Source organism: Eumetopias jubatus, unplaced genomic scaffold (assembly GCF_037043125.1).
Source record: "Eumetopias jubatus isolate StellerSeaLion01/CBP00866 unplaced genomic scaffold, mEumJub1_p1.0 scaffold_81, whole genome shotgun sequence".
NCBI classification, from domain to species: Eukaryota; Metazoa; Chordata; class Mammalia; order Carnivora; family Otariidae; genus Eumetopias; species Eumetopias jubatus.
In genome coordinates this window covers 31083-103171 of record NW_028274887.1, presented here as the reverse complement: position 1 = coordinate 103171, position 72089 = coordinate 31083, and the positions used below count along the sequence as shown (strand labels likewise).

The window sequence follows — 72089 nt, the reverse complement described above, 5'->3', positions numbered from 1 at the left end:
AAGAAACTTTCTACTCTATTTTCAATTACATTTTCTCTATTTGTAGCAAAGAGAATGAATTGAGCTTTCTTATTCAATATTGTCTTCTTCAAAAACAGTTACTGTTATTTACTGAATTCATAAAATAATTTCTGATTTACTATTTTTACAAAGTCAAGAAGTTAGTAGGAGAAGGCGTTCTGATCTCTCAATATGTAATGTTCACTTAAATTTCTATAAACTAAAAATTACAATTAAGACAACAGGGGTGTCTGGTGGATCAATCATTTAAGCATCCAGCCTTGATTTCAGCTCAGCTCTTGATCTCAGGGTTGTGAGTTCAAGCCCCACATTGGGCTCCATGCTGGGTGTGGAGCCTACTCAGAAGAAAAAAGGACATAACATTATTATCTGAATTAATATCCTATGTCATGATAAGGATTTTTGTTCAGGCATAAGCATTTTTCAAAAATCATCAGATAGTATGTTTAAGATTTGTGTATTTCATGGTATATAACTTTCACCTCAAAGAAAAAAATGAACAAACAATTACAGAATTCTTCTCAATGGTATGTGTTTTAAGGTGTTTAAGAAAATAGTACTAATGTTTGCAACTTATTTGTGTCAAAAATGCAATAAAAATATGTATTGATTGATATAAAATTTAGTGATAGAGCAAATATATTTTAATGCTATTTGTAGAATGTAAGGAATAGATATTGACTGTTCACTGTAAAATTGTTTAAAATTTTCCCTATATTTAATATTTTTTACAATAATATTTACTTTTTATTTATTTTTTTAATAATATTTACTTTAAAAAAATTATAACTAGAAGAAAAATGGCAAATCTATACCTAAAGAAGGCTGCTTTATTCTTAAATGTTATTTTTCAATATTTAAAAGTATGTGGTTAAATATATCAAATGTTGAGTCAGTTCATACAACTTATATTAAGTAGATCAAAACATATTTTGCATGACTATTAAATATTTTCTATAGGAAGATAGTAAACAGAGGGGAATTTTTACAATTTAATCTATATGTGTAGCTTTGATTGGGTGAATCAAAACTGAGTTAACATTTTGGTTTCTTTCCCTTCCATTGAACTTCTATTTTCAGAGATTTAGAAATTGGCTGAAAAACTGGCTTTGGTGCTGAAACTTGGCCCTAAGATCCAAGACTAAATTGTTATTTTCAGTTTATTTTCAAGATTGTTGTCAAGAAGTCACAACATTCATTTCTTTGCCTGAGATGATAATGTCAGGGGTTGTCAGAACACAATATCCTTTGGGTGATATATCAGGAATATCTGGAAACATGTGCAGTAAGATGATGACCTACAGAGTCCAAAAAAGCTAAATCAAGAATTCAGAAATAAATGAGAAAGTAAGGAAAATTTAATTTTAGGTATGAGGTATTATTCTGTTTCATTCTTATTATTTTTTAAGATTTATATATTCATTTGAAGGGGGGATGGGCAGAGGGAGAGAGAGAATCCTCAAGCAGACTCAGCACTGAGCATGGATCACAATGTGGGGCTAAATCCCAGAACCCTGAGCTCATGACCTGAGTCAAAATTAAAAGTTGTTTGCTTAACTGACTGAGCCATCTAGTCTTAATAAATTATTTATGGATGTGTGAATTTTCTGGCCAAGGACTCAATGTCAGTAAGTTGATTTCCATCTTACAGTTTTTCTGTGCAAACAGTGTAAAATAAAGAGAAACACTGTAATGTTAACCATTTTGTAGATTCAGGTGGTGAAGGCAGGGAAGTTATTTCTTCTGGTTCATTTCTTTTTTCTTCATATACTTCTGTATTTGGTAACATCAATGACCCTGGGATGATTCTAAGTTGTGTAAGAAACAAAATACTAACTCAGAAATGACTGGTCTTCTGTAAGAATCTACCCAGAATAGTAAACCCAAGACAAAAGATAGAAAATAGAAAAAAATTAGTTTGATGGGCCTATTCATTCCATGAATATCATTTTAGCACTACATGAAGTGTTTTGCAGGGAAATGCAGAAATAAAAGGATATTGTTGCTAATTTTGAAGAACCAATAAACATGCTGTGAAAATTGAATAAATGATTTTCATACTCAGAAACTGTATCTGCGTTGAGATAGACACTTGCAAATAATCAACAAGCAAGCTGACTTCATAAGTTTGTCTAGTAAGATTTTGTAAAATGATGAGTAGTGAAACCTGGGAATGAGCAAGAGCTGCTAATGTACAGAGGAGTAAAGAGAAAGATAGAGGGAAGACCAGTAAAAAGTATTGTTAAGAACAAGAACATTTAAGACTGACAACCAGCATCTGTTAAATACTTACTGCATATTTGGTATGAAGAACTTTATATACACTATCTTGTTTAATACTAAAACAAGGTCATGTAAGAGGTACTGTTATTCTCTCCACTTTACAAGCAAACAACTGAGGCTTATGGAGTCTAAGTAACTTTCTTAAGACTACACAGTATATGATTGAACAAAGACTCAGAGATTGGTACTCTAAATTTCAGAACCCAAACTTATATGGTAGCTAAAAGTTCCAGGTGCTATAATAATGCTCTCTCAGAAGGGACTGATAAATGGCCTTTGAATATGAGAGAAAGGGGACATAATTGAGTTGGAATAATAGAATAAAAAAATTAACACAAATTACAATAGTGTAAAGACATTGGATATTAGATAAAGTATTCTATGACCATTACAATCATAATAAGCTCTAGTAAAGCCCTAATTCACAAACACTTTAAAAGTAAAGAGAATGTCACTTCTTAACATTCAAATATTTTCCAAAAATTCTTAAAAATGATAAGTGAAGAATAAAACCGGAGAGGGCCAAAAAGGTGAATTCCCCAAGCTATGTTTTCTTCACTGAAATTGGTTTATTTGAGAAATAACATCTTTGTCATTATGTAGTATATAATTTGTTAATTCGGGACAATCTAATGCATGATATGGTCATCTCTCAGTGGAAAATTTGTGTTTCTGTCTATACATTGTTTCATTTGACTGTCCCAAAGGTTACTATTTCCTAACTCACTCATCTTCTACTAGATTTTTATCCCAACTGATATGATCATGTTTGGAGAGTACCCAGTACTTAGACCAAACATGGTAATTCATATCACAAATAGCATATATCTTCTAAATAATATATAGAGGGACTATTAAAAAAACATATAAAATATACTATTATTATTTTTATTATTTATTTATTTTTATACTTGATAATCAATTCTAAGGCATTTAACAACTAGAAACTTCTTTATTTGGCTTCTGTGTCCCTTTAATCATATGCTTACCGGTATTTTTATGGTTTTTTGTTTTGTTTTGTTTTGTTTTAATTCTCCTTACTTTCTGGCACTACAAAATGTTTCATGCTCATCTTGTGTACTTTCTGCGACAATTCTGGAATCAGTCATATCTCCAAGGAGCCTTTCTTCCTTTGGAGAATGATATTAGAAATCAAGTAATGGGTGCTGTGTGTGTTCATTTCTACTAGAGTGTCATAACCTTCTCAGCTGATAACGAACATAGATGAATATATACTAAGTCATAGAACTATATGTATTTCTATATGTAACCACCTGCATCTATATTACGTTAAACATAAGTTCATTTTGATGTCTCCAATTCTAAACCATTATCCATGGATCATTCTAGTCTTCTCCTTTTGTATATCTGTAACCTCCCACTCACTTTGTGAACTTAGTCAACTAAAGTACTGTGCTAATGTGTAGCTCCTTTTGCCTTGATTTTTACAGAACTTACTAATTTCCAAAATTACTAAATCAACAACTGTTCCCTACTGTTTTTGGTAAGGTAGTTTCATACATCTGTAGTACACTTAGAATGTTTGTTAGATTATTTTGCATCCCCTCCTAAGGTCCATTGAAGTTCTACATAATTTTTAAAATTTGCATGCATTAAGGTTCATTATCTCCTTCAATAGGCATCCACAATTACAATATCATGCAGAACAGTTTTAATCTCCCTAAAAAGTCCCATGTTCTTCACCTATTCAAGTTTCTTTCTCAAGAAGGAGGACAAAATATTACCTTTCATTTTGGCATATATGGCTATATGGCCTTCATCATTTGACTTATGTTTACCTTTCCAGACATATCTTTAGAGTCATATTAAAAGCCAAGTAAACATTGTACATTCCGTGCAAATCAGACTATCTATATTTCTTGGAATACATATCTTGCTATTTAATTTATACTAAATATTTCTCCCTATGTCAAAGTGTCCTTGTAGACAAGGAAGCCTAGAATATTTCCACATATTCTTCAAAACTGATCTCAAATGTTACCACTATTAGAAAAGGCCTCCTTGGGGTGCCTGGGTGGCTCAGTCATTGAGCATCTGCCTTCAGCTCAAGTCATGATCTCAGGGTCCTGGGATTGAGCCCCACATCAGGCTCCTGGCTCAGTGGGAAGCCTCCTCCCTCCCCCACTCCCCTGCTGTGTTCCCTTTCTCGTTGTGTCTCTGTCAACAAATAAATAAATAAAATCTTTAAAAAGAAAAGGCCTCCTTGATCACATAAAACAAGTTAGGTAAGATATCTTATGTGTTTCATTTATTTATTCTTTATATTGTTATATTTCTATTATTTAATCCCCCTCAACTAGAATGTAATCACCTCAAAGAAAAATGGTAGCATATACAAAAATCTTGTATATGCTTATCATAATATCTGTGATATTCACATATTTAATAAACTTAAATATACCGAGAAAAAGAATAAATGAATGAGTGAGTGGGAAAGCAAGTGAGTCAAGCATATATATATATTTCTGATTTCAACTCCCCAAAACTGATCTTTTTAGAAGTTGATGCTGGCCAAAGGCTAAAATATTGAATCTCATCTTCCAAGGAGAGTTCAAAAGGATCTGGAGTTATACCACCTGGGAACCACCAGTTCCAGTTATGACAGGCTTAAAATGTAAACTTGATATACATTCTATTCCCTTAAAGTTTTTGCAGTTTCCTTTATTGTATTGACTTACTAAATTTAAAAAGTTGCTGAATACCCCCATATGACTTCTTAACCTGAATTTTATGAGCACAGCTCTAAGAATGATTCCTTGGCCAAATGATAACTTTGGGTAATAATGCTGTGGTATTACAATCCTCTCTTCACAAGAATCCTTTTGTCCTTATTTTCATACTCTTAATACACAAATAGGTGCAAATATTGCCATAGTAAGTAAAAATATCACCATATTAGGTACAAATTTCACCCCTGAAATTCCACATTCCTCAGTAAAAGCAATTTAAATATTGCAATATGTCCTAAGTCCCCTTCTCCATATCATTTAGAATCACCACTTTACAGGCACCTTGGTGGCTCAGTCTCATAGATTCCATTGATTAGAACACATACAGAAGTATCTATAATAAACTGTTCCGACATGGACTTTTATCATAATTATGTTTTCCCAAGAGCAAACAATGCAGAGCTGGGAGTTATTTATTTAGTTATTTATTTTATTTCAATTTGCTTTCTACCTCCACATCCCTGCCCTTAACAACAAAAAAAGGAAATTATTACTAGTCATGTTACCTGAGTCTGATTTTGTGTAAAGTCCAACAGGTGTGTTAGGGGGAGTTCAAATCTATTGAATTAGGCTTCAAAAATATTCTACCTTAAATTAGGAAATGATAAAGAAAAGTAAGTGATGAGACCAAACATTAACAGAGGCTCAGATTTTTAAAAGTTAGCGGAAAAAGACCATTTTTTGAACTGCTAATCTGGATTATTTGATAATAAAGGATGAAGTATGTTTTACTGTCTTTGATTATAAGGCAAAATATTTGGACTGATTATTTCAGCATAAAACACTGTAAAATGTTAAAATATCTTTATCAAAGAAATAAAACAGCTTTGCTGGCTAAATGACTTTTTTCCTTTTAAAAGTAAGCTAATTTTGGGGGTGCCTGGGTGGCTCAGTCATTAAGTGTCTGCCTTCTGCTCAGGTCATGATCCCAGGGTCCTGGGATCAAGCCCCGCATCAGGCGCCCTGCTCCGCGAGAAGCCTGCTTCTCCCTCTCCCACTCCCCCTGCTTGTGTTCCCTCTCTCGCTGTGTCTCTCTCTGTCAAATAAATAAATAAAATCTTTTTAAAAAAATTTAAAAATAAAGTTAAGCTCATTTTCATTCCCATTTTATTTGTATGTGGAAGATAGAATTTTCACAATTGTTAGAACTTAAATATTGTTAACCTTTTTTTACAATATCACTGCTCTCTTTTTTTTTTTGAATAAGTGAAGCCTTAAAATCAGTGAACAATTTCTTGCTTTGTGTTATTCTTACAGTTTCATTAGCTCCAGATCCACTGCCAGTTTGAAAGCTCCTGTGCATAAAGCCCTGCCAAGCTTAAAAGTGTAATAAATCTTCTAAAAATAAAAATAATAATAATTATAAACAATCCTTCTGTAATATTCTTGGAAACTAAAACGTGTGAGCTCAGTGAATCAAGCATTTATGTGTTTGGGCCAAGTATTGCAATTCTCTTAATCTCACGGGATGCTAAATAGCCATGGGCTGAATAAAGTTGTTTTCTGCTAACAATGAAATTTCACCCAAATCCATCAATATAAAATTAGAGTCTCCAAAGAAGAAGATGAGGTTTGCATTCACAAAAGAGTAAGAATATCTGAATAGGTGTCATGAGTGTTCTGAAGATAGAACAAACACTCATAGGCTATGTCCAGAAAGCACAAACTCAAGAGCAATTAGCAAAAAATATATTTGAGCATACATTTACATGAAATGATATTTTGTTCTGGGACAAATCTATCTTTCATGTGTTCCTTATAGTCAATGAAAATATTTTATTCTCTGACACAAGCCTCTAGTTTGAATAAAGGAAATTAAAGTGTATAGAAATGTTTACCTTTCATTATTAGAAATGATTGGTATTTATTCCAAATTTCTTTACTATTATAATTTGCACTCATCATGGCTAAAAAAATAAATCTACTCACTAGACAAGTACAATTTATGTTTCAGGCCTCAGGCTTTAGACCAGATATAGAAAAACTGATTAAGCAAGTTTGGGTTCCTTTCCATTGCAAGAAATATTAGGGCTCATGGCTGAGATCAATGTTGAAGTAAATGGGAGCAAGAGTTTAAATGTCCTCAGGACCTCTGAATCATACTATGGCTTTTTTCTAGCTACTGTTGAAACAGTAGTTTAAAAAGCACAAGCATACAGAGCACTCTTCTGGAAAAACCAGAAGTAAGAACTTTCCAAATAATGGACATCATAAGTTTTAACAAAATTTTCCCTTTACAGAAATATTTTCCTGCCAGGAATGGCCAGCACTCCCTGTACTGATGGATGAAAGATTACTCCAAACTTTGCCATGAATGAGAGGTGAAGGCAAGGAGGTCAACGCTCAGAGATGAAGACCCTTTGCTCTTCTTTGCTCCTGCTTTTATTGGTCCTTCAGGATATCCTTATTACTGTTTCTCAAGCACGTGATGTGTGACATGGGGTCTTACTGAAACTGAGAGGATTTATGGGAAAGATAAGATATGCTAATCTGTGTGTTCTACTAAACATAGCCTAAGGGAAAATGCATACAACTCTTAGATCACAGAGCGGCTGTTTGGGCTAAGAGAGCTTCAGGGAAGGTAACTCCCCGTGGCATTCTAATGGCAGAGCAGTCACACAGGCCTCGGCATTCCAAAGGCCTCACCCTTCTCCAAAACCTTCCATCACCCCAGCAGCCTCCGTTAAATTTTAGCAAGCCAGGTATTATGGCTGATTTCATGTACTACATTAACCCCAACATTTTCCTTATTGTTTTTTTTTGAAAAAAAAAAAAAAGGCTTCAGAAGCTTAAGAAAACACATGCATTTCACTCTAACAGGATGACTAACATATATGTTACTGGCCCTGGTAATATGTGTGTGATTTTCAGGGCTGAATTGACCTCTGCATGCCTCAGTTTCCTGTTCTGTACAAAGGGTGTAAATCAAAATCAGAGGGGTTTTATGAAAGACTTAGCTTCTGTTTTCACTTGCAAAGTATCTTCAGGCACCATTTCCCAGATTTACCCTCCTTTCTGGGAACACGTGAAGTTTCACTTAGTTCTACTGTGAAAGGATTCCTGAAGGCTGATCAAGATACTGGCCCCTTCCACTATGAGTCAATTCCCTTTTTTTCCTCCTACTGTCTACATCCAAATGTCTATGTTAAAGCTGGTAACAAGAAATCTGTTAAATTGAGTTGTAAAGCACTGTTGGAAAGTTGTTATTTTTCCCTCCCCCATTATCCTTCCTTTCTCTCTCTCTCTTTTTTTTTTTTCTAACCTTCCTTAAATGGCTTGGCTGCTGCAACATGAGACAAATAGTTGCTCTGTGTCCGCTCTTTGCATGAGGTGAGATGAGGAGGGGAACCGTGACTGCCAGGCACCAGATTGATGGTGTGCGGAAACCTAGAGCTAGAGCTGCTGGCAACCAAGTGCTTCTCCATGGGGATCCCACATAATACACTTTCCAGATTTCTGGGCTTTTGTCCAGCCACACATTTCTGTGCATGCAAAGCTCCCTTCATGAGAAAGGGTAGGAGGGGAGGAATAAAGGCAAAGGACTGTGTTTGTACTTGCTTACTTATTTACAACTTTAATAAATGTGTTTAACATATGTTACTTTAAGAAGTAGCCAGGGGAGGGCGCCTGGGTGGCTCAGTTGGTTAAGCGACTGCCTTCGGCTCAGGTCATGATCCTGGAGTCCCAGGATAGAGTCCCACATCGGGCTCCCTGCTCAGCGGGGAGTCTGCTTCTCCCTCTGACCCTCTTCCCTCTCGTGCTCTCTATCTCTCATTCTCTCTCTCTCAAATAAATAAATAAAATCTTTAAAAAAAAAAGTAGCCAGGGAGAAGAAAGCAATGAAAGCAATCTGACTCTTTCCACAAAGCCTCCTTCATCTCCTTCTAGGGAGATAATTAAAGTTAGATAAGGGCCAGCATAAAAGGGTGATATGTCTTTCAAGGATGACATCTACTGGAGTAGACTTATATGAATGTTGTAAAAACATCACTGATACCATCTCTTCCTGTGTTAACCATACTGCCACAAGCAATTAGAATTCCAATTCTAGACCATCACCTCTGTGCATAACTACTACTGTCTCTAAACCCAATACTCCTGGAACATGTTTCACTTAGGAGCTCTAGATGGCCCTGCAGCTGGACAATGATTTATCTCCAGGCCACAGGAGGACTAGATTATGATTTTAGGAATTAACTGAGAATATCACCTTTTCCAGTGTCATCTGGTTTGGAATACCTTTCTGTCCCCCAAAGTTCTACAAATAAAAGCTAAAGTTGAAGCATGCTAAATATAAGAATAAGTAGATTAAGAAGTACTTGCATGAATATAGTCTATTGAGAGAAGATTATATTTGTGCTCTCAGTTGAATTTAAATATCAATATAATCAGAAAAACAAAGACATTGTAAGATTAAAATTATGTTTAAAGAGAGTGCCCCAAATAACTATAGAGTTGAGGTCTTCTAGTTCAAGATGTCTGAGTCAACATATACATTTTTCTGACCTCTACTGAGACACTATTAAAGTGACAATAAATGAATTAAAGGTTATAAAACCATAATAACAAAAGAACAAGAAAGAAGGAATCCTTGGAAAAGATGAAAAGTAGATAAAAGGATGGAAATGATTAGAGATAAGATGTAAAATTTATAACACAAGAGGTGGGAACTAAACAAGTCTACATGTTAAAAGAAACTCAGAAGAACAAAAAGTGGGAGTGAAAATAACATGAAAAATTAAAGGATAAATTAATTTTTTAAAAATATAAATGGAATCACAGATTCCCTATCATTTCATGCCTCACCCTATCTACTTGTGCAGACCAGGAGTTTACCCCCAGCAGAATTTTGGAGAGTTGTTCTCTATAAAACTGCCAAATGGTTTGGGAAAAGTAGGGCACCTAAGATAGATATCATAATCCTAGAATAAAGCAGTAATGATTCTGGGATTTTTGAGAAACTTTAGGATAAAAGGCAACTTCTTGCTCACTCATGCTAAAGCATTTTTAAAAAGATTTATTTATTTATTTATGAGAGAGAGAGAGAGCACCAGAGGGGGGAGGGTCAGAGGGAGAAGCAGACTCCCCCCTGAGCAGGGAGTCTCATGTGGGACTCAATCCCAGGACTCTGGGACTGTGACCTGAGCCAAAGGCTGTCGCTTAACCAACTGAGCCACTCAGGCACCCTAAAGCATTTTTTGATCATCTCCAAGATTGTTGTCTATCATCCTAATCTCTCAATATAAATTATGAAAGAAAAAATAAAGACAACTAGATATTTGAAGAAAGCCTCCAGTGTAAAAGACTAACCTCAAAAGAAGCAAGTATTCATGTAAACAAAAAGACATTCAGAAAATCAATAAAACCCCACCTCTACTTAGCAAGTTTCAGTAAGTATTTTGTAATAGAAGAAAAATCAATGTAAGAAACAACCAAAAGAAAACTGTATAAAAAAAAAGAGTAGTCACAGGAAAAAAAAAAAAAAAACCTAAGGTATAATTGATTAAATTATAAAAATCAATAGGTCATTAAGAAAATAAAATTGGACCTTTCCAAAAACTTAAGCTAAAGGGCATAAGGTATTAATCTAGGAAATACAGTATCTGACTAGCTAGTTTTCAAGAAAAAGAAAAAAATATAGAAAAAAGTAAAAGGAAATTATCAAAGAAAAATGGAAGAAATTTTCCTCAAACTGAAATAGGACAGATTACTTTAAATATGTTGCATATTTAAAGAACACCCTAAGTACCATTTAAAAAGAATTTGAAAAAGATCTACACCTAGGAAAATTATCAATTATTAAAGTATTGAACATATCTAAACAAGATTCTACATTTCATAGAGAAAAACAAAATAAAACATCTTCTATAAAGAAACAAAAATCACTGGGGTGCCTAAGGTGACTCAGTTGGTTGAGCATCCAACTCTTGGTTTCAACTCATCATGATCTCAGGGCTGTAAGATGAAGCCCCAAGTGGGGCTCCCTGCTCAGGATGGAGTCTGCTTGGGATCTCCACCCTCCCCCCACACCTCCCCCTGCTCTCTCTCTCTAAAAATAAATAAATAAATAAATAAATAAAACCTTTAAAAAAAAAAGAAACAAAAATCAGTTTTGCATCTATTTTTTTTACAAAAACAATATAGCAACAATATCCACAATAGCCAAAATGTGGAAGGAGACAAGATGCCCTTCAACAGATGAATGGATAAAGATGTGGTCCATATATACAATGGAATATTACTCAGCCATCAGAAAGGATGAATACCCAACATTTGCATCAACATGGTTGGAACTGGAGGAGATTATGCTAAGTGAAATAAGTCAAGCAGAGAAAGACAATTATCATATGGTTTCACTTATTTGTGGAACATAAGGAATAGCATGGAGGACATTAGGAGAAGGAAGGGGAAAATGAAGTGGGGGAAATCAGAGGGGGAGACGATCCAAGAGAGACTATGGACTTCAGGAATCAAACTGAGGGTTTTAGAGGGAGGGGGGTGGGGGGATGAGTGAACCCGGTGATGGGTACATATTGCATGGAGCATGGGGTGTTATATGCAAACAGTAAATCATGAAACACTACATCAAAAACTAATGATGTACTGTATGGTGACTAACACAACATAATAAAAAATTATTTTAAAAAGCCAATATATCCTACAATACAGAGAATAGAATTTTTAAAGGATTGGAAGTATATATTTAAGAAACTGAATTTATGTTTTTAGCCAAGATATAAATCAAGTCTAAGTATGAATACATTTTTATATGATAACAGATTCATTAATTTTATCCTAAAAGCATTCTCCGTGAAGAAGATTTTGAAGTTGTATTTTCACAAAACCAGGGTGAAAAACAAGAAAGACAAAGATGTTGGATACAATAATTGCTGGAGTTGTCTATGAGTCCAATTAAAAAAATAAAAAATAAAAAAACTTCCCTGTCATGCAGTAAGCCTAAAATTAATCTTTCCAAATTTGAACTAGAAGCCAGTTGCTCTAAGATGAATGCTTTCAATATAAAAGAATAGTACAAAGATTAAAATTTATAAGAATTTGCAAGATGTTAGAATAAATAAGAAAAATGGAAAGTAATCTCAAATTGCAGGAAAAACAAAAACATGTCCAAGAAAGATATGATCTAAGTATAAAGCAAAATAGAGTGTGGCTTATTATAAACAATTAATAGACAAGAATGAAAGGGAAATATAATTTTCTTTGATGTTAGAGATATCAGTTTTTGGGTATGGCATAAGGTCATAACAGCAGAACTGAAGAGAAGGAAAGAACAATAGCACACTGATGGCTCAAGTAAAATATATTCACCTGGGGGTGTGTGGGTGGCTCAGTCAGGTAAGTGTCTGCCTTTGGCTCAGGTCCTGATCTTGGGGTCCTGGGATAGAACCCTGCATGGGGCTCCCTGCTCAGCAAGGAGTTTGCTTCTTCCTCTCCCTCTGCCCCTCCCCCACTGCTCCTGCTCTCTCTCTCTCTCTCAAATGAATGGATAAAATCTTAAAAATTATATTTGCCTCATCATAATTATGTAAATACTGTTTACTGGCTGTCAAGTTTTAGAGTCAGGATGAAGAACTTGATTTTAGTTATTGAATAGAAGCATAATGTGACAGAACTTTAAAAGAAGGAGAACTTGAGTGGAGGTAGAAGTTACACTCAGAAAGTTAACGTTCTCATTTTAAAGAGCAGCAAATCAGAAGACACCGGAGAATGTTTATGAGTTAAACTTATTTATTTGAGAGAGATGGGGGGAAGCACACAAGCAGTGGAGAGGGGCAGAGGGAGAAACAGACTCCCCACTGAGCAGGGTGCCTGAGGCGGGCTCGATCCCAGGACCCTGAGATCAGGACCTGAGCTGAAGGCAGATGCTTAATCGACTGAGCCACCAAGGTGCCCCTATGAGTTAAACTTAAAAGGTACAAACTTATCCATGGTTCATCTGTGTAGTTACAAAGCTATCCATTAAAGGAACTAAAATTAGTGATAAAATAATCAAAATATTAAAGTAGAGGAAAGAGAAATTGAGGTCATTTATCTACTGGAAAAGGAATATATGAAGTGATATCTTTTGCAATTTGAAGATAATCACAAAATACTGATAGAAATATTTTAAAATAATTCTAAGAATCTGTACTTTAGGAGAGTAAGTCAGATTGATCCTTTTTTCATCCTTTTTGCACTATTTTTATACTGCATGGCATTAATTAATTTTTAATACAATAAACATAAATAGTATTTGTGGATACAATTAAATGTTTAGTATTAATATGACCAAGTCCACTGCTTTTATTCTCCATCTTCCACTCTTCCAACATATACCAACAAAAGTATATAGAATATTCAAAAAATAAGCAAATATATAAATTTAAACATTTAGTCCTATTAGCAGTGAAAATTTGTTTAGCCACTTAATTATTACAGCTGTAATAATTAACTTTACAGCTGTCAATCGCAGTAGAAATCTTCCAAATATTCCATCTGTTTCCATATGACTTATTTCTTTCATTTTTAATGACTCTCAAGGGAGGCAATAGTTTTTTTTTTTAAACCAAAATTCATTTCAATATTTCGGTCATCTTATCAAGAACAAAAAAGCACAAAATCTATTATTTTTCCATCATATCTTCCCTTGTTCTTAAACCATTTTTGCCTCTTGAATAATATAACACTGTTTGCTTTTCCTTCTAGTTTTCTAAGGAGTGTCAGTAAAAAATCCATGCGCCCTATTGCAATGGAATTCAAATGCTTTGTTGACAGGGGCTGGGTTCATATATTTATGTAAAGAGGTAAAATTATTAAATATATAATAACCTTCATATTTTAAATTATAATTTGTGCACTAATTCTCTACCTGCTGTGTTATTTAGGCTCATCTGAAAGTCTTATTTTTATTCCCTTTAGCTAAGTCGAATTTATATTTCTGGAATGTTGTTCACATCCAACCACTGTCCATTTTCAAAAGTGTCTTTGACATGTCCTTCTGTAATGGAAAATTGTCTAGGGAAAGCTAAAGAAAAAAACAAACAGAAAACACATACTTGGAGTGAATTTTTTTATTACTTGTTATGGTTAATCATTTCAAAGTTTTAACACTTTCATTGAACAGGAAAGCATGCTTTTACCTAGACTGTTTTTTAGCTGTTCCACTATTTTTTTAAATGAGTAATACAGAGTATCCTAAAAGCTCTCATTTGCTTTCTGTGTTAATTGAAAGAAAGCATTTATTGTCTAACTTACAGAGTAGGTAAGATTAATTTCTAAATGTACTGAAATGTATCATAATTTTATTCCTTCAATAAGTTACTTATTAATGAGAAATGAATTTTAATCCTGAATAGATTGAGAACTTGTCAATTGTTTTTCTACCTTGATCTGAAAGTTATTTTTATTTCTCACTAGTTCTTTTTTAAACTGCTCTACCCCTTTCCACAATTATTTTCTTGAGAACAGTATGTTTCATTTCAAAGGCCAATAGGGGAAAAAATCTCCTCTATAAGGATTTTTTTAATTACAATTTATGAAAATGAAAATGAAATTGACTTGATATTAGTATGTAGGGACAAAGGGTTCACACTTTCAGTTTACTTTATTATAACATATCTCATTTAAATGGCGTTCAATTCCTGCTCCCTCTTCTTAACTAGATCATAGCAAAAAACTTCTAAATAGCTGCTTTTCGCCGCCAGTCTCATTCCAAACAAGGCCCATCCACTTTACACTCTGTTGCCAAAGTTAATTATCTATAACACGAAACCAATTATATCACATTCTTCTGTAAGAATTTGTTAGCTCCCAATTATGATGGGACAAATTCCAATTTCCCTAGCAAAACAAACAAGGCCCTGTACAATTTATTTACAACTGCTTCCTACCTCATTGCCCTCTTCCACCTCACAGCCAGGTTTCTCAAAAGACTTTCTTTTGCCTTTTCCTTTTTTTTTAAACCATCCCCTCACTGCCTCATTTTTCTCCCTATTACTTTGTAAACACCCTCCCTCCATGTATCTTCAGTTCCAAGCAGCCATTAAAGATTGGGAGCTCCTTCAAACTTAAGCCTCAGCCTTCTCTTCTTATTATTCTGTAATCTCTTCCTGGATGATTGCATCCACATCTACAACAATCACCATGCAGATAAAGAGGATTCATAAATCAAAATCAGCACACTAGATCATTGCACTGAACCCTGGACCCTATGACTCTAACTGCCCACTTGACACATATCCTTGAACGTCTCCAAAGAATCTCAAACTCAACTTGCTCCCAACCAAACTCATAAATTTATTCCAAAACCCATTCTATTCAATAAGTTTTACTACTTGCTATCTTTTTAAGAAATAAAATGCGTTTGAGTCAAGCTTGATATATTTACCTCACCATCCCCTACTCCCTTAGCCAATAAATTAAGGATTTTATTGTCATTCTTAATTATCTACTAGAGTTTTCTAAGCTGCAGGTCTCAAGTTTTGATATCAAGGTTTGACCATCACTTTTTTCTTGTAGTGAGAAATAATATAGTAAATTAAAGCTGAAAGATATTAGAGAAAATTTTAAGTCATAAAGGCTTATTTTCATCATAGATTGTGTTTGAATGTGTGACCATGCATGCACACATTGGATTGAAATGTAAAAATTATTTTATATTGTAGACCATGGTCAAAATTGTATTTTGTCTTTGTTTCCATGCCTCTATCGACCATCACTTTCTTAGTCCAAGTTGCCATTGGATTATTTTAGCAAACTGCCTAGGACATAAGTTCCACTCAATTAATATGAATTAATTACTCTAATCTTTGGCTTTTTCAATTTCATATCTTACTGGTCTCCTTCACAAGCTGTACTTAATCACATCCAACTTCTCTCCATTCTGTAGATATTTGTGTCAAAATACACTTGTCCATGTTGTTTCCTCCATTTTAAATGCCAGGATCCCCTAGTGACTGATATCTGTGAGGGCAAAGTCAGAGCTTGTCCTGCTCAACATTGTATCTGGTGATTTCACAATATCTGGCAGATAGTAAATGTTTCATACATAGCTTTTGACTGAGTGGATGAATGAATAAATACATGAATGAAACAGTGTTAGAAAGTTGAAACATTTTAAGGGAATCAAAATCATTTACTCGAAAACACAATTGAAAAACTGGTGGTTTTAAAATCAACCTATTTTGTTTGAATTAAGCCAGTTTGCTTCAAAATACTTTGTATGTATTGCTATGTGTACACTAAAAAAATAGAACTCAAGCTTATTTTCCAGAGTGGCTGCACCAGCTTGCATTCCCACCAACAGTGTAGGAGGGTTCCCCTTTCTCCACATCCTGGCAAACATCTGTCGTTTCCTGACTTGTTAATTTTAGCCATCCTGACGTGTGAGGTGATATCTCCTTGAGGTTTTGATTTGGATTTCCCTGGTGCTGAGCGATGTTGAGCACTCTTTCATGTGTCTGTTGGTCATTTGGATGTCTTCTTTGGAAAAATGTCTGTTCATGTCTTCCGCCCATTTCTTGGTTGGATCATTTGTTCTTTGAGTGTTAAGTTTGATAAGATCTTTGTAGATTTTCAATACTAGCCCTTTACCTATGATAAATTTTTGCTGTTTGTCATAGTAACAAAATGATGTAAAGTTTCCTAAGGTTTACTTTTAAACACATTATTACCACTTTATTTCCTATTTAATCTCTTTGGGAGAAATGTGTTATTTTAAAATGATCTATCAAGGGCGCCTGAGTGGCTCAGTTGGTTGAGCGACTGCCTTTGGCTCAGGTCATGATCCTGGAGTCCCGGGATCGAGTCCCGCATCGGGCTCCCTGTTCAGCAGGGAGTTTGCTTCTCCCTCTGACCCTCCCCCCTCTCATGTTCTCTCTCTATATCTCATTCTCTCTCTCAAATAAATAAATAAATAAATCCTTAAAAAAATTAAAAAATATAAAATGATCTATCAGTATAATTTAATACTGAAAGAACAATAAAATTATTTTAATGCAAAAAGGGATTTTCCACTGTAATGTAACTGTAAAACATGGTTTTTCATTCACAACAGGGTGTGTGGTATAGAGCTTTAGTATAGCTAGTACCACTAAGAAGTATAAAATACAATATTACAAAATCAGTGGGAAACAAACAACCAAAGAAAACTGTTTTTTTCTTTTTTCTTTATTCAACGTGTTCAGGTATTAGTATTGAAGATGCTCTGTAACAAGGTGCAAATTATGGATGAAGTGAATCAGATTTGCTCAGCATATAAACAGATTATAAAGTTAGTTATGTGGATATAGTTCTGCTGTGTTGATTGCTATAGGACTCAGATTACATATGACAGAATGATGACCAAATTTAGATGATTTACACAGTGATGTTTCACATGTCCCTGTGAGATAGGAATTATTTTTCCTGATTTTAAAGATAAGCAAATTGAGGGCCAGGAAATCTAAATAGTGTGGCAAAGTCAAGGTTCCTCCCTTGGCATTCTGTCTCTAGACCTTGTTCTCTTTACAACTGTCACACTCAGATTCTAACCATGTCTAAAAGTTTTCATGATCCATGGGTCAGTGGAGTCAGTGGGTAGAGATACATCATGATCAAGACATTCACACTTTACACTAGCAAATTGGCTGTAAAAAAATACTACTGTCCTTAAATAAATGAACCATACTGGGACTCACATTGGAGTAGACAGCTATTATGAAACAGCTCTACTTCACACCAAGGCTTGGGGCCTCTAAGAAGATTGTCCAGTTGTTGCACTGATGTGCCAGGTTCCAAACAGTTTATAAACCCCACAGAGGGTATTTTTCACATCCCACAAAAATCTATATTTTCAGATAATTTGAGATGACCCTCAAATTAGATTACAATCTGTTTATCTACTCACACATTACTTGAGAGATAGAAAGAAACTTAATTTGTATATATTGTTAAAACATTTTCCTTTCCCTCTCTCCAGTAACCAAAGCCACTGTTCAGGGCACTTTTTAATTTCTATTTTTTCCTCCTAAGCAGTGCATGTTGTCACAGTCCGATCTAGACTCTTCTCTCTCTCTGTCATCCACTATTTATTGTCCTGCAAAGTATCAAGAAAAAGAAAGATAAAAATCTTGAAACCTGCCATGTACTAAGTAATTTCCCATACTTTGAGGAATCCAAGTCTTGGGAAGCTTGTTTCTTAAGTTACATGGTACACTAGTGGCAGAGCTAAATTGGAAATCAAGCCAACCTAACCCCAAAGACTGTTTACCTTCCACAATCCCACTAGAAAGCACCCTCTCAAGAAGGGAAATTTATTTAAAAATCTGAAATAGAGGCACCTGGGTGGCTCAGTCAGTTAAACGTCTGACTTCGGCTCAGGATATGATCTCAGGGTCCTTGGATCGAGTCCCACGATCAGGCTCCCTGCTCAGTAAGGAGTCTGCTTCTCCTTCTCCCTCCGCCCCCCCTTCGTGTGTGGGCTGTCTATCTCTCTCTCAAATAAATAAATAAAATCTTTTTAAAAATCTGAAATATTTATAGTTCACATTTATTTTTTCCTATTAAAAATGAAAATGATTCCATTATGTCTTATAGGGAAACATGTATATTACTTCAATTTAGATTTATTCCTTTATGGAGTAAAATAATATGCATTAGAGATTTGGCACTATTTATTTATTTATTTAGTATAGTTGACCTACAATGTTGCATTAGTTTCAGGGGTAAACCATAGTGATTTGACGAGTTTATACATCATGATATGTTCACCACACCATACAACACTATTATAATGTCATCGACTATATTCTTTATCAACTATCCTTTTTAGCCACTCATAGACAGGAGATGAAAAAGATGGGGTTCCTATCTTTCCCCTACCCAAGTCCTTCTGTTTCTCTTGGCTATAAAATCATCTCTTTTGGAGTTAAAAATGGAAAAAAATGAATCCTAACAATAGTGACGTTTCTCACAAAAATTTCTAGGTATTCTAAACAGCAGTGCTGGATTGTCTCCTGATGCCCAGAGGTGTCAATCTAATGCAGGTGTTGGCCTTGCATCTGACAGAAGAATCTTATTATTCATCTCTAAGAATGAACATCTTCCAAAATCCATTAACTTGAGTCTGTTGCTTAAATTGCTTAAATAAACACATAAGCCTAGAGACATGTATTATGCTTTCCCTTACTATTAAATTCCAGATAAATATGCTAATTATCAACAAGGACTTAATGTTTCATGGTTCATACATAATGTTCACATTTATACAGGGACTTTCCATCTAAGTTCAAAAGAACTAATAATGTAGAGTTTTCAAGAGGCTAGGTTTAAAGTAACTATCACTTCCAAGTTCATGTATATTTAATGAGTTAATTATACAAAGTAATGCGTCCATATGTGTTTAGCATATGTACAGAATTCAGTATTATGGACACACATACACGCACACTCACACATATACTTCTTATAGTAATCAACTCTTTCTTATAGCCCCAATAAGTTCTTATAGCCTGGAACTTATTGGCCAAAAAACTCAAATGTATGAATCAGAAGTAATTATAGAAGTGGTAATAGTCTAAGTGATGGGAGATATAATAGTTGCTATTATTGTTATTATCATTATATTAGAAAAGTTTCTTCTGTAAAGACTGTATTAAAAGATGCCATGAGTATTTTTTTTTTAAGTCAAGGATCTTGTTTACCATAACTCATACCTTAATGGTTAAATGATGGTGTTTCAATAGTTAGATATATGTCATAGGGAGAAAAAGATACATGAGGTTGTAATTCTAACCAATAATATTTGTATTACATTAACATTTTAATATGGTTTTATTTACAGTTCTTTCAAATAATATATTCAAAACTGCTTCAAAATGCTGAAATATAAATATAAATAAACATTAATATTAAAATTACTCAGATTTGTCAAATTTCACTGTTATTTTTCTTTAAGAAGTAATTAAATTTTATTAAGAAAAAGAAGCACTGGGTTTATACACTAAGCAAATGAGTTTGTTTTAGAAGTTCTTACCAATGTAGTTTGATAATATTAACAAAATAATGGAAACAAGAGTTTTTTAGTTTTTATTTAAATTTCAGTTAGTTAACATACAATGTAATATTAGTTTCAGCTGTATCATGTAGTGATTAAACACTTACATACAACACCTCCTAAACATCCAAAGTGCATTCCTTAACCCCATCACCTATTTAACCAATTCCCCTCACCCATATCCCCCTAGTAACTACCAGTTTATTATCTATAGTTAAGAGTCTGTTTCTTGGTTTTCCTATTTCCCCTGCCATATTAATTTTTCTTTCTTAAATTCCACTATGAGTACTGGTATTTGTTTTTCTCTGACTTATTTCACTTAGCATAATACTCTCTAGCTCCATCCATGCCATTGCAAATGGCAAGATTTCATTCATTTTTATGGCTGAGTAATATTCCATTGGATATGTATACCACATGCTCCTTTATTTCTTTTTTCAAGGTTTTATTTAAATTCAAGTTAGTTAATATACACTGTAATATGAGTTTTAGGTGTAGAAATTTTAGTGATTCATCACTTATATACAACACCTAGTACTCATGACAGCATCCTCCTTAATACTCCTCCCCCATCACAGCATCCTCCTTAATACTCCTCACCCATTTAAACCATCCCCTTACCCACCTCCCCTCCAGCAACCCTCATCTCTATAGTTAATATGTTTTATGGTTTGCCTCCTTAATGCTCCTCACTCATTTAAGCCATCCCCCTGCCCACTTCCCCTCCAGGAACCCTGTTTTTTTTCTCTATAGCTAACAGTACGTTTATGGTTTGCCTCTCTTTTTTTTTTTTTCATTCTATGTTCATTTGTTTGTATCTTAAATCCCACATAAGAATGAAATTATATAGTTTTTGTCTTTCTCCGATTGACTATCTCACTTAGCATAATACTCTCTAGCTCAATCCATGTTGTTGCAAATGGCAATATTTCATTCCTTTTTAAGGCTGAGTAATATTCCACTTTATATATATGCCACCTCTTCTTTATCCATTCATCAGTTGATGGACATTTGGGCTCTTTCTATAATTTCGTTATTGTTGATAATGCTGCTATGAATATTGGGGTGCATGTGTCTCTTTGAATCAGTATTTTTGTTTCCTTTGGGTAAGTACCTAGTAGTGCAATTGCTGGATTGTAAGGTAGTTCTATTTTTAACTTTTTGAAGCATCTCCATACTGTTTTCCAGAGTGGCTGCACCAGTTTCCATTCCCACCAACAATGTAAGAGGGTTCCTCCTTCTCCACATCTTTGCCAACATCTGTTGTTTCTTGTGTTGTTAATTTGAGCCATTCTGGATGGTGTGAGGTGATATCTCATTATGGAATCTATTTATATTTCTCTGATGATGACCGATGTTGAACATTTTTTAAGATGTGTTTAAGATGATTTTTTTTTAAGATTTTATTTATTATTTGACAAAGAGAGACACAGAGAGAGAGGGAACACAAGCAGGGGGAGTAGGAGAGGGAGAAGCAGGCTTCCTGTGGAGCAGGGAGCCTGATGTGGGGCTCGACCTCAGGACTCTGGGATCATGACCTGAGCCAAAGGCAGATGCTTAACAACTGAGCCACCCAGGCGCCCCTGATGTTGAACATTTTTTCATGTGTCTGTTAGCCATTTGGAAGTCTCTGTCTTCTGCTCATTTCTTAGCTGGATTATTTTATGGGTGTTGAGTTTGATAAGTTCTTTATAGATTTTGGGCCCTTATCAGACACGTCCATTGCAAATATCTTCTCCCATTCCATAGGTGGCTTTTTAGTTTGTTGATTTTTTCCTTTGCTATGTAGAAGGTTTTTATCTTGATGAAATCTCAATAGTTCATTTTTGCTTTTGTTTCTCTTGCCTGTGGTGATGTGTCTAGTAAGAAGTTGCTATGGCTGATGTCAAAGAAGTTGCTGACTGTGTTCTCCTCTAGATTTTGATGATTTCTTGCCTCACATTTAGGTCATTCATCTATTTTGACTTTATTTTTCATACGGCATACGAAAGTGACCCAGTTTCATTCTTCTGCATGTTGCTGTCCAGGTTTCTGAATACCATTTGTTGAAGAGACTATCTTTTTCCCATGGATAGTCTTTCCTGCTTTGTTGAAGAGTACTTGACCATATACTTATAAGTTTCTTTCTGGGTTTCCTATTATACTCCACTGATCTATGTTTCTTTTTTGTGACAGTACCACACTGTCTTGATGATTGCAGCTTTGTAATATAGCTTGAAGTCTGGAACTGTGGTGCCTCCAGCTTTGCTTTTTCAAGATTGCTTTGGTTATTTGGGGTGTTTTGCAGTTCCATATACATTTTAGGATTGTTCTAGCTCTGTGAAAAGTGCTGGCGGTATTTTGATAGGGACTGAATTAAATCTACAGATTTCTTTGGGTCGTATAGACATTTTAACAATAATTTTCCTTCCAATCCATGAGCATGGAATGATTTTCCATTTCTTTGTGTCATAATCAATTTTTTTAAATCAGTGTTTTAGGGCGCCTGGGTGGCTCAGTTGGTTAAGCGACTGCCTTCGGCTCAGGTCATGATCCTGGAGTCCCGGGATCGAGTCCCACATCGGGCTCCCTGCTCGGCAGGGAGTCTGCCTCTCCCTCTGACCCTCTTCCCTCTCGTGCTCTCTATCGCTCTCATTCTCTCTCTCTCAAATAAATAAATAAATCTTTTAAAAAAATAAATAAATCAGTGTTTTATAGTTTTCAGAGTACAGGTCTTTTGCCACTTTGGGTTTATACCTAGGTATCTTATGGTTTTGGTACAATTGTAATGGGATTGATTCCTTGATTTCTCTTTCTGCCACTTCATTATTAGTGTATAGAAATGTAACATATCTCTACATTGATTTTGTATCCTGTCACTTTACTGAATTTATGCATCAATTCTAGCAATTTTTTGTGGAGTTTTTTGGGTTATCTATATAAAGTATCGTGCCACCTGCAAATAGTGTAAGTTTGATTATTTCTTTCCTGATTTGGATGGCTTTTATTTATTTTTGTTGTCTGATCACTGTGTCTAGGACTTCTAGTAATTTGTTAAATAAAAGTCGTGAGAGGACACATCCCTGTCTTGTTCCTGAGGAAAAGGTCTCAGTTTTTCCCCATTGAGGATGATATTACCTGTGAGTTTTTCATATATGGCCGTATATGTTGAAGTATGTGCCCTCTAACCCTACTTTGTTAAGGGTTTTTATCATGAATGGATGTTGTATTTTATCAAATACTTTTTCTGCAGCTATTGAAAGGATCATATGGTTCTTATCCTTTCTTTTATTAATGTGATGTATCACATTGATTGATTTGCAAATATTGAACCAAACATGCAGACCAGGAATATATCCTGCTTGATCCTGGTGAGTGATTCTTTTAATGTAATGTTAGATTCAATTTGCCAGTATTTTGTTGAGAATTTTTGCATCCATGTTCATCAAGGATATTGTCCTGTAGTTCTCTTTTATGGTGGTGCCTTTATCTGATTTTGGTATCAGAGTCATGTTGGTCTCATAAAATGAATTTGGAAGTTTTCCTTCCTTTTCTATTTTTTGGAATAGTTTGAGGAGAATAGTATTAACTCTTCTTTAAATGTTTGGGAGAATTTATCTGTGAAACCACCTGACCTTGGAGTTTTGTTTATTGGGAGTTCTTTGCTACTGATTCAATTTATTTGCTGGTTATCGGTTTGTTCAAGTTTTCTATTTCTTCCTGTTTCAATTCTGGTTGTTTGTATTTTTTTTAGGAATTTATCCATTTCTTCCAAGTTGTCTAATTTGTTGGCATATAGTTTGTTATAATATGCTCTTCTAATTGTATTTCTGTAGTGTTGGTTTGGATTTCTCCTCCCTCATATATGATTTTATATATTAGTTCCTTTCTCTTTTCTTGTTGATAAGTCTGGCTAAGGGTTTATCAATTTTATTATTTTTTTCATAAATCAGCTCTGGTTTCATTAATCTGTTCTACTGTTTTTTGTTTGTTTGTTTTAGTTTCTTTATTTCCCTCCTACTGGCTTTAGGTTTAATTTTTGTTCTTTTTTTAGCTCTTTTAGGTAACATTAGTTTGTTTCTTGGGGATTTTTCTTTCTTTTAGATGTATATTGCTGTATACTTTTAGGAACATTTTTGTTGCATACCAAAGGTTTGGGATCATTATATTTTCATTTTTTCCATGTATTTTTTTAATTTCTTCTTTGATTTCCTGGTTGACCTATTCATTATTTAGTAGCATGTTTAACCTCCATATATTTGTGGTCTTTCCAATTTCTTTTTCTTTTGGATGATTTCAGGTTTCAAAGCATTGTGGTCAGAAAAGATTCATGGTACAATCTCAGTCTTTTTGTACTTGTTGAGTCCTGATTTGTGACCTAGTATGCAATCTATTCTGAAGAATGTCCCATGTGCACTTGAAAAGAATGTGTATTGTTCTGCTTTAGGATGAAATGTTCTGACTATATCTGTTAAGTCCATCTGGCCCAGTGTATCATTCAACACCATTGTTTCCTTGTTGATTTTGTGCTTAGATGATCTGTCCTTTGATGTAAGTGTGGTTTTAAAGTCCCCTACTATTATCTTATTATTATTAATTAGTTCCTTTATGCTTTTTATTAATTGTTTTATATATTTGGTGCACCCATTTTAGGTGCACAAATATTTACTATTGTTAGATCTTCTTGTTGGGTTGTCCCCTTTATTATGATACAGGCCCTTCTTTGTCTCTTGTTATACTCTTCGGTTTAAAGTGTAGCCTTTCTGATGTAAGTACTGCTACTCTGGCTTTCTTTTGACATCTATTCGCAAGAAAAATATTTCTCCATCCCCTCACTTTCAATCTGCAGGTGTTTTTAGGTCTAAAATGAGTCTCTTATATGCAGCATAGAGATGGGTCTTGGTTTGTTTGTTTTTTTTTTTATCCATTCTCACAGCCTATGTCTTTTGATTGGAGTGTTTAGTCCATTTACACGCACAGTAATTATAGATAGATATGTATTTAGTGACATTTTATTACTTGATTTTTCATTGTTTCTGGAGATTTTCTCTGTTCTTTTCTTGTCTTTGTCATTTTTGTCTTTGTCTTTTCTTTCCACTCAATGAGTCCCCTTTAATATTTCTTGTAGGGCTGGTTTAGTTGTCACAAACTCCTTTAGTTTTTGTCTGAGAAACTCTTTAACTCTCCTTCTATTCTGAATTATAGTCTTACTGGATAAAATATTCTTGGCTGCAGAATTTCCCAATTCAGCATGTTCAATATATCATGCCATTGCCTCTGGCTTGTCAAGTTTCTGTTAAGAAATCTCCAGCTAGCCTTATGGGTCTTCCCTTGTAAGTTAAGGACTTCTTTTGTCTTGCTGCTTTTAATATTTTCTCTTATCACTATATTTTGCAAATATAATTATAATATCTCTTGGTGTTGCCTTGCTTTTGTTTATTTTGATGGGAGTTCTGTGTGCATCCTGCACCTGGATGTGTTTCCTTCCACGGATTGGGGAAGTTTTCAGCTATTATTTCTTCAAATAAAGTTTCTGCCCCATTTGCTCTCTCTTCTTCTTCTGGGACTCCTATAATGTGATTATTATTACTTTTGATGGAGTCACTGAGTTCTCTAAGTTTGTTCTTCTGTTCCATAATTCCTCTTTCTCTCTTTTGTTCAGCTTCATTATTTTCCATTATTTTATCTTCTATATCACTTTCATTCCTCTGCTTCTTGCATCCTTGGGTTCATTGGATAAGCCTCTTTTGAATCTCAGTTATTGCATTTTTCATTTCTGACTGTTTTTTAACTCTTTTATATCTGGGGTAAGGGCCTCCCTGAAGTCTCCCCTTCTTTTCTCAAGCCCATTGAGGATCCTTATGATCGTTGCTTTAAATTCTCCATCAGACAAGTTGCTTATATCTGTTTTGCTTGGTCCTCTGGCTGTGACCTTATCTTCCTCTTTCATTTGGGATAAATTCCTCTATCTCGGCAGTTTGTCTAAGTCTCTGACTTCTTCTTTGTGTTAGAAAAGCCCATTATGCTTCCTGCTCCTGAGAGTAATAACTTTTGGAGAAAAGTTTTGTCCAGGACCTGGCACTTCAGGGAGTGTCTCTTGTGTTTGCTCCATGACTCTGTTTGTGTTTTGGCTGCCCTGTCCTTCAGACCAGTCATCTGCAGGGGCTCTCCTTGCCTGCAGTGGGCAGGGTTTGGTCATTGGCCAGACTGTGGTGAGTTAACTATGTGTGCTCTTGTCTGCTTATTAAATGAGACCTGATACATTTCCACTAGAACTAAAGCCCTGCAGAACTCTCTGGTCAGGAGATGCGGTGTGTGCCATGGTTTCTACTGGCCTTTTGGAGAAGAGACCTACCACACTGGGACAGAGGCAAGCTTGACCATGAAGGAGTCATGGTCAAGAGTGCAGGGGTGTGAGACTTTTGTAAGAAGGTTAGGAGGTTAGGCAGCTAGTATCAGGGCTAAGGTGCTATCCACAGGTGGCCTTGTTTATGCTGAGGGGTGGGGGCGGGAAATGGTGCCATCTGGTTCTTTTGTCCCTGGAGAGGCATCTCCATGAATGATATCTCCATGAATGATATCTCTCAGGGAAATGCTCTAAAAAGAGCAAATAATCTCCCCACTATATGCCCCCAGGCATTCTTCAGATCACTGTTTCAATGCCATCTGCCCCTGTGTTGTTTGCCTGCTTTGTCTCCAGAGTAGGACAGCACCATCAGGGCTTGATCCCAGCCAAGCCCACAGGCCTTTAAAACTCTAGTCTTTAAGCCCGGCTGGATGCCAGAAGTCATAAAAATCAGCCCCTGTAGATTTTGGGGAAATGTTCTTCTTGTGCATTCCCTTGTGCTCTCCTCTCTCTGTCACCTTCCTCCATGACCAGAGCTCCCTCCCCTCTATAGCACCCATGCCTGGTTTCTCCCCCAAACCATGTTTCCACAATTTCTACCTTCTTTGATGTGGCTTCTTCTCTCCTTTTAGTTGAGATTTTGTTCTGTCAGTCTTCAGGTAGGTTTCTGGGATATTTAAAATGATCTGATAGTTATCTAGTTGTGCTCAAAAGACAGATAAGCCTAGGGTTCTCCTACTATACCACGATCTTAGCCCCCCTCAATGTTATTCCTCATGATTTCAAATTTTACATGCAAAATCTTATAAAGTAGAAAATACAAATATTATATGGTAAATATCATAAAATATGATTCCTCTGTTGAGGTTTTTGCTGTTTTACTTTGAAAGAAATATGCATAAAAGTAATATTTCTAAATCGTATGATAGAAACACATTATAACATTAGAAATATGTGCTGAGCAGGGGTGCCTGGGTGGCTTAGTTGGTTAAAAGTCCAACTCTTGATTTCAGCTCAAGTCTCAATCTCAGGGTCATGAGTTCAAGCCCCACATTGGGCCCCAGACACATGAAAAAGTCATTTATACCACATCTACATATATTTTGTTTTGGTTTTTTTGTTTTTTAACTTTTTAATTTAAATTCAATTTAATTAACGTATAGTGTATTATTAGTTTCAGAGGTAGAATTTAGTGATTCATCACTATACCACAACTTTATCCATTCATGTGTTGATGGACATATGGGTTTTTCCATATTTTGACTATTGTGGACACTACTGCTATAAACATTGCGGTGTATGTGCCTGTTCAAATCACTATGCTTGTATCCTTTGGATAAATACCTAGTAGTACAATTGTAGGGTTGTGTGTTAGCTCTATTTTTAACTTTTTGAGCATCCTCCATACTGTTTTTCAGAGGGACTGCTCCAGGTTGCTTTCCCACCAACAGTATAAGAGGGTTCTCCACATCCTCACCAAATTCTGTTGTTTCCTGACTTGTTAATTTTAGCCATTCTAACCAGTGTCAGGCGGTATTTCATTCTGGTTTTGATTTGTATTTTCCTAATGCCAGGCGATGTTGAGCATTTTTTCATGTGTCTGTTTGCCCATTTGTATGTCTTCTTTGGAGAAATGTCTGTTCATGTCTTCTGCCCATTTCTTGACTAGATTTTTTTTGTTTTTTGGGTGTTGAGTTTGATAAGTCTTTTACAGATTTTGGATACTAGCCCTTTATTTGATAAGTCACTTGCAAATATCTTCTCCCATTTGGTAGGTTGCAATGTGGTTGTGTTGATTGTTTCCTTTGCTGTGAAAAATCTTGTTATTTGAAGTCCAAGAGTTCATTTGAAGTCCAAGAGTTCATTTGCCTTTAGAGAAGTTTCTACCAAAACGTTGCTGTGGTTGAGGTCAAAGAGGTTGCTGCTGTGTTCTCCTCTAGGGTTTTGATGGATTCCTGTTTCATATTTAGGTCTTTCATCTTGAGTATATTTTTGTGTATGGTGTCAGAAAACGGTCCCATTTCATTTTTTTGCATATGGCTGTCCACTTTCCCAACACCATTTGTTGAAGAGACACTTTCTTTCTCTTGGATATTTTTTCCTGCTTTGTTGAAGATTAGTAGACCATAGAGTTATGTTCAATTTTTGTGTTTTCTGTTCTGTTCCATTGATCTATGTGTCTGTTTTTGTGCCAGTACCATACTGTCTTGATGATTGCAGTTTGTAATAAAGCTTGAAGTCTGGAATTATCATGCCTCAAGCTTTGGTTTTCTTTTTCAACATTCTTTTGCTATTCGGGGTCTTTTCTGGTTCCATACAAATTTTAGAATTGTTTGTTCCAGCTCTGTGAAAAATAATGATGGTATTTGGATAAGGATTGCTTTGAATGTGTAGAGTGCTTTGGATAGGATAGACATCTTCACAATATTTGTCCTTCCAATCCATGAGCATGGAATGTTTTTCCATTTCTTTGTGTCACCCTCAATTTCTTTCATAAGTTTTCCATAGATTTCATTGTACAGATACTTTATCTCTTTGGTTAGGTTTATTCTTAGGTATCTTATGGTTTTGGGTGCAATTGTAAATGGGATCGATTCCTTCATTTCTTTCTTCTGCCTCATTGTTAGTGCATAGAAATGTGATTGTCTTCTGTGCATTGATTTTATATCCTGTCACTTTGCTGAATTCCTGTACAAGTTCTAACAGTTTTTTGGTGGAGTCTTTTGCATTTTCAACATAGAGTATCACGTCATCTGCGAAGGGTGAAAATTTGACTTCTTTGCTAATTTAAATGCCTTTTATTTCTTTTCATTATCTGATTGCTGAAGCTAGGGCTTCCAAGACTATGTTGAACAACAGTGGTGAGAGTGGACATCCCTGTCTTGTTCCTGACCCTAGGGGAAAAGCTCTCAGTTTTTTCCTGTTGAGGATAATATTCACCGTGGGGCTTTTTTGTATGTGGCTTTTAAGATACTGAACTATATTCCTTCTATCCCTACACCACAGAGAGTTTTTAACAAGAAAGGAGGCTGTATTTTGTCAAATGGTTTTTCTGCATCTATGAGAGGATCATATGGCTCTTGTCCTTTCTTTTATCAATATGGTGTACCATATTGATTGATTTGTGGATGTTGAACCACCTTTGCAGACAGGGAATAAATCCCACTTCATCATGGTGAATAACACTTTAATGTACTGTTGGATGCTATTAGCTAATAACCTGGTGAGAATTTTTACATCCATGTTCATCAAGGAATATTGGTCTGTAATTCTCCTTTTTAGCAGGGTCTTTGGTTTGGGGATCATGGTAATGCTGGCTTAATAGAATGAATTTGGAAGTTTTCCTTCCATTTTTATTTTTTGAAACAGCTTCAAAAGAATAGGTATTAATGCTTCTTTAAATGTTTGGTAGAATCCTGCTGGGAGGCCATTTGGCTCTGGACTCTTGTTTCTTGGGAGATTCTTGATTACTGATTCAATTTCTCTGCTAGTTATGGGTCTGTTCAGGTTTTCTATTTTTCTCTGTGTCAGTTTTGGTAGTTTATATGTTTCTAGAAATGCATCTATTTCTTTCAGATTGCCTAATTTTTTGGCTTATAATTGCTCATAATGTTCTCTTATAATTGTTTTTTTCCTTGAATTTTTTTATTGTTATGTTAATCACCATACATTACATCATCAGTTTTTGATGTAGTGTTCCATGATTCATTCTTTGTGCATAACACCCAGTGCTCCATGCAGAACTTGCCCTCTTTAATACCCATCACCAGGCTAACCCATCCCCCCCACCTCCCTCCCCTCTAGAACCCTCAGTTTGTTTTTCAGAGTCCATTGTCTCATGGATCGTCTCCCCCTCCGATTTCCCCCCCTTCATTCTTCCCCTCCTGCTATCTTCTTTTTTTTTTCTTAACATATATTGCATTATTTGTTTCAGAGGTAAAGATCTGTGATTCAACAGTCTTGCACAATTCACAGCGCTCACCATAACACATACCCTCCCCAATGTCTATCACCCAGCCACCCCATCCCTCCCACCCCACCCCCACTCCAGCAACCCTCAGTTTGTTTCCTGAGATTAAGAATTCCTCACATCAGTGAGGTCATATGATACATGTCTTTCTCTGATTGACTTATTTCACTCAGCATAACACCCTCCAGTTCCATCCACGTCGTTGCAAATGGCAAGACCTCATTCCTTTTGATGGCTGCATAATATTCCATTGTGTATATATACCACATCTTCTTTATCCATTCATTCTTATAATTGTTTTTATTCCTTCAGTGTTGTTTGTGATCTGTCCTCTTTCATTTATGATTTTATTTACTTGGGTCCTTTCTCTTTTCTTTTTGATAAGTCTGGCTAAGGGTTTACTGATTTTGTTAATTCTTTCAAAGAACTATATCTTAGTTTCATTGTATCTGTTCTTTTTTTTTAATTTCTAAATCATTGGCTTCTGCTCTTATCTTTATTATTACCCTTCTTCTGCTGGATTTAGGCTTTATTTGTTGTTTTTTTTTTTTTCTAGTTCCTTTAGGTGTAGGTTTAAGTTCTGTATTTGACTCTTCTCGTTTCCTGAGAAGGGCTTTATTGCTATATACCTCCCTCTTAGGACCACCTTTGCTGCATCCCAAGGTTCTGAACGGCCATACTTACATTTTCATTTGCTTCCATGTTTTTTTTTAATTCTTTCTTAATTTCCTGGTTGACCCATTCATTCTTTAGTAGAATGCTCTTTAACTTCCATGCATTTGTGTTCCCTCAAAATTTTCTCTTGTGATTGAGTTCAAGTTTTAAAGTTTTGTGGTCTGAAACATGCATAGAATAATTTCAGTCTCACCTGATTTGTGACTCAGTATGTGATTTCTTCTGGAGAATGTTCCATGTACACTCAAGAAGAATGTGTTGCATTAGGATGAAATGTTCTGAATACATCTCTGAAGTCCATCTGGTCCAGTGTGCATTCAAAGCCCTTGTTTCCTTGTTGATTTACTGCTTAGATGGTCAGTCCATTGCTGTGAGTGAGCTGTTAAATTTCCCTACTACCATTGTATTATTATCAATGTGCTTCTTTAATTTTGTGATTAACTGGTTTATATAATTGCCTGCTGCCACGTTAGGGGCATAAATATTTATTTATAATTGTTAGATCTTCTTGTTGGATAGAACCTCTTTTATGATTTAGTGTCCTTCTTCATCTCTTATACAGTCTTTGGTTTAAAATCTAGTTTGTCTGATATAATTTTGGCTATTCCAGCTTTCTTCTGAAGTTCATTAGCATGATAAATGGTCTCCATCCCCTCACTCTGAATCTGGAGGTGTCTTTGAGTCTAAAATGAGTCTCTTGTAGACAGCATGTCAGTGGGTCTTTTTTTTTTTTTATTTAATCTGATACACTGTGTCCTTTGATTGGAGCATTTAACCCATTTACATTCAGAGTAATTATTGAAAGATATGAATTTAGTGCCTTTGTATTACCTGTAAAGTCACTGTTTCTATAGATTGTTCCTTTCTGGTCTTTGTTACTTTGGGGCTCTCTTTTCACTCAAAGGAAACCCTCTAATATTATATGCAAGGCTGGTTTAGTGATCACAAGTTCTTTTAGTTTCTGTTTGTCCTGGAAGTTCTTTATCTCTCCTTCTATTCTGAATGACAACCTTGCTGAATAAAGTATTCCTGGCTGCATATTTTTCCTATGTAGCACATTGAATATATCATGCCAGTCTTTTCTGGCCTGCCAGATCTCTGTGGACAGGTCTACTGAAAGCCTTATGTGTCTACCCTTGTAGTTTGTGGAGCTCTTGTCCAGAGCTATTGCAGGATTTTCTCTTTATCTTTGAAGTTTGCAAGCTTCCATATTATATATCAAGGTGTTGACCTATTTTTTTGTTTTTGTTTTTTGAAGGGAGTTCTCTGTGCCTCCTGGACTTGAATGTTTTTTCCTTCCCCAGGTTAGGGAAATTTTCAGCTACAATTTGTTCAAATAAACCTCTGACCCTTTCACTCTCTTCATTTTCTGGGACCCCTATTTTCCAGATATTATTTTGCTTTATGGTATTGTTTAGTTCTCGAAGTCTCCTTTGGTGATCCAACAGTTGTTTTTCTCTCTTCTTAGCTTTCTTATTTTCCATCATTTTGTCTTCTATATCATTGAGTCTCTCTTCTGCCTCATTTATCCTCGCTGTTAGAGCCTCCATTTTTCACTGCATCTCAGTAATAACATTTTTTAATTTTTGCTTGATTAGATTTTAGTTCTTTTATTTCTACTGTAAGGGAATCTCTAGTGTCTTCAATGGTTTTTCAAGCCCAGCTAGTATCTTTATAATCAGTGTTTTGAATTCTAGTTCCAACATCTTACTTATATCAAGCTTGATTAAACCCCTGGCAGTGAGTACTGCCTCCTCTTTTGATTTGGGGTGAGTTTCTCCATCTCATGATTATGTCCAGAAAAGAATAGAAGAAAGAGAGAGAAAAGACAAATATAACAACAGTAACAGAAAATTACAAACAAAACAAACCCAAAAAACAGAAACAAAACAAAATTAGAAAAATCAAACAAGAAGTAAAACAGAACAAAACAATAAACTAGATCCTGTCTGTTTATTAAAAGAAACTAGATTCCAAAATAGGAAAGAAAGAAAACAATCTTGTATATATATATATATATATAAAAATAAGATAAAATACAATGAAAGGAAACCAAAAATAAAATATACACATATATAACAAATTTAAATACAAATTTAAGAAAGAATAAAAAATGGAAAATATAAGAAAAGAGGTGAATAAAAATAAAACTGAAATACTAAAGAATATTAATTAAAAAAAAACACGAAAGCTATATAGTGTTTTCCCCAAGAGCTGAAATTTTGAAGCTCTCTATGATCTGTTGTTGGTACTAGCTGGTTGTTCCTACTAGTCCTCTGGAGGTGGGGCCTGTTCTCTTAATTCTCAGGTGATCTTGCCCTGGTGGAATTGCACCCCCTTTACCCAGGTGCTGGGCTCAGTTTAAGTGGCTCTGGATTGCACTATGTGGCACTGTTTTGCTCCCTGAAAGCTTTCAGCAATGCTTGGTGGGATAAAGATGGTGTGCTCTCTCTCTAGCCCTGGAGCTGAAAGTTTGCACCCCTCACTCTTCAGTAAGCCCTCACAGAGAGTCAACCACTCCTGTCTCCCTGGTTTCTGTCCTAACTCTGTGTTCATCCAGCTTATGACAGAGCATTTTTATCTCAGCCACACAACCCAGTTATGAGTCTCCAAACTGTACAGACTCCTGCAGCATGGAGCAGGCATTTCCTCCCAGGAGAGGGACGGGGCTTTTGTCGCAGGACAGTGCAAGTTTGTGGTTTATGGCAACACTGAGCAGAAAGCCAGTGTCTAGACTCACTGTTTTCAGCCAGCTTCCCTGCTAAAATGCCTGGGAACTCTGCCACACTCAGGCACCCCCATTCTTTTCGTGGCCCCGAGGACCCTGAGACCATGCTGTGCCACCTGGGATTCTGGCCCGTTTTGTCACCTGAGCACCTTTAAGCCAGGGATGTCCTCCACTGTAGCAGACTTCTAAAAGTTCCAGTTTTGCACTCTACTGCTTATACTACTTTGCAGTAGCCTCGTTAATCAGGCTCCCTAAACTCCTTCATATCCTCCAGTATATTGCCCCAGATTCATGTCTCTGCACCTCCTACTCTCCAAAAAAGTGATTGCTTTTCTATTTGTAGATTTGCAACAATTCTTTTCTCAGATCTCCAATTGATTTTACAGGTGTTCAGAATGATTTGATAACTATCTAGCTGGATTCCAGAGACCAGATGAAATTAGGGTTCCCTACTCCTCCGCATCTTAACTCCTCCTGTTTTTTGTTATTTTTGGTGGATATTGTAAGCTCCATTCATAGCCTTGTCTGAGCTGTCTCCACACCAAACACCTCAGCAGTTTCCTATAGCCACATTCTCATTGATTGAATAAAAGATGTTCTTTTCCTTTGTTACTCTGTTACTTCATGTATGTAGTTCCTTTGCATCTCATCTTTGAAATCCTTGCTTGCTTAATAGGAAAAATCTTCTTTGACACACCAACTATTTTAAACCAAATCCAACAGATGTTATATTGTTATCTTACTAGTCATGTCATTTTTCTGAAAATTGTCCACTTGCAGATTCCTCAGGAAGGACCCAGAACAAAAACCTTCTCTGATATTTGCAATTTCAAAACAATTACTTCTGAACAGGTGGGCTAAATATAAAATACAAGCACACTATTTCTTTCCATGAATATTTTTATTGTTAAAAGGAATGGTGACAATAAAATTATTTTTCACTTTTAACTGACTTAGTGGGGTTTTTGTTTGTTTGTTTTTTGCCTGAACACCAAATGATTCTATTTGTCTTTATCTCTAAAGTTTTATTATTTTAAATATATCATTTCTTAGTGTCAGTTCTAGTAGTCAATTTTTCCAGGAATACAGTGTGTTCTTTCACTGTACATTTTCAAGTTGTCTTTTATTTTTGGCAAGTTTTATTAAACTACAACTTTTAGAATTTGTCCTTATTGGTTTTTTTTTTTCTCTAGGGTCTCCTGTGAGACACATGTGGCACCTTTATATTTCTTTTATCTCTAACACTTTCTCAAACCCTCTTGAGTTTGAAAAGCGTTCCTTTATATTTATATATCTTATGGCATTATCTGTTGTGTCACTTGTTTTCATGTTATTTCTAGTTTAGTCATTTCTGATTTTTTTTGTTGCATTCTTGGTACTTTTTAAATTTTGTTGCTAATTTTTTAATTTTGCTGTTAAGTGTCCTTTTCTTCAAGCAGACCACTTAAAAGGCTTTCTCATTATTATTGATGTTTTTCTTTGTATTTATTTATTTATTTTTAAATTCATAGCTTTTAACATTTTCTTGATTTATTTTGATCACTTAAACTTATTAGGTTACAGTTTTTACCATTTAAAAAACTATGATTTTCTACTTTGACTATAGAGATGATACTATGCTCTTTTTCTTTTTCTTATATAATAAATTTATATGGATGTTAATTTACATCCTTTTCTGTGCACTATCATTTTAATGAAATGAGTTTTCCTCTACTTTTAGAAGGGCAGGATGTTCCAAGAGAAAATTTCCACCCTTATTTTTAGAGTTCCCTCTTGCAATTACGATTTTTTTGAAGGAAAGTGTTAAAGTGTGACCTAATGCTGAAATTTGACTCCCATTTTCAATTTTTCTGAAATTTCTCTTTCTTTGGACCATATTATTCCTATGTTATTCAATTTCCAGCAGTTTCTGCTAAATACATGGCTTTGTCTTGGAAAAGAGATTGTTTGATAATTTCTAAAATCCATACTCTCTAGTGGCTTCAGCTGTCAATCCTTGTCCCCTTCTACTAACTTGAAATTTGTGTACTAGTCAAACCCTTTCCTTTTGTCTGTATTTGCAGATTGACTCATTGTATTTTCCATTGAGTACCTATGGGCAAATTTATTGTTGTACTGTCTTAGGGCCATAAGAAACACAGATTCCTTTTTTATGCTTTTTTCCATACAGTAGATGATACTAAATAGTGTAGCTGTTGGTAGTTTGCAGTTTGGGGCTCAGGAGAAATTGTAACAAGTATTTTTTTTTTGTATATTTTATTTATAGTGTTTTTTTTTTTAATTTTGTCATTGCTGTTACTCTGTTACTGTCCACCATCATCCCATATTCTTCATTTAAAGAAATCATTCACTTGAATGTGTCCAAAAGTTAGACTTTCATATCTGTTCAAAACTCTTTACTAGTCTAGGAGCAGCAGTTTTTTTTTTTTAAGAGTTTATTTATTTGACAGAGAAAGAAATAGTGACAGCAGGAACACAAGCAGGGGGAATGGGAGAGGGAGAAGCAAGCTTCCCACCTGAGCAGGGAGCCTGATGTGGGGCTCGATCCCAGGACCCTGGGATCATGACCTGAGCTGAAGGCAGACACTTAATGACTGAGCCACCCAGGCAACCCAGCAGCAGTTTTTAAGTATCATTACTCTTTTCTTTGTAGTCAATAATTAGGAATTGACATCATTTTCACAAGGGAAAACAACTCTTTTAATAGAAATATTTTATACAATTTTAGAATGCAACCACAAATAAATAGACAACTTAATTATTTTAATCAAACAAACAACATTTCAAGAAAAATAACAAAAAAGAGAGAAGGAAATAAATTACACTTGGCAGTGATGGGAAATTTCTTTTGAGAACCTAAACATTTAAAACTAAATTCAGTTAAATGTTTAAATATTATGCATTATATCCAGGAAATAAAAATCTACAGTACTAACAATGTCATTGTTCTTTACATACTCAACATAAAACCTCTGCACTGGCTATCATGGTTGCAACTTAAGTCACAAGTTCAAAATAGTTATATAATTTATAAAGAGTCCTTGATAAAAATAGAGCATTCAAAAAATTAGTGACCAGAAATGAAAACCCAGCTCTCTACTCACCTCTATCCTCTTTGTATTAATTTTATTAATGCACCAAATTGGGAATTAATGGATAGTCCAGTATAGTTTCATGTTGGCAAAGACATTTGTTTTCTATGAGTTGGATGCATTGTCCAACAATAACAAAGCATTTCTCAAGAGTGGAGTAGCAAAACACAGGGGTTCTTTATATTCAGGCAGGATTTTTGGGTCTGTGCTCCTTTCAGTTCACTGAAATTAATTTTGCTTGACAGCTTTAAGACTTGAGTGCTGATTAGACAAGTTGTGGGAATAAAAATGAGTTGTTCTTTATGGATAACTGGAACTGTGGTAATTTTTTCACTTGACACTTGGGATTGGAATATTTGATCTCCTTGAGGAAAAGATAATATTTTATTTACCTTTATAAAAAATATATTTTATTTACCTTTTAATGCTCAGTACCTAAAAAAATCTTGTCATAGAGTAAAAGCTAAAAATATTTGTTACATTCAAGACTAAATAAGTAAATAAATGAATTAATGAATGAACAAATATAATCCAATCTTCACAAAGGAAAATTTACCCTTTTCATCTATCCTCATATTGAACACAACCCTTGGCAACTTATCATATCCAAAATACAATCAGTTAAAGTGGAATGGTCCTGCTCTTAGAACAGTGAATTTTATGCTTAAAATGAGCACAAACAATCCCTATAAGGCACTGTGCCACCAATAAAACAGAAAACAGTGTGGAAAATACTTTTCTCCTGAATGTTTCTTGTGCTATATTCTATTTCAGACCATGGATGATGATCAATTTTGCTGAAGAACTTTAGAGAATTTGACAATTCAGTTTCTCATATTTTTCCCAACATATGGCTTCCTTTCTACTTGGGATGCCATTATTTCTTCTTTGTTAGATAAAATGCAGTGGAGAAAGAGACTATATTTTTCTTCTTTTCTCTTGACTTTTAGTATTGCAAAATTACTAAAGAAAAATTTAATACACAGGGAAAATTTGTTCAAAAATAGCTCTATGTTTTAGTTTAATTAGAAAGGCAAACTAATGTTCTGCATTTATAACCAGCTTTGTACAAATCCAAATGATCTGGAGGAGAAGACTACATGAGTTAATGAGATTCACTAAGTATCCCAAACCTCCTTTCTATCCAAAGGTTCAAGTACCTCACAAAAGTTGTCAAAAGGGCACAAAATATTATAAATGCAAAATGTTATTATTTGTTTATGCATTTAAGCTAACTAGCACTAAAAATGCAAAAAACGGGGGGATTTTAAAAAGGCAACAAAATAAGTGGATTTTCTATTCAAGTAGCAAAGGAGCTAACCACAGTCAGGTGTGTGAAATTTACTGTCCCCTAGGTAATAGTTTTAACACAAACTTTTAATGGAAAAATGAGTAATTTAAACTAAATCAAGAAAAAAAAGAATAATATTCACAGCAACAGTGAAAACTAAGTGGGTTAATATATAACTTACGTAATTTCACACTGTCTCTAATGTGCTTATTACACGTAAAATGTACTTAATGAGCTTAATGTACTTCATGATATGTATACATAAAAATAATTAAGATAGTTAATTTTACATTTTGTGTATTTTAACTCAATAAAATAAATTTTAATAAAAAATATATAACCTACATAATTTTAGTCTGATTTTAAAAGAAAATTATATTTTCTTGTTAATGTTTTTCTGCACTCCTTTTTTTAATGTATTCAGCTATGTCAGAAATTTAAAACAAAACAAGACAGAAATCACCTAAAAAGCATCAGGATAGATAAACACTAGAAAAATATTAAAGAATATGATCTTCTTTAGTGTGTAGGAAATCTTCTTCATTTCATGAACAATATCTATTACTTTCCCAGATTCTGAGGTACAGAACAATATACCATGAATACTTTACATTATATATATTAATATAGTGTACTTATTTGTTTAAAAGGCTAACCGCTCAGATAATTCACATATAACACTAAGTCAGCTACCAGAAGTATTCAGAGCAGATAACGTGATTATTTTGTATCTTGACCTTACTATAAAATGGAAAACTCCTTAATTGGGAACTTTAAACTTAAGAATATTCATCTATACAAAGCTAGTAGCCAGAGCACAAAAGCATGAATTTTGCCCACAACCATCAATTGTGACCACTATTGTAGGCTACCATTTTCCACTTAGCTTTTTTTTCTTCTTAATCTATAACATGCTTCCTTTAAAAAAAAAAAAAAGATTTATTTGTTTATTTTAGAGAGAAAAAGGGAGAGAGTGAGCATAAGTGGGGGGAGGGGCAGAGGGAGAGAGAGAGAATCCCTGCTGAGTGCCGAGCCCGTTGTGGGGCTTAATCCCAGGACCCTGAGATCATGACCTGAGCTAAAATCAAGAGTTGGCTGTTTAAACAACTGAGCCACACTGGTGCCACCTACATGCTTACTTTTTAAACGTCAAATCTTCTTATGGACTTATTAATAAATAAACAAAATCTCTAGTCAGATACTTTAGATAATTTTATAAGAATTGAAAAGACTTAGGAGCCTGGGTGCCTCATTTGGTTAAGCGTCTGCCTTCGGCTTGGATCATGACCCCAGAGACCTGGGATCAAGTCCTAAGTTGAGGGTCCCTGCTCGGCGGGGAGTCTGCTTCTCCCTCTACTCTTCCCCCCGCTTGTGCTCTCTCTCTCTCTCATGCTTTCTATCTCAAATAAATAAATAAAATCTTTAAAAAAAAGAATTGAAAAGACATATGAAGAGTCAGAGCTGTGCTATCAATATTCTCAGGCAATATTAACATTCACATAGATGTGATATATTCATAGTTCTGTATTATGTAAATGGAGTTATGAGAAAATGACCTAAATACTATTGAAAAACTGCCTTTTGATAAGTGAAAAAACATCAGTATATATCACTTGTTTTAGGCATTTAGATTAGTGCAATTTGTAATTTTATCATTTGCCTTTGTGGGCAATCTTTATTCATTCAAACAATAATTACTTAAAAATTTGTTGTGGACCTAAGGTGCACCCAGAATTATTGATGGCTGGGAATGCAAAAATAAAAGCACCATCCTATTGTCAGTCTGTTGAGGATGAGTATATTAGGTGAGGTACAAATCAGTCAGAAAGTCTAGATTTGCAAAGATCCAGTGTTGTGGGAAAGGCTATTGGGGGGAAATACGAGCAGCTTTTGAGGCTGATGGAGAATATATAGGAGAGTATGAATATAATATAATATATATATAATATAATATATAGGAGAATATAATATAATAGGAAAGTATGGAAAGTTCAGATATGGAAAAATGTTCCAGATGATAAAGGGCTTATTAATACTATAAAATTTAGATTTTACTTTGAAAACAATGGAAAAATATTAGAAGAATTCAAAACAGGGGAGGGGCATACTAAGATATAATAATTCAAAATGAAACAAAACACTTGGCATCCAGAGAATAATTATTTAGAAGAGCGTTAAAATACATTTTGACCTTAAGAGCCCCGGAGCAAGATGGCGGAGGAGTAGGAGACCTGGATTTCGTCCGGTCTCAGGAATTCAGCTGAATAGGAATCAAACCATTCTGAACACCTACGAACTCAACAGGAGATCGAAGAGAAGAATAGCAACAACTCTCTGAACAGAAAAGCAACCACTTACTGGAAGGTAGGACGTGCGGAGAAGTGAATCCGAGGCGATATTCAGGAGGATAGACGGAGGGTGAGGGGCCTCCGTCAGCCGTGTCTGGCAAGTGATAGAGCAGTGGAGCACAAAATCAGAACTTTTAGAAGTTGGCTCCGCTGAGGGACATCTCTCCAGTGGCTAAGCTGGGGGTGGAACCCTCGCGGGACAGTGTGGTCTCAGGACCCTCAGGGTCACAGAAAGACCAGGGGTACCTGAGTGTGGCAGAGTTCCCAGGTATCAGAGCGGGGAAGCCAGCTGCAGAGACGGAGCTGAGGCGTGGGCTCTCAGCTCAGGGTTGCCATAAACTGATCCGCGGCCCATTCAGGCCACTGCTCCTCCAGCAGGGACCCAACAAGCAGCAGAGCTGGGGAGACTCCCCTTCCTCCCTTGCGAGGAGCGGCACGGGAGCGCACCGCAGGGATCTGCTGGGTTTGGAGACTCCACATGGGGTCAGATGCCAGAGATAGAAACACTTGGTCACAGGCCGGGTGAGCACGGAGTGCGGCCAGAGACTGGGGAGACGGGAATGACTGCTTTTCTCTGGGGCGCACTGGGGGAGTGGGGCCCTGAGTTTTTGGCTCCTCTGGGCAGAGATTGGGAGGCCACCATTTCCACTCTCATCCTCCAAAGCTCTACCGAGAGCTTGCAGAGAACAAAATCTCCTGAGAGCAAACCCAAGGAGATTGCTTAGCCCGGACCGACAAGGAGGAGGCAATTCCGCCTCCAGAAAAGACATTTGGGAACCATGGCAACAGGTCCCTCCCCCAGAAGATCAGCACGAGCAGCCAGCAAGCCAAGACTACCGATCAAGGAGAACGGGGGAACTCCAGCACTAGGGGACTACTGCACATAGAATTCATGGCTTTTTTTTACCATGATTCATTAGTTTTTCAAAGTTAATTTTTTAACTGTTTCTTTTTTTGAATTTTTCTTTTTCCCTTTTTCAACCAACATCTTATCAATCCCTTTTTTAAAAAAACATTTTTTATTTTTCATTTTTAGAGTCATATTTTATCCCTTCATAGTAGTTACCCTTATTTTTGGCATATGTACATAAGTTGTTCTCTCTTTAAAATTTTGAGATACAGTTTCTTCTAACAGATCAAAATATACCCTAAATCACTAGTGTATGGCTTTGTTCTAGTCTCCTGCCTAATCACATTCTCTCCCTTTTTTTTCTTTTTTTTTAAATCTTCTTCTTTCTTTTTTCAAACGACTTCTTATCTTATCAAATCCTTTTATAAAATCTTTTATAATTTTCATCTTTACAGTCATCTTCCATCCCTTTATTGTATCAACCCTTATTTTGTACATATATAAGTCTTTCTTCCCTTAAAATTTTAGGAGGCACTTTCTTCTAACAGACCAAAATACGCCCAAAATCTAGTGTGTGGCACTAATCTATGCACTAGCCTGATCATATTTGATCATGTTCTGTTTTTTTGGTTTTGTTCTGTTTTTGTTTGTTTTTATCTTTTTCTTTCTCTTTTTTTCCCTCTTTCTTTTTTCTTTCTTTCCCTTTCTTTTCCCCTGGTTTCAGGTCTTTTCTGATTTGTATAGAGTATATGTGCTGGGGATGCTGTTAACCTGTTAGCGTTTTGTTCTCTCATTCATCTGTTATCCTCTGGACAAAATGACAAGACGAAAAAAATCACCTCAGCAAAAAGAACAAGAGGTAGTACCGTCTCCCGGGGATCTACTCAATATGGACATTAGTACGATGTCGGACCTAGAGTTCAGAATCATGACTCTAAAGACACTAGCTGGGCTTGAAAAAAGCGTGGAAGTTATTAGAGAAACCCTTTCTGGAGAAATAAAAGAACTAAAATCTAACCAAGTCGAAATCAAAAAGGCTATTAATGAGGTGCAATCAAAAATGGGGGTACTAACGGCTAGGATAAATGAGGCGGAAGAGAGAATCAGTGATATAGAAGACCAAATGATGAAAAATAAAGAGGTTGAGAAAAAAGAGAGAGAAACAACTACAGGATCACGAGGGCAGAATTCGAGAGATAAGTGATACGATAAGACTAAACAACATTAGAATAATTGGGATCCCAGAGAGAGAAGAAAGAGAGAGAGGGGCAGAAGGTATATTGGAGCAAATTACAGCAGAGAACTTCCCTAATATGGGGAAGGAAACAGGCATCAAAATCCAGGAGGCACAGGGAACCCCTCTCAAAATAAAAAAAAATAGGTCAACACCCCGACATCTAATAGTAAAACTAACTTTTTGTCAGAGACAAAGAGAAAATCCTGAAAGTAGCTCGGGACAAGAGATCTGTAACCTACAATTGTAGAAACATTAGATTGGCAACAGACCTATCCACAGAGACCTGGCAGGCCAGAAAGGACTGGCATGATATCTTCAGAGCACTAAACGAGAAAAATATGCAGCCAAGAATACTATATCCAGCTAGGCTGTCATTGAAAATAGAAGGACAGATAAAAAGCTTCCAGGACAAACAAAAACTAAAGGAACTTGCAAACACAAAACCAGCCTACAAGAAATATTGAAAGGGGCCCTCTAAGCAAAGAGAGAGCCTAAAAACAGCATGGACCAGAAAGAAACACAGATAATATACAGTAACAGTCACCTTACAGACAATACAATGGCACTAAATTCATATCTTTCAATAGTTATGCTGACTATAAATGGGCTCAATGCCCCAATTAAAAGACACAGGCTATCAGATTGGATTAAGAAAAAAGCCCCGTCAATATGCTGTGTGCAAGAGACTCATTTTAGACCCAAAGACACCCCCACATTGAAAGTGAGGGGGTGGAAAACCATTTACCATGCTAATGGACACCAAAAGAAAGCTGGGGTGGCAATCCTTATATCAGACAAATTAGATTTTAAACCAAAGACTGTAATAAGAGTTGAAGAAGGACACTATATCCTACTTAAAGGGTAAATCCATAAGAAGATCTAAGAATTGTAAATATCTATGCCCCTAACATTGGAACAGCCAATTATATAAGGCAATTAATAACAAAAGCGAAGAAACATATTGACAACAATACAATAATAGTGGGGGACTTTAACACCCCCCTGACTGAAAAGGACAGATCATCTAAGCAAAAGATCAACAAGGAAATAAAGACTTTAAATGACACACTGGACCAAATGGACTTCACAGACATATTCAGAACATTCCATCCCAAAGCAAGGGAATACACATTCTTCTCTAGTGCCCATGGAACATTCTCCAGAATAGTCACATCCTAGGTCACAAATCAGGTCTCAACCTGTACCAAAAGATTGGGATCATTCCCTGAATATTTTCAGACCACAATGCTTTGAAACTAGAAATCAATCACAAGAGGAAAGTCGGAAAGAACTCAAATACATACATGGAGGCTAAAGAGCATCCTACTAAAGAATGAATGGGTCAACCAGGAAATTAAAGAAGAATTTAAAAAATTCATGGAAACCAATGAAAATTAAAACACAACTGTTCAAAATCGTTGGGATACAGCAAAGGCAGTTCTAAGAGGAAAGTATATACCAATACAAGCCTTTCTCAAGAAACAAGAAAGGTCTCAAATACACAACCTAACCCTACACCTAAAGGAGCTAGAGAAAAAACAGCAAAGAAAGTCTAAACCCAGCAGGAGAAGAGAAATAATAAAGATCAGAGCAGAAATCAATGAAATAGAAACCAAAAGAACAGTAGAACAGATCAACGAAACTAGGAGCTGGTTCTTTGAAAGAATTAACAAGATTGATAAACCCCTGGCCAGACTTATCAAAAAGAAAAGAGAAATAACCCAAATCAACAAAATCATGAATGAAAAATGAGAGATCACAACTAACACCAAAGAAATACAAACAATTTTAAGAACATATTATGAGCAACTCTATGCCAGCAAATTAGATAACCTGGAAGAAATGGGTGCATTCCTAGAGATGTATCAACTACCAAAATTGAACCAGGAAGAAATAGAAAACCTGAACAGACCTCTAACCACTAAGGAAATTGAAGCAGTCATCAAAAATCTCCCAACAAACAACAGCCCAGGGCCAGATGGCTTCCCAGGGGAATTCTACCAAACATTTCAAGAAGAATTAATACCTATTCTCCTGAAACTGTTCCAAAAAAATAGAAATGGAAAGAAAACTTCCAAACTCGTTTTATGAGGCCGCCATTACCTTGATTCCCAAACCAAAGACCCCATCAAAAAGGAGAATTACAGACCAATATCCTTGATGAACACGGATGCAAAAATTCTCACCACAATAGTAGCCAATAGGATCCAACAGTACATTAAAAGGATTATTCACCATGACCAAGTGGGATTTATCCCTGAGCTGCAAGGTTGGTTCAACATCTGCAAATCAATCAACGTGATACAATACATTAACAAAAGAAAGAACAAGAATCTTATGATCCTCTCAATAGATGCAAAAAAGCATTTGACAAAGTACAGCATCCTTTCTTGATCAAAACTCTTCAGAGTATAGGGATAGAGGGTACATACCTCAATATCATAAAAGCCATCTATGAAAAACCTATGGCGAATATCATTCTCAATGGGGAAAAGCTCAGAGCTTTTCCCCTAAGGTCAGGAACGTGGCAGGGATGTCCACCATCACCACTGCTATTCAACAGAGTATTAGAAGTCCTAGCCACAGCAATCAGAAAACAAAAAGAAATCAAAGGGATCCAAATTGGTAAAGAGGAAGTCAAACTCTCACTCTTTGCAGATGATATGATACTGTATGTGGAAAACCCGAAAGACTCCACCCTAAAACTGCTAGAACTCATACAGGAATTCAGTAAAGTAACAGGATATAAAATCAATGCACAGAAATCAGTGGCATTCCTATACACCAACAACAAGACAGAAGAGAGACAAATCAAGGAGTCGATCCCATTTACAATTGCACCCAAAACCATAAGATACCTAGGAATAAATTTAAATAAAGAGGCAAAGGATCTGTACTCAGAAAACTATAAAACACTCATAAAAGAAATTGAAGAAGACACAAAGAAATGGAAAAACCTTCCATGCTCATGGATTGGAAAAACAAACATTGTGAAGATGTCAATGCTACCTAGAGCAATCTACACATTCAATGCAATCCCCATCAAAATACCGTCCACTTTTTTCAAAGAAATGGAACAAATAATCCTAAAATTTGTATGGAACCAGAAGAGACCCCGAATAGCCAGAGGAATCTTGAAAAAGAAAAGCAAAGCTGGCGGCATCACAATTCTGGACTTCCAGCTCTATTACAAAGCTGTCATCATCATGGCAGTATGGTACTGGCACAAAAACAGACCCATAGATCAATGGAACAGAATCGAGAGCCCAGAAATGGACCCTCCACTCTATGGTCAACTCATCTTTGACAAAGCAGGAAAGAATGTCCAATGGCAAAAAGACAGTCTCTTCAACAAATGGTGTTGGGAAAATTGGACAGCCACATGCAAAAAAATGAAACTGGACCATTTCCTTACACCACACACAAAAATAGACTCCAAATGGTTGAAAGAACTAAACGTGAGACAGGAGTCCATCAAAATCCTAAAGGAGAACACAAGTGGCAACCTCTTCGACCTCAGCCGCAGTAACTTCTTCCTAGAAACATCGCCAAAGTCAAGGGAAGCAAGGGCAAAAATGAACTATTGGGATTTCATCATGATAAAAAGCTTTTGCACAGCAAAAGAAACAGTCAACAAAACCAAAAGACAACCGACGGAATGGGAGAAAATATTTGCAAATGACATATCAGATAAAGGGCTAGTATCCAAAATCTATAAAGAACTTATCAAACTCAACACCCCAAGAACAAATAATCCAATCAAGAAATGGGCAGAAGACATGAACAGACATTTTTCCAAAGAAGACATCCAAATGGCCAATAGACACATGAAAAAGTGCTGGACATCGCTCGGCATCAGGGAAATCCAAATCAAAACCTCAATGAGATACCACTTCACACCAGTCAGAATGGCTAAAATTAACAAGTCAGGAAACAGCAGATGTTGGCGGGGATGTGGAGAAAGGGGAACCCTCCTACACCATTGGTGGGAATGCAAGCTGGTGCAACTACTCTGGAAAACAGTATGGAGGTTCTTCAAACAGTTGAAAATAGAGCTACCATACGATCCAGCAATTGCACTACTGGGTATTTACCACAAAGATACAAATGTAGGGACCCAAAGGGGTACGTGCACCCCAATGTTTATAGCAGCAATGTCCACAATAGCCAAACTATGGAAGGAGCCAAGATGTCCATCGACAGATGAATGGATAAAGAAGAGGTGGTATATATACACAATGGAATATTATGCAGCCATCAAAAGGAATGAGATCTTGCCATTTGCAATGACGTGGATGGAACTGGAGGGTGTTATGCTGAGTGAAATAAGTCAATCAGAGTTATACATGTATCATATGACCTCACTGATATGAGGAATTCTTAATCTCAGGAAACAAACCGAGTGTTGCTGGAGTGGTGGGGGGTGGGAGGGATGGGGTGGCTGGGTGATAGACATTGGGGAGGGTATGTGCTATGGTGAGCGCTGTGAATTGTGCAAGACTGTTGAAGCACAGATCTGTACTTCTGAAATAAATAATGTTAATATGTTAATATTAATAATATGTTAAGAAAGAAAAAGAGAAGAAGAAGATAGCAGGAGGGGAAGAATGAAGGGGAGTAAGTTCGAGGGGGAGACGAACCATGAGATACAATGGACTCTGATAAACAAACTGAGGGTTCTAGAGGGGAGGGGATTGGGGGGATGAGTTAGCCTGCTGATGGTTATTAAAGAGGGCACATTCTGCCTGGAGCACTGGGTGTTATGCACAAAGAATGAATCATGGAACACTACATCAAAAATTAATGATGTAATTTATGGTGATTAACATAACAATAACAATTTAAAAAATGCATTTTGACATAAATAATGTTGTCCACTGCCAACCTAATCCAGTAATTAAGAGAATATATTTTTATCACTTGCAACAGCAATTACGTGGAACAAATTCATACTTTAACGTTTCCTTAAGGTATGACTCCATAACTCTAAAAAGGCAAATAATTAGAATAAAATATTTTGCCTGACACCAAAACTTGGATTACTTTTCTTGGAGTCAATTATAAGTGTTAAGTGAACTGTTTTCCCCTTAGAATTGGCCTGGGAGTACATCAGACCATTATTTTCAAGGTGGATTTTTAGTAAAATGTCCCTTTCTCACAGAAGCCTTTTTTGATCTCTCAGGTTTGTGATTAAACATGGTATGATATGTTATACATGAAGCATCTTCATTAAATGTCTGTTGAATTAAACTACTTACAAAATATAATCCCAAGATTTTTTATGCAATAGATGTTTACACCATAAGCATTTTTTTCTCTTCTCCATTGGGTAAGATAAGGTTGAAACTACCATCCAGATGATATATATAATTCAGTATATTTGAAGAAGAAAATTCTGTCATCATTACCAGATGTTGCAAGTAATGTGAGAAAGTCATATAAAAAGTTTTAAAAGAAGAAAATTACCAGTTAAGTAGAAAATTATACATTAATAGATTATGATATATTTTAGACTTCCTTTTTCAGTTAAAGAAAATAAATCAGCAGGTCACGAGAAAGTGGAAACTTAATTTTAGAATTATTTGTAATGCTCCAAACACATAGCAATGACAAATAGAATATTTTTAAAGTAAATAACATAGAATAAGTAAGATTTATTTCACCTTCAATCAAAACTGAAACAGTATTACACAGAAAGAAGGGAGCATTAACTATCAGCATCTAATCAGAAATAAGTAAAAAGTGTCAAAAATTTGACTCCTCAGAAAGATATATGCATTCCCATTATAACTGTATTATTTACAATAACCAAGATATGGAAACAACCTAAGTGCTCACTGACAGATGAATGGATAAAGAATATATATATGTATATATATATATTCCATGAAAAAAGAATGAAATCCTGCCATTTGCAACAACATGGGCGAACGTTGAGGGAATAATACTAAGTGAAATAAGTCAGACAGAAAGACAGACAATGTATAATCTCATTTTATGTGGAATCTTAAAAAAGGGAGGGGAATGGTCATACATACAGAGAACATATTGATGGGTCATAGAGGTAGGAGGTAGAGATGGGTGAATAAATAACTCATGGAGCTTTAATGTATAGCATGGTGACCATAATTAATAACATATTACATATTTACTTTTTTATTGTTATGTTAATCACCATACAGTACTTCATTAGTTTTTGATGTAGTGTTCCATGATTCATTGTTTGTGTTTAACACCCAAGTCCTCATTGTAATATGTGCTCTTCTTAATACACATCACCAGGCCAACCCATCCCCCCAACCCCCATATGAAACCCTCAGTCTGTTTCCCAGAGTCCATAGTCTCTCATGGTTCATCTCCCCCTCTGATCCACCCTTCATTTTTCCCTTCCTTCTCCTAATATCTTCCATGCTGTTCCTTAAGTTCCACATATAAGTGAAACCATATGATAATTGTTTTTCTCTGCTTGACTTATTTCACTTAGCATAACCCCCTCCAGTTCCATCCATGTTGATGCAAATGATGGGTATTCATCCTTTCTGGTGGCTGAGTAATATTCCAGTGTGTGTGTGTGTGTGTGTGTGTGTGTGTGTGTGTGTGTGTGTGTGTGTGTGTATTACGTCTTTTTTATCCATTCATCTGTTGAAGGGCATCTCAGCTCCTTCTACAGTTTGGCTATTGTGGACATTGCTGTTATGAACATTGGGGTGCATGTGCCCCTTCTTTTCACTACATCTGTATCTTTGGGGTAAATACCCCAAATTGCAGTTGCTGAGTCATAGAGTAGCTCTACTTTTTAATTTTTGAGCAACCTCCATACTGTTTTCCAAAGTAGCTGTACCAACTTGCATTCCCACGAACAGTGTAAGAGGGTTCCCCTTTCTCCACAACCTCTCCAACATTTGTTGTTCCTGACTTATCAATTTTTGCCATTCTAACTGTTGTAAGGTGGTATCTCAATGTGGTATTGATTTGAATTTTCCTGATGGCTAATGATGTTGAACATTTATTCATGTGTCTGCTAGCCATTTGTATGTCTTCTGCCCATTTCTTGACTTGATTATTTGTTTTTTGGGTGCTGAGTTTTAGAAGTTCTTTATAGATCTTGGATACCCGACCTTCATCTATAGTGTCATTTGTAAATATCCTCTCCCATTCCGTGGGTTGCCTCTTTGTTTGGGGACTTCATCAAGATAAAAAGCTTCTGCACAGCAAAGGAAACAGTCAACAAAACATATTACATGTTTAAAAGTTACTAAGAGAGTAAATCTTGGGGTGCCTCAGTGGTGCAGTCAGTTAAGCATCAGACTCTTGGTTTCAGCTCAGGTCATGATCTCAGGGTCAGGAGATGGAGCCCATGTCAGGCTCTGCACTTAGAGCAGAGTCTGGTGGAGACTCTCTCTCCCTCCTCCTATGCCCCTTTCCCCTGCTCTCTCTCTCAAATAAATAAATCTTTGAAATAAAAAAGAGTAAATCTTAATTGTTCTCATCTCAAGAAAAAAATCTGTATGGAAACAATGAATCGTGGATCACTGCATTGAAAACTGGTGATGTATTGTATGATGACTAACATAACATCATAGAATAAAATTTTTAAAAGAATCTGTAACTATATATGGTGACAAATATTAAGTAGTTATTGTGGTGATCATTTCTCAATGTATACAAATATTGAATTATTGTGTTGTTCATCTGAAATTAATATAATGTATGTCAAATATAACTCGTTTTAAAAGTGAATTGGAGGGTATTATGCTGAATGTAATATGTCAATCAGAGAAAGACAACTATCATATGGTTTCACTCATATGTGGAATTTAAGAAACAGCACAGAGGATCATAGGGGAAGGAAGGGAAAATTAAATGGGAAGAAATCAGAGAGAGGGAAAAACCATGAAAGACTCTTAACTATAGGAAACAAACTGAGGGTTGCTGGAGGGCAAGTGGATGGAGGCATAGAATGACTGGGTGATGGGCATTAAAGAGAGTACATGGTGTGATGAGCATTGATTGTTGTATGCAACCGATGAATTACTGAACTCTACATCTGAAACTAATGATGCACCAAATATTGGCTAATAGAATTTAAATTTTAAAAAGAAGAAAAAAATGACACTTATTGTGCTAATAAGGCCAAAAATACTATATCTGGGGTGGGGAAACTAAGAGTACAAACTCCATAGAATAAGAAATTTGAATTAAACTTCCCAGAACTTGAAAAAACATACACATCTTTCAGAGTAGTGTATATTTTTGTTTGTTTGTTTTACCTTTCTCTTACTAATGAAATGTAACATATTGATTGATTTGCAAATATTGAACCAACCCTGCATTCCTAGAAAAAAATCCCACTTGATCCTGGTGAATGACCCTCTTCATGTGTTATTGAATTTGGTATGCTATTTTCTTGAGAATTTTTGCATCTCTGTGTGTCAGAGATATTAACCTGTGGTTTTCTTTCTTCTTCTTCTTCTTCTTCTTCTTCTTCTTCTTCGTAGTAGTAGTAGTAGTAGTAGTAGTAGTAGTAGTATCTTTGTTTCGTTTATGTACCAGAATAATGCTGGCCTCATGGAATGGATTTGAAAGTTTTTTTCTTCTATTTTTTTTTCTTTTGGAAGAGTTGGAGAAAAATCGTTATTAACTCTTCTTTAAATGTTTGGTAGAATTCACCTGTAAAGCCAACTGGTCCTGGACTTTTGTTTGTTGGGAGTTTTTTGACTACTGACTCAGTTTCATTGCTAGTAATCAGTCTATTCAAATTTTCTATTTCCTCCGAATTTGGTTTTGGAAGGCTAAATGTTTCAAGGAATTTATCCATTTCTTCTAGGTTATCCAATTTGTTTGCAAATAATATTTCATAATATTCTTTTATAGTCCTTTGTAATTTCTGTGGAGTCAGTTATTTCTCTTCCCCAATTTCTGATTTTATTTATTTGAATCCTCTTTTTGTTCTTGATGAGTCTCCTAAAGGTTTACAAATTTTGTTTATCTTTCCAATGGAGCAGTTCCTGGTTTCATTGATTTTTTTTTTAATTCTCTATTCAATTATTTCTGCTCTAATCTCTATTATTTTCTTTCTTCTTTGGCTTTGGGCTTTATTCATCTTTTTCTAGCTCCTTTTGGCTTTACATTTGTTTTTTTTATTTGATATTTTCTTTGTTTTCTTGAGGTAGGCCTATATTGCTATAAACACCTCTATTAGATCAGCTTTTGCTGCATCCCAAAGATTTTGGACTGTTGTGTTTTCACTCATTTTTCTCCACATATTTTTGGATTTACTCTTTGATTTCTTGATTGGCCTCTTCATTGTTTAGTTGCATGTTATTTAGCTTCCAAGTATTTTTGTTCCTTCTAATTTTTTCTTGTGATTGATTTCTAGTTTCATAATGTTATGGTCAGAAAAGATGTATTTTAATTCATACCAAGGATATGAATTAAATCTTTTTTAATTTATTGAGACTTGTTTATTGCCCAACATGTAATCTATTCTGGAAAATATTCCATGTGCACTTAAAAAGAATATGTATTCTGCCATTTGGGGATGGAATGTTCTGCATACATCTGTTAGATCCATCTGGTCAAATGTGTCATTCAAAGCCATTATTTCCTTCTTGATTTTTTGTCTGAATGACATATTCATTGGCATGTTAAAGTGTTAAAGTCCCTACATTGTTGTATTACTGTCAATTTCTTCCTCTTCATCTGTTAATAATAGCTTCATGTATTTAGGTGCGCCCATGTTGGATACATAGATATTTACAATTGTTAAATCCTACTGTTTGTTCCTTTTATTGCTATGTAGTGTCCTTCTGTCTCTTGCTACAGGTTTTGTTTTAAAGTCTATTTTGTCAGATATAAGTATTGCTAGAACCCATTTTTTCCCTTCCATTACCATGATTTTGATCCCTTTACTTTTAATCTGCATGTGTCTTTAGGTCTGAAGTGGGTAGCTAATCTCTTATGGGTAGCATATGGATGGGTTTTGTCTTTTATCCATTCAGTCATCATGTCTTTTGATTGGAGCATTTACTTCATTTACACTTAAAGTAGTCATTGATTGTACTTATTGCCATTTTGTTACCTTTTTATGGCTGTTTTTGTGTTTCTCTCTTCTTTTCTTCTTCCTTTGCTCTCTATCCTTATAGTTTTACGGATTTTTCTAAAGGAATCTCTTGGATTCCTTTCTCTTTATTTTCTGTATATCTATTAAAAGATTTTGACTTCTGGTTATGATCATCTCAATAGATGCAGAAAAAACATTTAACAAATTATAACATCTATTTGTGATAAAAACCCTCAACAAAGGAGGTTTAGAGGAAATATACCTCAACATAATAAAGATCATAATGTATGAAAAACCCACAGCTAACATTATACCTAATGGTTAAAAACTGCTTTCTCCCTAAGCTCAGGAACAAGACAAGGTACTCTCACCACATTTATTCAATATAGTACTGGAAGACCTAGCTACAGCAATGAGACAAGAAAAAGGAATAAAAGGTATCCAAATTGGTAAGGAAGAAGTAAAACTTTTGCTATTTGCAGATGACATGATACTATATATAGAAAACCCAAATGACTCCACCAAAAAATGACTAGATATGAAATGAATTGTGTAAGGCCACAGGGTAAAAATCAATGTACAGAAATCTATTGTATACACTAATTATACACTAATACACTATACACTAATAATGAAGCAGCAGAAAGAGAAATTAAGAAAGCAATCCCATTTACAGTGGCATCAAAAAGAATAAAATACTGAGAAATAAACTTAGCCAAGAATGTGAAAGTCCTGTACTCTGAAAATTATAAAACATTGATGAAAGAAACTAAAGATGATACAAAGAAATGGAAAGACATTCCATGCTCGTGGATTAGAAGAACAAATATTGTTTAAATGTCTATATTACCTAAAGCAATCTACAGATTTAATACAATCCCTATCAAACAGCATTTTTTATGGAACTAGAGCAAACAATCCTAAAATTTGTTATGGAACCAAAAGAGATCCCAAACAGCCAAAGCAATCTTGAAAAAGAAAAACAAAGCTGGAGGTATCGCAGTTCCAGATTTCAGGTTATATTACAAACAATGGAACAGAACAGAAAGTCCAGACATAACCCCATGATGTTATGGTCAATTAATTTTCAATAAAGGAAACAAAAATATGCAATGGAAAAAATACAATCTCTTCAAGAAATGGTGGTGGAAAAACTGGACAGCAACATGCAAAAGAATGAAACTGGACAACTTTTTTAAACCATACCCCAAAATAAATTCAAATGGATTAGGAACTAAATGTGAGACCTGAACCCATGAAAATCCTAGAAGACCACACAGTGATTTCTCTAACATCAGTCATAACAACATTTTTCTAGATATGTCTCCCAAGACAATGGAAACAAAAGCAAAATAAACTATTGGGACTACATCAAAATTAAAAGCTTATGCACAGCAAATGAAATAATCAGAACAACTAAAAGGCAACATACAGATGGAGGAGGAAAGATAGCAAAAGAGTAGGGGACCAGCATTTTATCTGGTCCCTTGAATTCAGCTAGATATCTATCAAAAAAAAAAGCACAAAATTGGAACGTTTAGAAGTTTGCTCTTATGAGGGACATCCCCGCCTGAAAGGTGCTAAGGTGGCAAAGTCGGGCAGAATACTACATGGGACACTGTGGTCTCGGGATCCCCAGGGTCACAGAAAGAACAGGGGTGTCTGAGTGTGGCAGATTTCCCAAGCATTGGAGTGGGGAAGCTGGCTACAATAGTGAGCCCCAAAGTGGACCCTCAACTAGGTGTTGCCATAAACCAGGAACCGTGGCACCATCGCACAACCACTCTCCAAGCAGAGGCCCAGCAAGAGACAACCACTGGGAGATCCAACTCCTTGCCCTGGGCTGAACAGCGCAGGTGTGAGCACAATCAGGAAAATGCTACCAGAGCAGGGGCCCAGTGAGCCAACGGGGCTGCCCTGAAACACCACTCCCTCTGCTGGGAAGATTAATGCAGGTGTGCACCACAGGAGTCTGGGGAGTTTGACGCACACGAAAGGGATTGGGTGCCTTTCCCTGAGGATGCACTGAGGAGTGGGGGCTGTAATTCTTCAGCTCTGGGGCTGGAGATAAGGGAGCTGCCATTTTTTGCTTTTTTTTTTTTCTTTTTATCCTCTAAAGCAATGCAAAAGGCTTTCAGGGAACAAAAGCCACATAGAGCAACCTGAAGCAGCTTACAACTGAGCCCTGCCCCCTGGCAAGGGGTGGTGCAACCTCACCCAGGGAAAGACACCTGAGTATAAGTCCAACAGGCCCTTCCCCCAGAAGACCAGCAGGATCCTCAGGCAAATACCAAGTTTATAGATCACTCAGAGCCAAAATATTCCTACACTAGGGGAAAATAGTATATAGAATTAGAGGTTTTTTTCACATGAGAATTTAGTATTTCAGGTTAAAATTTTATTTTTTTAATCTCATTTCAACTAGTTTCTTATTTTATATACTCTTTATTTTTAAGTATTTTTTTAATTTTCATTTTACATTTACATTTTATAGATATATTCTTCATTGATGGCTTCCTTTCACTGTACTCTGTTTTGTCCACCTGTGAGAATATAGTCTCTCTCCCCCTCCCTTTATTTTGCTCTTTGTTTTCGTTTTTTGGTTTCTGATTTTTTCAGATTTGTCTAGTGTGTATTTTGCTTTGGTCGTGGTTGATATTTTTTATTTTGTACTCCCATTCATCTATTCTTCTCTGGGCAAAATGACTACAAGGAAGAATTCACAACAAAAGAAAGGAAAACCAAAGCTGGGGGTATCACGATGTCTGACTTCAAGCTATATTACAAAGCTGTGATCATCAAGACAGCATGGTACTGGCACAAAAACAGACACATAGATAAAAGAAACAAAATAGAGAGCCCAGAAATGGACCCTCCACTCTATGGTCAACTAATCTTTGACAAAGCAGGAAAGAATATCCAATGGAAAAGGGACAGTCTCTTCAACAAATGATGTTGGGAAAATTGGACAGCCACATGCAAAAGAATGAAACTGGACCATTTCCTTACACCATGCACAAAAATAGACTCAAAATGAATGAAATACCTGAATGTGAGACAGGAATCCATCAAAATCCTTGAGGAGAACACCAGCAGCAACCTTTTTGACCTCAACCACAGCAATTTTTTGGTAGACACAACCTCAAAGACAAGGGAAACAAAAGCAAAATTGACTATTGGGACCTCATCAAGATAAGAAGCTTTTTCACAACCAAGGAAATAGTCAACAAAACCAAAAGACAACTGACAGAATGGGAGAAGATATTTGCAAATGTCTTATTAGATAAAGGGCTAATATCCAAGATCTATGAAAAACTTATCAAACTCAACACCCAAAAAACAAATAACCGAGTCAAGAAATGGGCAGAAGACATGAACAGATATTTCTCCAAAGAAGACACACAAATGGCCAACAGACATATGACAAACTGCTCAACATCACTTGGCATTGGGGAAATACAAATCCAAATGACAATGAGATACCACTTCACACCAGTCAGAATTGCAAAAATTAACAAGAGAGGAAATAACAAATGTTGGTGAGGAGAAAGGGGAACTCTCTTACACTTCTAAGTGGGAATGAAAACTGGTACAGCCACTTTGGAAAACAATATGGAGGTTCCTCAAGAAGTTAAAACAGAGCTACCTTACAACCCAGCAATTTTATTTACCACAAAGGTACAAATGTAGTGATCAGAAGGGGCAACTGCACCCCGAATGTTTATAGCAACAATGTCCACCATAGCCAAACTGTGGAAGGAACCAAGACATCCATCGACAGATAAATGGATAAAGAAAACATGGTATATACATATACAATGGAATATGACTCAGCCATCAGAAAGGATCAATATATAGCATATCGATGTGGATGGCACTGGAGGGTATTATGCTGAGCAAAATAAGTCAGTCAGAGAAAAACAATTATTATATGGTTTTACTCATATGTGGAATAGAAGGAACAGCACAGAGGATCATAGGGGAAGGGAGGGAAAATGAATGCGAAGAAACCAGAGAGGAAGAAAATCCATGACAGGTTCGTAACTATTGGAAACCAACTAAGGGTTGCTGGAGGAAAGGTGGCTGGGGAGATGGGGTAACTGTGTGATGGGCATTAAGGAATGCATGGGATGTGATGAACACTGGGTGTTATACACAACTGATGAATTGTGGAACGCTACATTTGAAACTACTGGTGTACTCTATGTTGGCTAATTCAATTTAAATTTTTAAAAAGTCTATTTTGTATGATATAAGGATTGCTACTCTGACTTCTTTTGACATCCACTTGCATGATTAATGTTTCTCCATCTCTTAATTTCATCTGCAGGTGTCTTTAGGTGTGAAATCTTTTATATATATATACACACTCTGTCATGCTCTTTTCCTTGGAGCATTCAGTCCATTTACATTCAAACTAATTATCATTAGACATGTATTTATTGATGTTTTGTTACTTGTTTCATAGTTTTTTGTGTAGTTTTTCTCTGATCCTTTCTTCTCTTGCTCTCTCTCTCATGGTTTGCTCGTTTTCTTTAATGATATTCTTGGATTTCTTTCCCTTTATCTTTTGCATGTGTATTAGTGCTTTCGGTTTGTGGTGACCCCCTGGATTATATATAGCCTTTTCAGTCTATATTAAGTTGAATGCTGTTTAAGTTCAAACCCACTGTTGACTCCTCCTCATGTGTTAGGGTATATGTTTTCATATTTTACATACTTTTATTTTGTGAATCCCTTAACTGATTTTTACAGAAATACTTATTTTTACTGCTTCCTTGATTCATTATTGTCCTACTCTCACTTACGATTTTTTTCCACTCATAGTGTCCCCTTCAATATTTTTTGTAGTTAATTTAGTGGTCATGAACTCTTTTAGTTTGTGTGGCTAAGAAACTCTTTTTTTCCCCTTCTTTTCTGAAGGATAGGCTTGCTGGATAAATTATTCCTTCCTGCAGATTTTTCTCATTCAGCACTTTGAATATTTAACGCCACTTTCTTCTGTCCTGCATAGTTTCTGCTGAAAACTCAGCTGATACCTTTATGGGCTTTCCCTTGCATGGTAACTGTCTTCTTTTATCTTGCTGCTTTAAATGTTTTTTCTTTATCACTACCTTTTCCCATTTGGATTACTATGTGTCTTGATGTGGACCTCCTTCGGTTGATTTTGTGGGAGGGGATATCTATGCCTTATGGATTTGTATAGGTTTCCTTCACCAGATTAGGTTAAGTTTTCAGCTCTTCTTTGGTCAAATAGATTTTCTGCCCCCTTTTCCCACTTTTCACCTTCTGGGATCCCTCTAATGTGGGTGGTGTTATACTGGATGGAGTCACTGAATTCCCTATGTCTCTTCTCATTTTTGTGTACTTTTTCCTCTCATTTTTTCCAGTTGATTACTTTCCAGTACTGTCTTCTAGTTCATTAATTTGTTCCTCTGCTTCGTCCATCCTGCTAATTATTCTATCTAGTATATTCTTAATTACATTTCTTGTGTTCCACATCTCTGATTATTTCTTTCATATCTCTTTGTTAAGAGTCTCAATGATGTTCCCCCTTCTGATGTCCTCCCTCTTTTCATTTCCCCAGTGAGTATCTTTATAATTGTTATCTTAAATTTTCTGTCAGGCATGTTCCTTATATCCATTTTGTTTAGGTCTCTTGCTGGGGCTTTGTCCTCTTCTTTCGTTTAGGACATAGTCCTCTGTCTGCTCATTTGGCCTACTTCTCAGAGAATATCTCTCTGTTAGGAAGGTCAGATATATTGCTTGTTCTTGAAAATACGGGGCAGAACATACATTTTTAACTTGGTGATGCTGGTTCTCCTCTGAAGGTAATGCATAGCAACAACAGAGACTGGATCTGGACTGTGTCATTGTGCACAACACATGGGGTGTGCTGTTTTAACAAGATGCATGCGTGTTCTGTGGGTGATGGGGAGACATATTGTTGTCAAGGATTGTGTGGGTCTTATCAGGGAGGGTATCCACAGCACTGGGACTGAAGCAGGTGTGGTAGGTGTGGGGATGGGCCATGGTTTATGCAAGTTAGTGATTGCTAGATTGTGCCTGGTCTTGCAGGTAGGTGTCTGTTTACAATGAGGGGCCGTAGAGGGAAATGGCACCTGCCAGCTCCTTTGTTCCTGGACAAGTCCCTTAGCAAACTCTGAGTTCAGGAACTATGTCTCCCTTGTTTAGTCCTCAAGCACCTTTCAACCTGCTTCACCCAAGCTTCTCCAGACTGTTTGCTGTGCTTTCTCTTTAAGGACAGATCTCAGCTTCCGATCACCTTCTGTGCTCTCTCAAAGCTGAGACAGCTGATTTTTAAAAGTTCCAAGCTTTAAGTCTGCTGGTTGTATACGCTCACAAATGTCATCCCTTCTGATTTTCAAAGCTATAAGCTATGAGGATGTCTCTACGCTTTAGAGGCTCCCCGGTGTAGTAGTTTGTTTCTGGCCCCTCTGTGACTGTGGTTCCCTCCTTCTGGAGGTCAGAAATATGGGGTTTAGATTCCTACAGAGTCCTTGACCTTCCTACCATTTTGATGTGATTCTCTCTCTCCATTTAGTTGTATAGTTTTGTTGGGAAATCTGAAGGTCCATTTCTGGGTGACTCTGGTGTGAGTGTTACCTAGTTGTATCTGTGGGATGAGGTGAGTTTAGGGTCCTTCTACTCTGCCATCTTCCCCACAATTCAGTTTATTTTGTCTCATAAAAATATTACGACTCCAACTTTCTTTTCACTTCCATTTGCATGATAAATGGTTTTGTGTCCCATTACTTCCAATCTGCTTTTATTTTTAGGTCTGAAGTGATTCTCTGGTAGGCAGCATAAAGATGGGTCTTGCTTCCTCTTTACCGTCTATGTTTTGTGATTGGGATATTTAGTCCTTTTTTGTTAAAGCACTCATTGATAAAGTATTTGTATCTCTCTAGTTTACTTCACAAGGAAAAGTGTGACAGGCTTCGCTCAGAGAAGGAGGTCTACGTGGAACGCCTCTTTCAACTCACGGCTTGTTTCTGGCTGACGGAAGGCTTCTGAAGGGTGTGTATGGAAGCCTAGGCAAAAAGCGCATACACTTCACTCTCCGGGGGGAAAAAAAGCAAGAACCCTAAAGCATCGGCGAGAAACCGTCTCTCAACGATCACCTTCTTTCCTGGCGAGACAGAAACATGTTCAATTCTGTGTGTGTGTGTGTGTGTGTGAGGGCACGGGCGCGCGCGCGTGCGTCAGTGAATAAGGAGAGTGCCATGTACTGACCTGGGAAAAGCAAGTCTGCGTATACGGCGACTCGCCACTAGCATCTTCAGGTATCCTGGAGAGAGAAGCATTTCCAAAAGTGGGTGTGGAAGCATCATGAAAGTGCCGTACGCTTTACTACCTTTCCCTGGACTTAACTCCGAGAAACGTCCTCCCTGACGATCGAAAAGAGCTGAGCCATCTCAAGGCTGCGTGTGATCGCACAGGGACCGTTCCCTGGACCTAACTCCGAGAAACGAGTCGGGGAACAAGGCAGCTTTCAACGGACGTCTTCTTTCGTGAGCCCAGAAGCATGTGCATATGTAGGCGTGGAAGCGTCAGGAGAGCGCCGTAGACCGCCCTCTAAGAGGCAACCTCGCTTTTGCGAAGCCGTCTTGCACCTGACATCCTTTGCCTTGGAGACGGGAGCCATTTATATAGTCGTGGTGGAAGCACAAGGAACGTACAGTGCCCTGTCCTCCTCTCTTAGAAACAAGGCCGCGCGCAATGGGACTTTCAGCCTAGCATATGGACGGGGTCATGAAGTCAGTCGAGATTGCAAGTGGACGTGTGCAGGCATAAGGAGAGTGCCCTATACTTAACTCCGAGAAAGCATGACGGAGGGAGACCGTCTTTCAAGCGAACCCCTCTCCTGAGGATATATCGAAGCAGTCTCAAAAGGGGTTGTGGAAGCACAACGCAAGGGTTGTATAGGAAACTCGGAAAAGAAGGTGGTGTAGAAGGCAGCTTTCCCCCGCGTCTTGCTTCAGGTTTAGGGAAGGGATACTCACTGCGCGTGTGGAAGCCTAGGGAAAGTACCATGGGCTGATGTGTGAAAAGCAAGCCTGCGCAGAACGCAACGTTCAGCGCACATCTTGTTTCACGAAGAGAGAAGCCGTTTCCAATGTGTGCGTGGAAGCCTAAGGCCAAGTGCCATATATCCTTACCCCCACGGAAAACCGCTGTAGGAAACCCGTCCTTCAACTCACAGCTTCCCGGAGGAAGTTTTTCTAAAGTGCGTGTGGAGGCCCAAGGAAAAGTGTGACAGGCTTCGCTCTGAGAAGGAGGTCTGTGTGGAACGCCTCTTTCAACTCACGGCTTGTTTCTGGCTGACGGAAGGCTTCTCAAGGGTGTGTACGGAAGCCTAGGCAAAAAGCGCATACACTTCACTCTCCGGGGGGAAAAGGGCAAGCACCCAAAAGCATTGGCGAGAAACCGTCTCTCAACGAACACTTCCTTTCCTGACGAGACAGAAACATGTTCAACTCTGTGTGTGTGTGTGTGTGTGGGTGGGTGTGTGTGTGTGTGCGCGCGCGCGCATGATTGAATAAGGAATGTGCCATGCCCTCACCTGGGAAAAGTAAGTCTGCGTATACGGCAACTCTCCACTAACATCTTCCGGTATCCTGGAGAGAGAAGCATTTCAAAAGTGGGTGTGGAAGCATCATGAAAGTGCCGTACGCTTTACTACCGTTCAACACCCAAACTCAACACCCAAAATACAAATAACCGAGTCAAGAAATGGGCAGAAGATATGAACAGATATTTCTCCAAAGAAGACACACAAATGGCCAACAGACATATGACAAACTGCTCAACAGCACTTGGCATGGGGAAAAAGAAATCCAAATGACAATGAGATACCACTTCACACCAGTCAGAATTGCAAAAATTAACAAGCGAAGAAATAACAAATGTTGGTGAGGAGAAAGGGGAACTCTCTTACACTTCTAAGTGGGAATGAAAACTGGTACAGCCACTTTGGAAAACAATATGGAGGTTCCTCAAGAACTTAAAACAGAGCTCCCTTACAACCCAGCAATTTTATTTACCCCAAAGCTACAAATGTAGTGATCTGAAGGGGCAACGGCACCCCGAATGTTTAGAGCAACATTGTCCACAATAGCCAAACCGTGGAAGGAACCAAGACATCCATCGACAGATAAATGGATAAAGAAAACATGGTATATACATATACAATGGAATATGACTCAGCCATCAGAAAGGATCAATATTTAGCATATCGATGTGGATGGCCCTGGAGGGTATTATGCTGAGCAAAATAAGTCAGTCAGAGAAAAACAATTATTATATGGTTTTACTCATAGGTGGAATAGAAGGAACAGCACAGAGGATCATAGGGGAAGGGAGGGAAAATGAATGCGAAGAAACCAGAGAGGAAGAAAATCCATGACAGGTTCCTAACTATTGGAAACCAACTGAGGGTTGCTGGAGGAAAGGTGGCTGGGGAGATGGGGTAACTGTGTGATGGGCATTAAGGAATGCATGGGATGTGATGAACACTGGGTGTTATACACAACTGATGAATTGTGGAACGCTACATTTGAAACTACTGGTGTACTCTATGTTGGCTAATTCAATTTCAATTTTAAAAAACTCTATTTGGTCTGATATAAGGATTGCTACTCTGACTTCTTTTGACATCCACTTGCATGATTAATGTTTCTCCATCTCTTAATTTCCATCTGCAGGTGTCTTTAGGTGTGAAATCTTTTATACATATATACAAACTCTGTCATGCTCTTTTGCTTGGAGCATTTCGTCCATTTACATTCAAACTAATTATCATTAGACATGTATTTATTGATGTTTTGTTACTTGTTTCAGAGTTTTTTGTGTAGTTTTTCTCTGATCCTTTCTTCTCTTGCTCTCTCTCTCATGGTTTGCTCGTTTTCTTTAATGATATTCTTGGATTTCTTTCCCTTTATCTTTTGCATGTGTATTAGTGCTTTGGGTTTCTGGTGACCCCCTGGATTATATATAGCCTTTTCAGTCTATATTAAGTTGAATGCTGTTTAAGTTCAAACCCACTGTTGACTCCTCCTCATGTGTTAGGGTATATGTTTTCATATTTTACATACTTTTATTTTGTGAATCCCTTAACTGATTTTTACAGAAATACTTATTTTTACTGCTTCCTTGATTCATTATTGTCCTACTCTCACTTACGATTTTTTTCCACTCATAGTGTCCCCTTCAATATTGTTTGTAGTTAATTTAGTGGTCATGAACTCTTGTAGTTTGTGTGGCTAAGAAACTCTTTTTCTCCCCTTCTTTTCTGAAGGATAGGCTTGCTGGATAAATTATTCCTTGCTGCAGGTTTTTCTCATTCAGCACTTTGAATATTTAACGCCACTTTCTTCTGTCCTGCATAGTTTCTGCTGAAAACTCAGCTGATAGCTTTATGGGCTTTCCCTTGCATGTTAACTGTCTTCTTTTATCTTGCTGCTTTAAATGTTTCTTCTTTATCACTACCTTTTCCCATTTGGATTACTATGTGTCTTCATGTCGACCTCCTTCGGTTGATTTTGTGGGAGGGGATCTCTATGCCTGATGGATTTGTATAGGTTTCCTTCACCAGATTAGGTTAAGTTTTCAGCTCTTCTTTGGTCAAATAGATTTTCTGTCCCCTTTTCCCCCTTTTCACCTTCTGGGATCCCTCTAATGTGGGTGTTGTTACACTGGATGGAGTCACTGAATTCCCTAAGTCTCTTCTCATTTTTGCATACTTCTTTTTCCTCTCATTTTTTCCGCTTGATTACTTTCCATTACTGTCTTCTAGTTCATTAATTTGTTCCTCTGCTTCGTCCATCCTGCTAATTATTCTATCTAGTATATTCTTAATTACATTTATTGTGTTCCACATCTCTGATTATTTCTTTCATATCTCTTTGTTAAGAGTCTCAATGATGTTCCCCCTTCTGATGTCCTCCCTCTATTCATTTCCCCAGTGAGTATCTTTATAATTGTTATCTTAAATTTTCTCTCAGGCATGTTCCTTATATCCATTTTGTTTAGGTCTCTTGCTGTGGCTTTGTCCTCTTCTTTCGTTTAGGACATAGTCCTCTGTCTGCTCATTTGGCCTACTTCTCAGAGAATATCTCTCTGTTAGGAAGGTCAGATATATTGCTTGTTCTTGAAAATACTGGGCAGTACATACATTTTTAACGTGGTGATGCTGGTTCTCCTCTGAAGGTAATGCATAGCAACAACAGAGACTGGATCTGGACTGTGTCATTGTGCACAACACATGGGGTGTGCTGTTTTAACAAGACGCATGCGTGTTGTGTAGGTGATGGGGAGACATATTGTTCTCAAGGATTGTGTGGGTCTTATCAGGGAGGGTATCCACAGCACTGGGACTGAAGCAGGTGTGGTAGGTTTGGGGATGGGCCATGGTTTATGCAAGTTAGTGATTGCTAGATTGTGCTTGGTCTTGCAGGTAGGTGTCTGTTTACAATGAGGGGCCGTAGAGGGAAATGGCACCTGCCAGCTCCTTTGTTCCTGGACAAGTCCCTTAGCAAACTCTGAGTTCAGGAACTATGTCTCCCTTGTTTAGTCCTCAAGCACCTTTCAACCTGCTTCACCCAAGCTTCTCCAGACTGTTTGCTCTGCTTTCTCTTTAAGGACAGATCTCAGTTTCCTATCACCTTCTGTGCTCTCTCAGAGCTGAGACAGCTGATTTTTAAAAGTTCCAAGCTTTAAGTCTGCTGGTTGTAGACACTCACAAATTTCATCCCTTCTGATTTTCAAAGCCATAAGCTATGAGGATGTCTCTACGCTTTAGAGGCTCCCCGGTGTAGTAGTTTGTTTCTGGCCCCTCTGTGACTGTGGTTCCCTCCCTCTGGTGGTCAGAAATATGGGGTTTAGATTCCTACAGAGTCCTTGTCCTTCCTACCATCTTTGATGTGATTTCCTCTCTCCATTTAGTTGTAGAGTTTTGTTGGGAAATTGAAGGTCCATTTCTGGGTGACTCTGGTGTGAGTGTGATCTAGTTGTATCTGTGGGAGGAGGTGAGTTTAGGGTCCTTCTACTCTGCCATCTTCCCCACAATTCAGTTTATTTTGTCTCATAAAAATATTACGACTCCAACTTTCTTTTCACTTCCATTTGCATGATAAATGGTTTTGTTTCCCATTACTTCCAATCTGCTTTTATTTTTAGGTCTGAAGTGATTCTCTGGTAGGCAGCAGAGAGATGGGTCTTGCTTCCTCTTTACACTCTATGTTTTCTGATTGAGTTATTTAGTCCTTTTTTGTTAAAGCAATCATTGATAAAGTATTTGTATCTCTCTAGTTTACTTCACAAGGAAAAGTGTGACAGGCTTCGCTCTGAGAAGGAGGTCTGCGTGGAACGCCTCTTTCAACTCACGGCTTGTTTCTGGCTGACGGAAGGCTTCTCAAGGGTGTGTACGGAAGCCTACGGAAAAAGCGCCTACACTTCACTCTCCGGGGGGAAATAAAAGCAAGAACCCAAAAGCATCGGCGAGAAACCGTCTCTCAACGAACACCTTCTTTCCTGACGAGACAGAAACATGTTCAACTCTGTGTGTGTGTGTGTGTGTGTGTGTGTGTGTGTGTGTGTGTGTGCGCGCGCGCGCGCGTGAGGGAATAAGGAATGTGCCATGCACTCACCTGGGAAAAGCAAGTCTGCGTATACGGCAACTCTCCACTAACATATTCAGGTATCCTTGAGAGAGAAGCATTTCCAAAAGTGGTTGTGGAAGCATCATGAATGTCCCGTACGCTTTACTACCTTTCAACACCCAAACTCAACATCCAAAAAACAAATAAGTGAGTCAAGAAATGGGCAGAAGATATGAACAGATATTTCTGCAAAGAAGACACACAAATGGCCAACAGACATAGGACAAACTGCTCAACATCACTTGGCATGGGGAAAAAGAAATCCAAATGACAATGAGATACCACTTCACACCAGTCAGAATTGCCAAAATTCACAAGCGAAGAAATAACAAATGTTGGTGAGGAGAAAGGGGAACTCTCTTACACTTCTAAGTGGGAATGAAAACTGGTACAGCCACTTTGGAAAACAATATGGAGGTTCCTCAAGAACTTAAAACAGAGCTCCCTTACAACCCAGCAATTTTATTTACCCCAAAGCTACAAATGTAGTGATCTGAAGGGGCAACGGCACCCCGAATGTTTAGAGCAACATTGTCCACAATAGCCAAACCGTGGAAGGAACCAAGACATCCACCGACAGATAAATGGATAAAGAAAACATGGTATATACATATACAATGGAATATGACTCAGCCATCAGAAAGGATCAATATTTAGCATATCGATGTGGATGGCACTGGAGGGTATTATGCTGAGCAAAATAAGTCAGTCAGAGAAAAACAATTATTATATGGTTTTACTCATAGGTGGAATAGAAGGAACAGCACAGAGGATCATAGGGGAAGGGAGGGAAAATGAATGCGAAGAAACCAGAGAGGAAGAAAATCCATGACAGGTTCCTAACTATTGGAAACCAACTGAGGGTTGCTGGAGGAAAGGTGGCTGGGGAGATGGGGTAACTGTGTGATGGGCATTAAGGAATGCATGGGATGTGATGAACACTGGGTGTTATACACAACTGATGAATTGTGGAACGCTACATTTGAAACTACTGGTGTACTCTATGTTGGCTAATTCAATTTCAATTTTAAAAAACTCTATTTGGTCTGATATAAGGATTGCTACTCTGACTTCTTTTGACATCCACTTGCATGATTAATGTTTCTCCATCTCTTAATTTCCATCTGCAGGTGTCTTTAGGTGTGAAATCTTTTATACATATATACAAACTCTGTCATGCTCTTTTGCTTGGAGCATTTCGTCCATTTACATTCAAACTGATTATCATTAGACATGTATTTATTGATGTTTTGTTACTTGTTTCAGAGTTTTTTGTGTAGGTTTTCTCTGATCCTTTCTTCTCTTGCTCTCTCTCTCATGGTTTGCTCGTTTTCTTTAATGATATTCTTGGATTTCTTTCCCTTTATCTTTTGCATGTGTATTAGTGCTTTGGGTTTGTGGTGACCCCCTGGATTATATATAGCCTTTTCAGTCTATATTAAGTTGAATGCTGTTTAAGTTCAACCCCACTGTTGACTCCTCCTCATGTGTTAGGGTATATGTTTTCATATTTTACATACTTTTATTTTGTGAATCCCTTAACTGATTTTTACAGAAATACTTAATTTTACTGCTTCCTTGATTCATTATTGTCCTACTCTCACTTACGATTTTTTTCCACTCATAGTGTCCCCTTCAATATTTTTTGTAGTTAATTTAGTGGTCATGAACTCTTGTAGTTTGTGTGGCTAAGAAACTCTTTTTCTCCCCTTCTTTTCTGAAGGATAGGCTTGCTGGATAAATTATTCCTTGCTGCAGGTTTTTCTCATTCAGCACTTTGAATATTTAACGCCACTTTCTTCTGTCCTGCATAGTTTCTGCTGAAAACTCAGCTGATAGCTTTATGGGCTTTCCCTTGCATGTTAACTGTCTTCTTTTATCTTGCTGCTTTAAATGTTTCTTCTTTATCACTACCTTTTCCCATTTGGATTACTATGTGTCTTCATGTCGACCTCCTTCGGTTGATTTTGTGGGAGGGGATCTCTATGCCTTATGGATTTGTATAGGTTTCCTTCACCAGATTAGGTTAAGTTTTCAGCTCTTCTTTGGTCAAATAGATTTTCTGTCCCCTTTTCCCCCTTTTCACCTTCTGGGATCCCTCTAATGTGGGTGTTGTTACACTGGATGGAGTCACTGAATTCCCTAAGTCTCTTCTCATTTTTGCATACTTCTTTTTCCTCTCATTTTTTCCGCTTGATTACTTTCCATTACTGTCTTCTAGTTCATTAATTTGTTCCTCTGCTTCGTCCATCCTGCTAATTATTCTATCTAGTATATTCTTAATTACATTTATTGTGTTCCACATCTCTGATTATTTCTTTCATATCTCTTTGTTAAGAGTCTCAATGATGTTCCCCCTTCTGATGTCCTCCCTCTATTCATTTCCCCAGTGAGTATCTTTATAATTGTTATCTTAAATTTTCTCTCAGGCATGTTCCTTATATCCATTTTGTTTAGGTCTCTTGCTGTGGCTTTGTCCTCTTCTTTCGTTTAGGACATAGTCCTCTGTCTGCTCATTTGGCCTACTTCTCAGAGAATATCTCTCTGTTAGGAAGGTCAGATATATTGCTTGTTCTTGAAAATACTGGGCAGTACATACATTTTTAACGTGGTGATGCTGGTTCTCCTCTGAAGGTAATGCATAGCAACAACAGAGACTGGATCTGGACTGTGTCATTGTGCACAACACAGGGGGTGTGCTGTTTTAACAAGACGCATGCGTGTTGTGTAGGTGATGGGGAGACATATTGTTCTCAAGGATTGTGTGGGTCTTATCAGGGAGGGTATCCACAGCACTGGGACTGAAGCAGGTGTGGTAGGTGTGGGGATGGGCCATGGTTTATGCAAGTTAGTGATTGCTAGATTGTGCTTGGTCTTGCAGGTAGGTGTCTGTTTACAATGAGGGGCCGTAGAGGGAAATGGCACCTGCCAGCTCCTTTGTTCCTGGACAAGTCCCTTAGCAAACTCTGAGTTCAGGAACTATGTCTCCCTTGTTTAGTCCTCAAGCACCTTTCAACCTGCTTCACCCAAGCTTCTCCAGACTGTTTGCTCTGCTTTCTCTTTAAGGACAGATCTCAGTTTCCTATCACCTTCTGTGCTCTCTCAGAGCTGAGACAGCTGATTTTTAAAAGTTCCAAGCTTTAAGTCTGCTGGTTGTAGACACTCACAAATTTCATCCCTTCTGATTTTCAAAGCCATAAGCTATGAGGATGTCTCTACGCTTTAGAGGCTCCCCGGTGTAGTAGTTTGTTTCTGGCCCCTCTGTGACTGTGGTTCCCTCCCTCTGGTGGTCAGAAATATGGGGTTTAGATTCCTACAGAGTCCTTGTCCTTCCTACCATCTTTGATGTGATTTCCTCTCTCCATTTAGTTGTAGAGTTTTGTTGGGAAATTGAAGGTCCATTTCTGGGTGACTCTGGTGTGAGTGTGATCTAGTTGTATCTGTGGGAGGAGGTGAGTTTAGGGTCCTTCTACTCTGCCATCTTCCCCACAATTCAGTTTATTTTGTCTCATAAAAATATTACGACTCCAACTTTCTTTTCACTTCCATTTGCATGATAAATGGTTTTGTTTCCCATTACTTCCAATCTGCTTTTATTTTTAGGTCTGAAGTGATTCTCTGGTAGGCAGCAGAGAGATGGGTCTTGCTTCCTCTTTACACTCTATGTTTTCTGATTGAGTTATTTAGTCCTTTTTTGTTAAAGCAATCATTGATAAAGTATTTGTATCTCTCTAGTTTACTTCACAAGGAAAAGTGTGACAGGCTTCGCTCTGAGAAGGAGGTCTGCGTGGAACGCCTCTTTCAACTCACGGCTTGTTTCTGGCTGACGGAAGGCTTCTCAAGGGTGTGTACGGAAGCCTACGGAAAAAGCGCCTACACTTCACTCTCCGGGGGGAAATAAAAGCAAGAACCCAAAAGCATCGGCGAGAAACCGTCTCTCAACGAACACCTTCTTTCCTGACGAGACAGAAACATGTTCAACTCTGTGTGTGTGTGTGTGTGTGTGTGTGTGTGTGTGTGTGTGTGTGCGCGCGCGCGCGCGTGAGGGAATAAGGAATGTGCCATGCACTCACCTGGGAAAAGCAAGTCTGCGTATACGGCAACTCTCCACTAACATATTCAGGTATCCTTGAGAGAGAAGCATTTCCAAAAGTGGTTGTGGAAGCATCATGAATGTCCCGTACGCTTTACTACCTTTCAACACCCAAACTCAACATCCAAAAAACAAATAAGTGAGTCAAGAAATGGGCAGAAGATATGAACAGATATTTCTGCAAAGAAGACACACAAATGGCCAACAGACATAGGACAAACTGCTCAACATCACTTGGCATGGGGAAAAAGAAATCCAAATGACAATGAGATACCACTTCACACCAGTCAGAATTGCCAAAATTCACAAGCGAAGAAATAACAAATGTTGGTGAGGAGAAAGGGGAACTCTCTTACACTTCTAAGTGGGAATGAAAACTGGTACAGCCACTTTGGAAAACAATATGGAGGTTCCTCAAGAACTTAAAACAGAGCTCCCTTACAACCCAGCAATTTTATTTACCCCAAAGCTACAAATGTAGTGATCTGAAGGGGCAACGGCACCCCGAATGTTTAGAGCAACATTGTCCACAATAGCCAAACCGTGGAAGGAACCAAGACATCCACCGACAGATAAATGGATAAAGAAAACATGGTATATACATATACAATGGAATATGACTCAGCCATCAGAAAGGATCAATATTTAGCATATCGATGTGGATGGCACTGGAGGGTATTATGCTGAGCAAAATAAGTCAGTCAGAGAAAAACAATTATTATATGGTTTTACTCATAGGTGGAATAGAAGGAACAGCACAGAGGATCATAGGGGAAGGGAGGGAAAATGAATGCGAAGAAACCAGAGAGGAAGAAAATCCATGACAGGTTCCTAACTATTGGAAACCAACTGAGGGTTGCTGGAGGAAAGGTGGCTGGGGAGATGGGGTAACTGTGTGATGGGCATTAAGGAATGCATGGGATGTGATGAACACTGGGTGTTATACACAACTGATGAATTGTGGAACGCTACATTTGAAACTACTGGTGTACTCTATGTTGGCTAATTCAATTTCAATTTTAAAAAACTCTATTTGGTCTGATATAAGGATTGCTACTCTGACTTCTTTTGACATCCACTTGCATGATTAATGTTTCTCCATCTCTTAATTTCCATCTGCAGGTGTCTTTAGGTGTGAAATCTTTTATACATATATACAAACTCTGTCATGCTCTTTTGCTTGGAGCATTTCGTCCATTTACATTCAAACTGATTATCATTAGACATGTATTTATTGATGTTTTGTTACTTGTTTCAGAGTTTTTTGTGTAGGTTTTCTCTGATCCTTTCTTCTCTTGCTCTCTCTCTCATGGTTTGCTCGTTTTCTTTAATGATATTCTTGGATTTCTTTCCCTTTATCTTTTGCATGTGTATTAGTGCTTTGGGTTTGTGGTGACCCCCTGGATTATATATAGCCTTTTCAGTCTATATTAAGTTGAATGCTGTTTAAGTTCAACCCCACTGTTGACTCCTCCTCATGTGTTAGGGTATATGTTTTCATATTTTACATACTTTTATTTTGTGAATCCCTTAACTGATTTTTACAGAAATACTTAATTTTACTGCTTCCTTGATTCATTATTGTCCTACTCTCACTTACGATTTTTTTCCACTCATAGTGTCCCCTTCAATATTTTTTGTAGTTAATTTAGTGGTCATGAACTCTTGTAGTTTGTGTGGCTAAGAAACTCTTTTTCTCCCCTTCTTTTCTGAAGGATAGGCTTGCTGGATAAATTATTCCTTGCTGCAGGTTTTTCTCATTCAGCACTTTGAATATTTAACGCCACTTTCTTCTGTCCTGCATAGTTTCTGCTGAAAACTCAGCTGATAGCTTTATGGGCTTTCCCTTGCATGTTAACTGTCTTCTTTTATCTTGCTGCTTTAAATGTTTCTTCTTTATCACTACCTTTTCCCATTTGGATTACTATGTGTCTTCATGTCGACCTCCTTCGGTTGATTTTGTGGGAGGGGATCTCTATGCCTTATGGATTTGTATAGGTTTCCTTCACCAGATTAGGTTAAGTTTTCAGCTCTTCTTTGGTCAAATAGATTTTCTGTCCCCTTTTCCCCCTTTTCACCTTCTGGGATCCCTCTAATGTGGGTGTTGTTACACTGGATGGAGTCACTGAATTCCCTAAGTCTCTTCTCATTTTTGCATACTTCTTTTTCCTCTCATTTTTTCCGCTTGATTACTTTCCATTACTGTCTTCTAGTTCATTAATTTGTTCCTCTGCTTCGTCCATCCTGCTAATTATTCTATCTAGTATATTCTTAATTACATTTATTGTGTTCCACATCTCTGATTATTTCTTTCATATCTCTTTGTTAAGAGTCTCAATGATGTTCCCCCTTCTGATGTCCTCCCTCTATTCATTTCCCCAGTGAGTATCTTTATAATTGTTATCTTAAATTTTCTCTCAGGCATGTTCCTTATATCCATTTTGTTTAGGTCTCTTGCTGTGGCTTTGTCCTCTTCTTTCGTTTAGGACATAGTCCTCTGTCTGCTCATTTGGCCTACTTCTCAGAGAATATCTCTCTGTTAGGAAGGTCAGATATATTGCTTGTTCTTGAAAATACTGGGCAGTACATACATTTTTAACGTGGTGATGCTGGTTCTCCTCTGAAGGTAATGCATAGCAACAACAGAGA

General features: G+C 36.9%; 1 long non-coding RNA gene across 1 annotated transcript; it reads right to left on the bottom strand.

Moving 5' to 3' along the window:
• Positions 1 to 36613: 36613 nt before the first annotated feature.
• Positions 36614 to 65401, bottom strand: LOC148161728 (uncharacterized). Its single transcript, XR_015767386.1, has 3 exons — positions 65336 to 65401; positions 55711 to 55805; positions 36614 to 37239 (listed from the first exon to the last, which is right to left on the bottom strand). It is a non-coding gene; the product is annotated as an uncharacterized LOC148161728 (long non-coding RNA).
• Positions 65402 to 72089: the final 6688 nt, after the last annotated feature.